The following is a 72,089-nucleotide window of genomic DNA, read 5'->3' on the forward strand; positions in this document are numbered from 1 at the left end:
CGCTTTTAAAGCGTGGCAACAGGGTTTTATTATTGTGGCATTTGAAAAGCGTAGCCGTTTTCTACAAGCCTTTTGGCACGCTTCAAAAGCATGGCCAAAAGGTTCCCCCAAAAAAAATTTAAAAGGTGATGCGAGAAAATTGTCGGTAAAGAATTTCTCAAAGAAAATATCTCGTTGCAAGTATAATTCTAAACCAACAATGAATCCTCAAATCAAATTTAATATTGTTGTCACTAGTTCAACCCTAATAAAATAATCGAGAGTATTAAATCCAGGTCATTCTCCCTAGGAATTACAATGAAGTGCTTTATTATTGGCTTTGAAGGAATGTTTTGGAGTTTTTATAATAAGGAACAAGAAATGTAAATAGCAAAAGAATTAAGCTAATAACTAAGAAAGCTCTTGGCAAAGAATGAGAACTAGAAGTCCTATTCTCATTATTATCATCAATTGTGACCAGAATTGTCCATTGCTCCCACTTAGTTAACCTCTAACTATAAAGGAAAGTCAAGTGGAGATAATCAATTTAAGTCCACAAGTCCTAGTCAAATCATAGTAAAAGACTAGCTTTAGTAGCCTGCAAATCAACTAGCAACTTCCAATTATCAATCAACAAGAGAGTTTGATAACTCAAGAGTTTCTAATTACTCAACCCAAGTCAAGAGGAAGAAAATCTAACTTATACCTAAAAGAAATATTTCATCAAACACCTAGTGGGCATAAACATAAAGCATGGTAAATTGCAAGAAATAGAAATCTACAACTACCAATTGCAAGAAAACAATAATAACAACTCAAATGAACAATAAGTAACACAGAACATAAATTGTATTAATGGAAATCAAAAGAAAACAAGAATGCATGAACATTAAAATAACAAAATAAAGGAAATAACAAATAAAACTAAGAGAGCAAAGATGCAGGAACAAGAAATGGTAAAGGAAACTACATGAAATCAAGAATTAAAAGCTAGATTTAAGAGAAATTAATCCTAAGAACCCTAACATAATTCTAGAGAGAAGAGAGAGCTTCTCTCTCTAGAATTCTAACCTAAAACATGTTAAAAACTAAATTAAACTATGACTACTTGGTTCCTTCTCCTTTAATACTTGGGTTCAATAGCATCAGAAATGAGTTGGATTGGACCCAAAATGAGCTAGAAATCACTAGCCATGAGTTGCTTAAAATGGCCCACGCTGATCCTGGGATGCGCACGCATGGGCGATGCGTGCGCTTCACCTAAATGCCAGGAAACTATGAAAAATTGCATATCATTTTGAAGCCCCGAATGTTAGCTTTCTAACGCAACTGAAATTGCCTCATTTTGACCTTTGTAGCTCAAGTTATGATCGATTAAGTACGGAGAGGTCAGGATTGACAGCTTAACAATTCCTTCATTTCTTCATGAGTTCTCCATTTTTACATGCTTTTTCTTCATTTTCTCAATCCAATCTTTGCCTTCTAAACTTGAAATCACTTAACAAACATATCAAGGCATCGAATGGGAGGAAGGTGAATTAAATTTAGCAATTTAAGGGCCTAAAAAGCATGTTTTGTTTCTTAAGTACAATTAGGAGAAATCCACAAAACCATGCTATTTTAGTGAATAAGTGTAGGAAAAGTTGATAAAATCTACCAAATTCAATACAAGATAAACCATAAAATTGTGGTTTATCAAAAAGCTTGTGTACCTTTAAGCCCCGTAATTTGATCTTTCTCGCTTCAAAGACCCGTAAGCCCTAACCCCTCCTTCAAAATCCCCAACTCCTTCAGCAGCGGTAATAACCCTAACCCTCTCTTCATTGTGCTTGGCCCTCACCGCGACGACAACACTCTGATAAAGTCCCACTCTGACGATATTCCGTGAAGAACGTCGCTGTGCTCGCAATGCCTCCGCCGACAATCCCTCTTCCGGCACCCCTAACCCTCCTTCTGCAGTGACTATCTGTGGCGGTGACTCCTTCCGCTCATTTATCGTCGCAAACCTGCCGTCGATGCTTCCTTTGCCGTTGCTCCCTTTGCCGTTGCTCCCTTAGCTTCTGTCGCTGCAAACCCCTAACCCCTTTCATGCCGCTCCCTTCCTGCTTAGCTCTCTGGCAGTGACTCTCCAGGCATTCATCGATCTTAGCTTCTTGCTTCTTTATAAGTCCTTTTCTTATTCCTTTCTTTTATTTCTTTTCCTATTACACACTTTCCATATTCTAATTGTATTCACTTTCATTCGGGAATCTTTGAAAAAGTTTTAAAACTTGCGATTTTCTATGTTATTATTGAACTGCAGGATAGTTAGAGAGTACATGTGTGAACTTAATGCTGTATGAAGAACACTGATTAAGAACGCATCACAGGGTAGGTACAATGTCTTTTGGAGGGTTGGAAGTTTAATTTTATTTTTATTTTGAAAGGGATTAATCATAAATCAACGTTCTGTTTCTTTTTGGTCGAGTTTGTCTTAATGATTTAAAAAAAATTACCAACACAAAATGACATGATAAAAATGTATTTCTACAAAATTTCGGTTGTCACATTTATTCAAATATTAATTTAAGTTAGTTCTTCAGAGAGAATAATTTTAAACAAATTAAAAGCAAGTAAGGTTGACTTGAGTTTATTAGATTTATATGATCTTAACTGATATAATAGTAGAATAAGAGTCCCCCGACAAATCTTGCATATGAATTGATTTCAATTTTCACATTATATGTGCTTAGCGTTGAGAACAAGACACTGGAGATTATCTAAACTTGGGTTTCCACCTTTCTTTAGCACAAATAAATTATGATTTGAATCTTAGCATTTTAGTAATGACTTAAAGTACATTAATTTAATTTTTCATTTTCTTTATCATTAGATGCTGAAAATCATTGTGTTTAAAATATAATGGATACGGTGTACTAGATTCAAATAGAAGTTATGTGTATAGGATTAAAATAAAATTGGGGTAATTACATAAAGATAATAATGTCTATTTTTCACTTATTTTTTATTTTTATTTTTATTTTTATTGTGGTAATTACATTGCTTTACTATTTTCTTGCTCAAGGAAGAAAAGTGTGGAGTTTTTTTCATGGCTCACTCAATTATTTGACGAGGTTAGAAGCTATGGATTATTCATTCTTTGTTTCTTTCAACTTTAATTTGCTGCTGAAATTCAGTGGATTCATAGCTATTAAGCATAGTTCTAACAAGTGAGGAACTTTGCCTCCCTTATTTTTGTCTATTTCTGGCATTTGTTTTGATATTTTGAATTTTTCTTTCTTTCACCCATCATGTTTATCATATCATTGTTATAATTCTTTGTAGGTTTAGACGGATTATTCATCTCCATTCAAATGTTCAAATGCATCAATTACAGATGCTGCAGGAAAGACACATTGTGAGTTATAAGGCGGATTATTCATCGCAATTTGATAAAAGTAAAATGGAAAAATTAGTCATGATTAGTCTTATTTATCTTCTTTCCCAAAGCTAAATTAGCATTTGCTTTGGATTTGATTTTTTTTTTAGTGCATTTAGCTGCTTAATGTTAGTGATCTTAATGGCTAAGAACATTCCCTCATATTTCTATTTTTGATGAGTTAATGTGCTACTGGTTCTAAAGTTAGTTTTCTCAGATGCACTCTTCATGAATGACTTGGATAATCCTCACATGGCAGAGATTAAAGTAATGATTGCTGAACCAAAAAGGTAAAAGCTTTAATTTTCATGTCATAAACTAGTTTTTAACATATTTGGTTCACGGTTCACCAGATTTTTTCTAGTCCTTTTTACTGGATTTGTTTCATAGATCATTTCTTATTGAAAATGAATGCCATTCCTTTTTATTTTATCTTAATAAAAAAATAATCATAAGAAAAAAGAACTACAACTTCATCCTTAAAAAGTTCGAGATAACATATTCATCCTAGAAATAGACAGCGAGTGATTAATTTCCTAAACTTTACATCCTGGACCAGTTTTGTTAGAGGGCCAAACTGTGTTTTGTGATAATGTGACAAAATCACAGATTTTTTTAGGGACAAATATGTTTATACCTCGAAATTTTCAGGGATAAGATTTAGGTTTTTTTCCCCTTAATAATAATAATTGGTGGTGTAACTGTTTAGATGCTGAGGAAATTTAGAAATTTTACTAGCACAGCCAGCTAAAGTAGTTTCTTTGTAGCCCCATTCTTTGTGGCATCAAGTTATTAGTAGTAAGTATGGCTTGAATGAAATGGTGGGATATGCTAATATTGCTATCCATATGCTACTCATTCTGATTCTATCCGCTGGAAATTAATTTCTCATTTTTTTATTTTTTCTACCTCCAAACCTTTTCTTTCCTTGAAGGTGGATGATTGTTCTCACTTTCACTTGGAGGAGGATCATCGTGTAGATGTTGTCTTTTATATTAACTTTCCTCATTTATATCGTCTATTATCCTTGCATAACTCTCCTATATAGAATTGTTATATTGTATATGTTTCTTCCTTTTCTTGGAAATTTTACCTTTACAGGTCACCTAAATATTAGAGAATTCTTTGAGAGTCACTCTATTGGGTCTCCTTGAAGTTGCTGCTTTGTCATCTAACCCTGAACAAAGGTTGTGTTAACTTGATATATTTGGTATGTTTACTTGTCAATCTTAGATCAGGTTTTGTTGATTACTTTTTCTGCTTTGGGAACAGTGAAGGTAGAATCTTTTTTGGCAATATCCAGTATATGTCACTGTTTTGAGGGTAACCTGAAACTGTAAGTCGATATCGGATGAGATCTGCAGTGGTGGTCGGCGCTGCTATGTCCGACCTGTTTAGAGCTAGTGGCCGGAGCTGTTGTGTCTGACTTGTTGGATCTGGTGGCCGAAGCTGTCGTGTCCGACTTGTTGGATCTGGTGGAGCTGCTGATCCTTGATCACTGGAGGGTGGTGGTACCTGCAAGAGACTCCGATGCTTAAGTTAGCACGGGCTTTAGGCAAGTTTTTAGTATAGAATCAGAGTATGAGTTATACCCGGGTGCTCCAGTGTATTTATAATAGTGTGGAGTGACCTTTCTGGAGATAAGATAGTTATCTTATCTTATCTTTGAGTGAAGTTATCTTATCTTTAAGGGGGACCGCCTTTATCTTTCTAGGCTTTAGTTGCCTTTAGATTTGGGCTGGGTTTCTTCGTTTGGGCCTTCTTTGGGGTTCTCTGGCAATTTTGCCGAGCTCTTTGAGAAGAGGTCGGGAACTTCCAGACCTGAAGAGGTCGGTCAACTTGTTCTTTAATCAGTCCGGGTCGTACAGCTCGACCTCGGGCATGAACAACCACTATATGGTGTTTTTGGTTGAACCACAATTTAGATGTTTGGCCTCATTTTGTGTAATGCTTATGATCTTTTTAGAGTTCTTACAATATCAGAAATTCAGAATATTAAGAGATTAGAAAGCTATGCTTCACTTATCTTTTAGTGCATTTAGCTGTCTACTGTGTCTAATGTTACTCGCTAGTTGGTTTTAATCTATACTTATGCACCTGAGAAAACTATGCAGGTAGTAATGCTGGACATTGTACCAGGAAACTCATGAAAAAGTGCAAAAATATTGTGTCGGATCATGAAGATCTTTCAACAATGAAACCTGCAGAAGTTATCACCAGTGGTGTTACTGAAACCCAAAAGTCAGAATCATTTGCTATTCTAGTTTGGGAAGGGGAAGAATAAGAGGACAAGGACAACAACAATGAAGATGAACTACAAAGTGGTAACATTCCTTTTTCTTCTTACTTGTTTTCAGCACTTTAAATTGCATAATTGTCTTTTATTCCTTTCTATGCATGTGTGGCTGCTCCTTATGAATAAAGCATAGCCTGAATTTTGAATTGTAATATGTTGCTGTGACATTATGACTACCATCTTGAATTTTGTTAGTCAAAGTAATTAAGGAATCATGATCATAAACAAACAAAGTCATTAAAGAAGAACTTAGCATGGGCATATAAGTATTGGAAGGCTAGTATGATTAACTGTTGCTCAATTACATTTGAATTTATTTAATTGAAGTTTTCATCTAGGACATTTTATGAAATTTTTTGAAATCTTGAAAACTTTGAAAAAGCAAATGCAATTAAGGCAAGAAAAGAAAAAGGGAAAGAATGAGAAAGTTGAAGGCTCTGAGTACCAATGACAATTGTCAAGTACTTGTGGTATTTATGTATCAAGCAAAAAGTTTGAAAACAAAACACTTAGAGTCAACACTAGTCTCAAGTGCAAAAGCACTCCCTCAAAGCTCAAGGCTCTGAGCATCAATGATTAAAGAGTAAAGAAATGAAACAAATGAACTTTTAAAAAAGGTCCTCTAATTAAATGCTTGTGGTGCTTATGCATCAAGTGGTAATACTTGAAAACAAAGCATTTAGAGTCGTAGCTTTTCAACTCATGGTGCAAAGCACCCAAAAGCATAAGCTAAGTAGAGAAGTAAAAGCTTGTTTTAAGGAAGGAACATAAAGAAAAGATTTCATAAAATGAGCTAGATAGAAGCATCAATCATTTGAATTTCTTTTGTGATTGTAGCATTTATAAAAAACTTGCCAACCATGAACATTAAGTTGCTATTCTTCTCACCTTGGATTGTCAAACTATATTGCATTATTCTTTGCTTGCTTGGGGACAAGCAAGATTTAAGTTTGGTGTTGTGATGACAAGTCATTTTAGGCTAATTTCACAAGCCTTTTTCCTTCATTTTCACCTAGTTTTCATACATTTCTTAGGCAATAAGTTAGTGTTTGAATAAGAATTTCATGCTTGTCTTGATTCAATCAAACATTGTTGATTTTATGCATTTTCATGAGATTTTTCAAAGATGTAGTTGATAATATGAATGATGCAAGATCTGATGATTATGCCAAGGCTTTGATATATCTGTTTGATTGATGGCAGGTGAAAAGATGAAAAGAAAAAGTAGATAAATAAGCAGTGCAGAAGAACACTGCGCTCAATTGAAGAACGCTATGCTCTCTAGCGACGCGCACGCGTACAGGACGCTTACGCGTAGGGCAAGAATTTTCGATGATCCATGCGTACGCATGCATGACGTGTACGTGTGCATGACGCGTACGCGTGGGTGTGATCAGCGCTCGCTTACAAAAGAGCGCTATGTTCTATTTGAACGAGTGCGTGCGACGCTTTCAAAAAAATGGATTGAAGATTTGCCACCGACACATACGCGTGCATGACGCGTACGTGTGGATGTGGTGTTTGAGAAGAATTACGCAAACACATGAACCAGGCAGAAGCATGGAAATGGCACTTTTTGAAAGCCACGCGTACGCATGGTGGATGCGTACTGGTGGGGAACGCCCATAGCGCGGACATAGTGCTCATTTAAAGAACGCTGCAAGGGACGCGTACGCGTGGGTGACGCATACGTGTCGATGTGCCAAAATGCCAGGGACGCGTACGTGTGGCCGACGCGTACGCGTCGGTGAACGAGCACTACATTGTCTTTAAAAATGCTATGTTCTCCTGAGAGCAGAATTGTGATTCAATTAATTTCGTTCCAAGCCCATTTGAACAAGCAAGCAAGCCCATTCATATCACTCAATTAAGGCCACAAGAATAATTTAGATTTAATTTTGATTTGATTGTAATTTGTTTTAAATTTCTTTAATTTATAATTTAGAAAAGTCTATATAATGGCATTAGTTTCAAAGAAGTAGGGACAGATGCAGTAGTAGTAGTAGTAGTAGTAATAGTAGTAGTTAACCATTCAGGAGGAATTGAGATCCTGAGTTAGTGTCGCTTTTGGATGAGAGACATGCACTTAACCTCTTCTCATGACAATTAGATCAAGGAATTGGCAAGATTGATTGTGATTAGAGAGATTGGATTGCCAAGGAATTGGGATCCAATCAATTTTAATCCGCCATAGATCTACTCATATGATTGAGAAAGGAGTTGAGACCCATTTGATTCATTGTGGATTATGATATCTCCAATCCCTAATGAATCTTTCTCTCTGTTATTTCTGTTCCATTTAATTTCCCAGCACCCAGTCCCTTTACATTTGATGCAATTTATATTCTGCACTTTAAATTCCTGCACTTTACCTTCTGATTATCAGTTTCACTCAAATCACCAACTGTCAGCTTAACTAAATTTATCATCTAACTAAAATTCCTTAATCCATAAATTCCTGTGGGATCGACCTCACTTCTGTGAGTTTTACTACTTGATGCGACCCGGTACACTTGCTGGTTAGTTTTTGCGAAATCGATTTTCCCTCATCAGTGAGTTAAGAGATGGTGATGGAGCGGAGGATCTTTTATCACCTTTTATATTTTGATTATTTTGTTGTAGTACTCTCTCCTTTGTATCTTAGACTTTTCTGCCATAGAGTCTTGATTTGAAAGACAATAAGTATATGCTATTTTAACTCAAAAACTCTGTATTGTCTGTATTTAACTAGTCAGCCTAAACTCCGCGGACTACGGATAGTGTTCTATTGATTATCATACTTACATATATCTATCTTGATTAATATCGTATTATGTTGTATCTTGTTCCTTTACACTTATAGTTATCGAGTGAACGCTTTTGAGCTTTATTTCGTCATCGGGCTCCTCGTATTATTATTCCTTTCTATCTATATATATATATATATAATTGTATAAGCCTTAGAACTGTCGTGGCACTTTGTTATCTTTTGCTTTACGGCATGAGGTAAGGCTTAGGGTGATAGGGTGTTACATTTAGTGGTATCAGAGCAGTTCGTCCTCGTTAGCTTGAGGGATGAACCGATTGTGCTTCATTGCATACCCTGTGTCATTTTCTTTTGTGCTATTTAGGTTATCTGCTTGATATTGCATAGCATGCTTGTTTGTGAGTGCCTTTTTGAGATAATTGAAGCACTAGGCTTGAGATATTGAGACTGATAACCTTGATAACGATTGTTTAGTGTAGACAGAAACCTAAATGGCCACTTACGGACAAGGTTGTACGCATACACGGAGAGACAATGATGGTAATCAACTCGTTAATGAACATGCCGAGTTTATGGCGGCGATGGCCAACCTAGAAAATGCCATAGAAGTGAATGCTGCTACCACTATGCAAGCTATGGAGTGAATGGGTCAACCGATTGTAAATTGAAATGGAAAGGGAAATAAGAATGGAGAAGGAGTTGGTAACAACTTGGGAGGTGCTCCGATGACCTTAGCTTCCTTCCTAAAGGTTCATCCACCAACTTTTAGAGGGACGACCAACCCTACTGAAGTAGACAATTGGTTTCAAGCCATGGAGCATGCTCTGCAGGCCCAGCATGTTCCGAATAATCAATTTGGAGAGTTTGCAACGTACCAACTTTTAGGAGAGGCTCAACATTTGTGGCAAGGAGAATGCCGATTGCTACAACTTTGGAACGCTGACATTTCTTGGGACGTATTTTAGACGGCCTTCTACAAGAAGTATTTCCGGAATCAGTAAGAGATGTTAGGGAGTGGGAGCTTATGCAGCTGAAGCAAGGCTCACTATCCGTAGCCGAGTACACTAGTAGGTTTGAGGAACTCTGTAGGTTCTCTAGGGTGCATCAGGGTGCCCCAGAATCCTGAGAGTTGGAAATGCATAAAGTACCAAGGAGGTTTGAGGGAAACATCATGAGCACTATGGCTCTTGATGACAAGTCATCTTATACTAGATTTTCAAGCATTTTTCACTTGTTTCATTAGGTTTTATGCACTTTCTTGCATTATAAGTAAGTGATTTGGAGTGAATTTGCATGGTTATGTCAATTCAATCAACCATCATTTATTAACACAAAATCAAAAGGTTTAAGCTAGAATTAATTGGTTTTTGAATGATTTATGAATCTTGTAAATTTGGTGATGCTTTGTTTGGTTGGTTTGATTAATTGTAGGTGAAGAAAAGAAAGAAACAAGAAAAGCGTGCCCATAAAAGCGTGGCCTATGATAGAAAAGTGTGGCACTCACTCAAGGAAGCAAGCATAGCGCTCAAAAAGTGAGCGGAGCGCTCAATAAGTGAACGCTAGCAATTAAAGACCAAGGCACGAAGGCACAAGGCCAAGGCGCTGCGTTGAGAGAACAAACGGAGCGCTACAAAGAAACAAAATTTACAAGGCATCAGCATGAGCGCTCAGTTAACTCTTTTAACTTTATCGTGGCTTGGCACAAAGAAAATCAAGGTGCGACTTCCACAAATGGGGCAGCCAAGGTTCGAACCCATGTCTACAAAGGAGCACCCCATGAAGAAAAGAAAAGCGTGCTACAAGGCCTGGCAAGGAAGTTGGCCAAAATGGCTTCACCAAGAATCGAACCATGCACACAAGGGAAGCAACAAGTAGCGCTACATTACTTTCACCAACTGAGCGCTATACAATTGAAGCTTGGCACAAGGAAATTGGTTCCAAATGGGAGAGCCAGGATTCGAAATTGGAAATCATGCTCAAAGGCAAAAGGGCGCCGCGTTGTTTCTTTTAACTGAGCGCTAGTGCCTAAGGAATTGTTGGCACAAATAGAGCTAGCAGGGCTCGAAAGTGGGAGCCTCAAATCCAAGCAAGGGGCGCTCCATTTCCTTACCTCACTGAGCGCTACCATGCACAAGGAAATGGGCCTGGCACGAGACAAAAATTGGAAGGCACACAAAGCCATTGAGCGCTGCGTTCAAAATCACCAACGGAGTGCTACAATTAAAGCCTGATTCGAAGCCTGGGACAAGGCCAGTGAGTGCTACGTTTGCTCACTTAACCGAGCGCTCCACTGGAGCTGGCCTTGGTTCACATTTTCAATCGAAATCCAATTTGGATCCAATTCTTCACCAAATTGAAAAGCCCACTTGATGAGCGGATAATTTATACGCTTTTTGGCATTGTTTTTATATAGTTTTTAGTAAGTTTGAGCTACTTTTAGGGATGTTTTCATTAGTTTTTATGTTAAATTCACATTTCTGGACTTTACTATGAGTTTGTGTGTTTTTCTGTGATTTCAGGTAAATTCTGACTGAAATTGAGGGATTTGAGCAAAACTCTGAAAAAGGCTGACAAAAGGACTGCTGATGCTGTTGGATTCTGACCTCCCTGCACTCGAAATGGATTTTCTGGAGCTACAGAACTCTAAATGGCGCGCTCTCAACGGCGTTGGAAAGTAGACATCCAGGGCTTTCCAGCAATATATAATAGTCCATACTTTATTCGAAGAATGACGACGCAACTTGGCGTTGAACGCCAAGTACACACTCCTTTCTGGAGTTAAACGCCAGAAAGACGTCATAATCCGGAGTTGAACGCCCAAAGCACATCATAACTCGAAATTCAACTCCAAGAGAAGCCTCATCTCGTGGATAGATCAAGCTCAGCCCAAGCATACACCAAGTGGGCCCCGGAAGTGGATTTATGCATCAATTACTTACTCATGTAAACCCTAGTAGCTAGTCTAGTATATATAGGACCTCTTACTATTGTATTAGACATCCTGGATGGTATTTTCTATCCTGTGATCACGTTTAGGGGGCTGGCCATTCGGCCATGCCTGAACCTCTTGCTTATGTATTTTCAACGGTGGAGTTTCTGCACACTATAGATTAAGGGTGTGGAGCTCTGCTGTACCTCAGAGATTAATGAAGTTCTATTTTCTTTTATTCAATTCCTCTTTTATTCTTATTCCAAGATATTCATTCGTACCCAAGAATATGATGAATGTGATGAGCTAATAACTCTCATCATCATTCTCACTTATGAGCGCGCGTGATTGACAACCACTTACGTTCTACATGCAACACAAGCTTGAATGTGTATCTCTTAGATTCCCCAACAGAATCTTCGTGGTATAAGCTAGATGGATGGCGGCATTCATCTGGATCCGGAAAGTCCAACCTTGTCTGTGGTGTTCCGAGTAGGATCCTGGGAATCCGGAAGGTCTCACCTTGTCTGTGGTATTCTGAGTAGGATTCCGTTCATGAATGACTGTGACGTGCTTCAAACTTTAACCTGCTGGGCGTTAGTGACAAACGCAAAAGAGGGATTCTATTCCAGTAGGAGCGGGAACCAACCGGTGATTGGCCGTACTGTGACAGAGTGCGTGCATTAGCTTTCACTGCGAGGATGGGATGTAGCTATCAACCATGGGTGATGCCTCCAGACTGGTTAGCTGTGCGAGTGACAGCCGTGCAGGTTATTTCCCCGAGAGGAATGAAAGTAGCCACAGCTGATAGTGAACCCCTATACAAGGCTTGCCATGGAAAGGAGTAAACTCAGGATTGAATTGAAGCAATAGGAAGGCAGGCGTCCGAGAGCTCTACAGCACCTCCATTCCGCTTATCTGAAATTCCTACCAATGAATCTGCATAAGTATTTCTATCCTTTTATTATTTATTTTATTATTAATATTCGAACTCACCATAAACAGATTTAATCTGCCTAACTGAGATTTGCAAGGTGACCATAGCTTGCTTCATACCAACAATCTCTGTGGATTCGACCCTTACTCACGTAAGGTTATTACTTGGACGACCCAGTACACTTGCTGGTTAGTTGAACGGAGTTGTGAAGGAAGGTCAATTTCTAAAAAAGAATAATTTTATAATGATGCCAAAAGGCACAAAATAGGAATCACAATTTCGTCCACCAAGTTTTTGGCGCCGTTGCCGGGGATTGTTCGAGTATGGACAACTGACGGTTCATCTTGTTGCTCAGATTAGGTAATTTTCTTTTCAAAAATCTTTTTCAAAAATTTTTCTTTTATTTTTTCGTTTTTCCAAAAATGTTTTTCGAAAAAAAATTAAATAAAAATACAAAAAAATCACAAAATTATAAAAATCAAAAATATTTTGTGTTTCTTGTTTGAGTCTTGAGTCAAATTTCTAAGTTTGGTGTCTTGCATGTTTTCTTTGCATCAAAATTTTTCAAAATTATGTTCTTGATGTTCATCATGATCTTCAAAGTGTTCTTGGTGTTCATCTTGACATTCATAGCATTCTTGCATGCATCTTGTGTCTTGATCCAAAAGTTTCATGTTTTGGGTCATTTTTGTGTTTTTCTTTAAAAATTCAAAAATCAAAAATATCTTTTCCTTATTTCCCTCCACAATTTCGAAATTTTGGGTTGACTTGGTCAAAAATTTTTAAAATTAGTTGTTTCTTACAAGTCAAGTCAAAATTTCAATTTTAAAAATCTTATCTTTTCAAAATCTTTTTCAAAAATCATATCTTTTTCATTTTTTTTTATAATTTTCGAAAATTTCAAAAATCTTTTTTTTTCAAATATTTTCAAAATCTTTTTCTTATCTTTATATGTAATTTTCGAAAATTCACTAATAATTAATGTGATTGGTTCAAAAATTTGAAGTTTGTTACTTTCTTGTTAAGAAAGGTTCAATCTTTAAGTTCTAGAATCTTATCTTGTAGTTTCTTGTTAGTGAAGTAAATAATTTTTAAATTTTTGAATTAAATCTTTTTATCTTTTATGTTATCTTTTTCAAAAATTTTATCTTTTTTTCAAAATTTGATTTTAAAATATCTTATCCAACTTACTATCTTCTTATCTTTTTAAATTTTGATTTCAAATCTTTTTCAATCAACTAACTAACTTTTTGTTTGTTTCTTATCTTTTTCAAAACCACCTAACTACTTCTCTTTCCTATTTTCGAAAATATCTCTCTCTTTTTCAAAAATTCTTTTTAATTAATTAATTGTTTCATGTTTTAATTTTAATTACATTTTACTTCTAATTTTCGAAAATCACTAACTACTTTTTCAAAATTATTTTCGAATTCTCCCTTCCCCTTTCTTATTCTATTTAATTAATTAATTACTAACACTTCTCTTCACCTCTCTTCTTCTAAAAACCGAACCTCCATTCCTCTTCTTCTACCCCTTTCTTTTTCTACTAACATAAAGGAATCTCTATACTGTGACATAGAGGATTCCTTCTTTCTTTTTGTGTTCCCTTTTCTTTCATATGAGCAGGAACAGGGGCAAAGGCACTCTTGTTGAAGTTGATCCAGAACCTGAAAGGACTCTGAAGAGAAAATTAAAAGAAGCTAAATTACAACAATCCAGAAGCAACCTTTTAGAAAATTTCGAACAAGAGGAAGAGATGGCCGAAAATAATAATGATAATGCAAGGAGAATGCTTGGTGACTTCACAAAGCCAACATCCAAGTTTGATGGAAGAAGCATCTCCATTCCTGCCATTGGAGCCAATAACTTTGAGCTTAAGCCTCAACTAGTTGCATTAATGCAACAAAACTGCAAGTTTTATGGACTTCCATCTGAAGATCCCTATCAGTTTTTAACTGAGTTCTTGCAGATCTGTGACACTGTAAAGACAAATGGAGTTAATCCTGAAGTCTACAGACTCTTGCTTTTCCCTTTTGCTGTAAGAGACAGAGCTAGAGTATGGTTGGATTCACAACCCAAGGATAGCCTGGACTCATGGGATAAGCTTGTCACTGCATTCTTGGACAAGTTCTTTCCTCCTCAAAAGCTGAGCAAGCTGAGAGTGGATGTTCAAACCTTCAAACAAAAAGATGGTGAATCCCTCTATGAAGCTTGGGAAAGATACAAGCAGTTGACCAAGAGATGTCCATCTGACATGTTTTCTGAATGGACCATATTAGATATATTCTATTACGGTCTCTCTGAATTTTCGAAAATGTCATTGGACCACTCTGCAGGTGGATCTATTCACCTGAAGAAAACGCCTGAAGAGGCTCAAGAACTCATTGACATGGTTGCAAACAACCAGTTCATGTACACCTCTGAGAGGAATTCCGTGAACACTGGGGTACCTCAGAAGAAAGGAGTTCTTGAAATTGATGCCCTGAATGCCATATTGGCTCAGAACAAAGTGTTGACTCAACAGGTCAACATGATCTCTCAGAATCTGAATGGATTGCAACATGCATCCAATAGTACTAGAGAGGTAGCTTCTGAAGAAGCTTATGATCCTGAAAACCCTGCCATGGCAGAAGTTAATTACTTAGGTGAACCTTATGGAAACACCTAACTCATCATGGAGAAATCATCCAAATTTCTCCTGGAAGGATCAACAAAAACCCCATCAAGGTTTTAACAATGGTGGACGTGCAAGGCTGAATAATAGTAAGCCATATCCATCATCTTCTCAGCAACAGACAGAGAACTCTGAACAAAACAGTTCTAATTTAGCCAACATAGTCTCTGATCTGTCAAAGGCCACTTTCAGTTTCATGAATGAAACCAGATCTTCCATTAGAAATCTGGAAGCACAAGTGGGCCAGCTGAGTAAGAAAGTTATTGAAACTCCTCCCAGTATTCTCCCAAGCAATACAGAAGAGAATCCAAAAGGAGAGTGCAAGGCCATTGATTTAATCAAAGTGACCGAATGCACTAGGGAGGAGGAGGACGAAATCCTAAGGAGAAAGACCTCCTGGGACGTCCTTCAAGCATGAAGGAGTTTCCTATTAAGGATCCAGAGGAATCTGAGGCTCATCTAGAGACCATAGAGATCCCATTAAATCTCCTTCTGCCATTCATGAGCTCTGAAGAATATTCATCCTCTGAAGAGGATGAAGACGTGATTGGAGAGCAAGCTGCTCTATATTTAGGAGCTATCATGAAGCTGAATGCCAAACTGTTTGGTAATGAGACTTGGGAAAATAAACCTCCCTTGCTCATTAGTGAACTAGATACTTGGATTCAGAAAACTCTACCTCAAAAGAAACAAGATCCTGGCAAGTTCTTAATACCTTGTACCATTGGCACCATGAGCTTGAAAAAGCTCTATGTGACCTGGGGTCAGGGATAAATCTTATGCCACTCTCTGTAATGGAGAAGATGGGGATCATTGAGGTACAACCTGCCTTGTTCTCATTACAATTGGCAGATAAGTCCATAAGACAAGCTTATGGATTAGTAGAGGACGTGCTAGTAAAGGTTGAAGGCCTTTACATCCCTACTGATTTCATAATCCTAGATACTAGGAAGGAAGATGATGAATGCATCATCCTAGGACGACCTTTCCTAGCCACAGCAGGAGCTGTGATAGATGTCAACAGAGGTGAGTTAGTCCTTCAATTGAATGGGGACTACCTTGTGTTTCAAGCACATGGCCATCGCTCTATGACAAAAGAGAGTAAGCATGAAGAGCTCCTCTCAGTTCAGAGTCAAGAAAAGCCTCCACAGTCAAACTCTAAGTTTGGTGTTGAGAGGCCACAACCAAACTCTAAGTTTGGTGTTCAAACCCCATATCCAAACTCTAAGTTTGGTGTTGGGAATACCACACTTAAATTGACCTGATCACCTTGTGGTTCCATGAGAACCACTGTCAAGCTATTGACATTAAAGAAGCGCTTGTTGGGAGGCAACCCAATTTTATTTATCTAATTTTATTTTATTTTGTTTCTTTGTTATTTTTGTGTTTTATTAGGTACATGATCATGAGGAGTCACGAAAAAATCAAAAAATTAAAAACAGAGTCAAAAACAGAAGAAAAAAAATTTTTCACCCTGGAGGCGCACAGGCTGGCGTTCAACGCCCAGAAGGAGCATCTTTCTGGCGTTCAACGCCAGAACAGAGCATCTTTCTGGCGTTGAACGCCCAAAACAAGCAACAACCTGGCGTTTAACGCCAGGATGCGCACACAGAGGACAATCTGGCGCTGAACGCCAGAAACAAGCATGAAACTGGCGTTCAACGCCAGAAACGTGCATAACATGGGCGTTTAACGCCCAGAACTAGCATCAATGGGCGTTTGAACGCCAGGATGATACATCAAAGCATGTTACATGCCTATATGGTGAAGGAATGGTATTTGTTTTCACCTCAGGATCTGTGGACCCCACAGGATCCCCACTACAGGATCTGTGGACCCCACAGGATCCCCACCTACCACATTTCTTTTAATCCTATTCACACTTTCCTAATCCAAATCTCATTCTCAATGTCACACTTCCCAACACCCTTCACCAATCACCTCAACTCCTCTTCCCAACTTCCCCATTCACCATTCACATCAACCCCTCTTCCCCATACACCCCACCTACCCCCACTACTTTCAAATTCAATTTCCCACCCTTTCCCACCCAACATGGCCGAACCTATACCCTCCCCCCTCCCTATAAATACCCTTCTTTTCTTTTACATTTTCACACAACACAAACCCACATTCTCCCACATAACCGAACCCTCTCTTCTCCCTCTCTCCATATTTTCTTCTTCCTCTTCTACTCTTCTTTTCTTTTTGCTTGGGGACAAGCAAATTTTAAGTTTGGTGTGGTAAAAAGCCTAAGCTTTTTATTTTTCATTCACCATCAATGGCACCCAAGGCCGGAGTTTCCTCAAGAAAAGAAAAAGGGAAGGCAAAAGCTTCCACTTCCGAGTCATGGGAGAAGGAGAGATTCATCTCCAAGAGCCACCAAGACCACTTCTATGATGTTGTGGCAAAGAAGAAAGTGATCCATGAGGTCCCTTTCAAACTCAAGAAGAATGAGTATCCGGAAATCCGACTTGAAATTCAAAGAAGAGGTTGGGAAGTCATAGCCAACCCCATACAACAAGTTGGAATTTTAATGGTTCAAGAGTTCTATGCCAATGCATGGATCACTAGAAACCATAACCAAGGTATGAACCCAAGTCCGAAAAACTATATCACCATGGTTAGGGGGAAATACTTGGATTTTAGTCCGGAGAATGTAAGGTTGGCGTTTTATTTGCCTATGATGCAAGGTGATGAACACCCCTACACTAGAAGGGTCAACTTTGATCAAAGGTTGGACCAAGTCCTTAGGGACATTTGTGTGGAAGGCGCCCAATGGAGAGTTGACTCCAAAGGCAAGCCAGTCCAACTAAGAAGACTGGACCTCAAGCCTGTAGCTAGAGGATGGTTGGAGTTCATTCAAAGATCCATCATCCCCACAAGCAACCGATCTGAAGTTACTGTGGATCGGGCCATCATGGTTCATAGCATCATGATTGGTGAAGAAGTAGAGGTTCATGAAGTCATAGCCAATGAACTCTACAAAATAGCTGACAAGCCTTCATACATGGCACGGCTAGCATTCCCTCACCTCATATGCCATCTATGTTATTCAGCCGGAGTTATCATAGATGGAGATGCCTCCATAGAAGAAGACAAGCCCATCACCAAGAAAAGGATGGAGCAAACAAGGGAAGTTCCTCACGGCCCTCAAGGAGAACAAGAGGAGGTTCACCATCAACAAATGCCTCAAATGCACTTTCCTCCCAACAACTATTGGGAGCAACTTAGCACCTCCTTGGAAGATTTGAGCCATAATGTGGAACAACTAAGGGTGGAACACCATGAACACGCCCTCACTCTTCAAGAAATAAGAGAAGATCAAAGAGCAATGAGGGAGGAGCAACAAAGGCAAGGAAGGGACATAGAAGAGTTGAAGAACATCATTGGTCCTTCAAGAAGAAGACGCCACTAGAGGTGGATTCATTCCTTGTTCTTTATTTCTTTCTGTTTTCGATTTTTAATTATTATGTTTATCTATGTTTTGTGTCTTTATTTCATGATCATTAGTATGTAACCATGCCTTAAAGCTATGAATAAAATCCATTAGTCCTTCACCTCTCTTAAAAGAAAAATGTTTTAATTCAAAAGAACAAGAAGTACATAATTTTCGAAATTATTATTGAATTTAGTTTAATTTTGATGTGGTGACAATGCTTTTGTTTTCTGAATGAATGAATGAACAGTGCATATGTCTTTGGATCTTGTTGTTTATGAGTGTTAAAATTGTTGGTTCTTGAAAGAATGATGAACAAAGAGAGATGTTATTGATGATCTGAAAAATTCATGGAATTGATTCTTGAAGCAAGAAAAAGCAGTGAAAAAAAAAAAAAGAAGAGATCTAAAAAGAGTATATAGAAAAAGAAGGAGCAATAGAAAAAGCCAATAGCCCTTAAAACCAAAAGGCAAGGGTAAAAAGGATCCAAGGCTTTGAGCATCAATGGATAGGAGGGCCCAAGGAAATTAAATCCAGGCCTAAGCGGCTAAACCAAGCTGTCCCTAACCATGTGCTTGTGTCATGAAGGTCCAAGTGAAAAGCTTGAGACTGAGTGGTTAAAGTCGTGATCCAAGGCAAAAGAGTGTGCTTAAGAGCTCTGGACACCACTAACTGGGGACTCTAGCAAAGCTGAGTCACAATCTGAAAAGGTTCACCCAGTTATGTGTCTGTGGCATTTGTGTATCCGGTGGTAATACTGGAAGACAAAGTGCTTAGGGCCACGGCCAAGACTCAAAAGTAGCTGTGTTCAAGAATCAACATGCTTAACTAGGAAAGTCAATAACACTATCTGAAATTCTAAGTTCCTAAAGATGCCAATCACTCTGAACTTCAAAGGAAAAAGTGAGATGCCAAAACTGTTCAGAAGCAAAAAGCTACAAGTCCCGCTCATGTAATTAAATTAATATTCATTGATATTTTGGACTTTATAGTATATTCTCTTCTTTTTATCCTATTGATTTTCAGTTGCTTGGGGACAAGCAACAATTTAAGTTTGGTGTTGTGATGAGCGGATAATTTATACGCTTTTTGGCATTGTTTTATATAGTTTTTAGTAAGTTTGAGCTACTTTTAGGGATGTTTTCATTAGTTTTTATGTTAAATTCACATTTCTGGACTTTACTATGAGTTTGTGTGTTTTTCTGTGATTTCAGGTAAATTCTGACTGAAATTGAGGGATTTGAGCAAAACTCTGAAAAAGGCTGACAAAAGGACTGCTGATGCTGTTGGATTCTGACCTCCCTGCACTCGAAATGGATTTTCTGGAGCTACAGAACTCTAAATGGCGCGCTCTCAACGGCGTTGGAAAGTAGACATCCAGGGCTTTCCAGAAATATATAATAGTCCATACTTTATTCGAAGAATGACGACGCAACTTGGCGTTGAACGCCAAGTACACACTCCTTTCTGGAGTTAAACGCCAGAAAGACGTCATAATCCGGAGTTGAACGCCCAAAGCACATCATAACTCGAAATTCAACTCCAAGAGAAGCCTCATCTCGTGGATAGATCAAGCTCAGCCCAAGCATACACCAAGTGGGCCCCGGAAGTGGATTTATGCATCAATTACTTACTCATGTAAACCCTAGTAGCTAGTCTAGTATATATAGGACTCTTACTATTGTATTAGACATCCTGGATGGTATTTTCTATCCTGTGATCACGTTTAGGGGGCTGGCCATTCGGCCATGCCTGAACCTCTTGCTTATGTATTTTCAACGGTGGAGTTTCTGCACACTATAGATTAAGGGTGTGGAGCTCTGCTGTACCTCAGAGATTAATGAAGTTCTATTTTCTTTTATTCAATTCCTCTTTTATTATTATTCCAAGATATTCATTCGTACCCAAGAATATGATGAATGTGATGAGCTAATAACTCTCATCATCATTCTCACTTATGAGCGCGCGTGATTGACAACCACTTACGTTCTACATGCAACACAAGCTTGAATGTGTATCTCTTAGATTCCCCAACAGAATCTTCGTGGTATAAGCTAGATGGATGGCGGCATTCATCTGGATCCGGAAAGTCCAACCTTGTCTGTGGTGTTCCGAGTAGGATCCTGGGAATCCGGAAGGTCTCACCTTGTCTGTGGTATTCTGAGTAGGATTCCGTTCATGAATGACTGTGACGTGCTTCAAACTTTAACCTGCTGGGCGTTAGTGACAAACGCAAAAGAGGGATTCTATTCCAGTAGGAGCGGGAACCAACCGGTGATTGGCCGTACTGTGACAGAGTGCGTGCATTAGCTTTCACTGCGAGGATGGGATGTAGCTATCAACCATGGGTGATGCCTCCAGACTGGTTAGCTGTGCGAGTGACAGCCGTGCAGGTTATTTCCCCGAGAGGAATGAAAGTAGCCACAGCTGATAGTGAACCCCTATACAAGGCTTGCCATGGAAAGGAGTAAACTCAGGATTGAATTGAAGCAATAGGAAGGCAGGCGTCCGAGAGCTCTACAGCACCTCCATTCCGCTTATCTGAAATTCCTACCAATGAATCTGCATAAGTATTTCTATCCTTTTATTATTTATTTTATTATTAATATTCGAACTCACCATAAACAGATTTAATCTGCCTAACTGAGATTTGCAAGGTGACCATAGCTTGCTTCATACCAACAATCTCTGTGGATTCGACCCTTACTCACGTAAGGTTATTACTTGGACGACCCAGTACACTTGCTGGTTAGTTGAACGGAGTTGTGAATTCCACCAGAGCCATAATTAGAACATTGATCACAAATGATACAAGAATTTGAATCACAATTTCGTCCACCACCACTCCAAAGTCTGAAGATCAAAATAGAAAGTGTATAAATAGGAGTTAGTTTGATTTGTAGAGGACTTTTTTTTTACTTTCTTTTAGACTCTTAGCTCAATTTGAGTTTTCATGAGAGTTTTCACTTTGAATTTGGGGATTGGGATTAAGATCTGAGTTCTCTTTCTTTTTATTTTTGCTTCTGCAACTTCATTCTTTTGTTTTTGAATTTTGGATTGAGATTGAAGGAATTCTGTTTCAATTCTTGATCTGAAATTTCTCTTTGTTCTTTTTCTGCATAATTCTGAGATTTGAAGAATTTGATCCAGCTTTCACTTATTGCTTTCATCTACATTTCTTCTGCAATTTATTTTCTGTTTGATCAAGGAAGGAATTGAGATCTAGATCTACCTGCTAGTCTCATTGATCCCCTGAGATCTTCAATTTCTCTTTTAGATTCCACAATTGAGCTAAGTTTACTTTCTGTTTTGTTCTTCAAGCAATTTTACCTTTCTGTTTAGATTTTCTGCAACTTATTTGATCTTCTACTTCTCTGATTAATTGCTCTTTACATTCTCTTGTTGAATTTTGAATCCCAACTCCCACATCCCTTTACTATTCAAGCAATTTACATTTCTTGCACTCTAAGCTTCAGCTATTTACATTTCTTGTAATCTAAGCTTCAGTCATTTACATTACTTGCACTTTAAGATTCAACTCTTTTATTTCTTCTGCACCTTTAGATTTTTTCAAATTCCCTTCTCCCTTTTATTTTCATGCAATTTATCTTCTATTGGTCATGATTCACTCAAATTATCACTTGTTTATTTGACTAAATCAACCACCTAACTAAAATTGCTCAATCCATCAATCCCTGTGAGATCGACCTAACTCATGTGAGTTATTACTACTTGATGTGACCCGGTATGCTTGCCGGTGAGTTTTGTGTTAGAATCTGCTTTCCACGCATCAGCTCTTTTGGAGATTCAGGTATTTTTCGAGTTGGTGAACAAGGCCCAAATGGTTAAAGATTGTACAAAGAAAGTGTTACTAGCAAGAGATACTAGAGAAGGAAACAACAACTGTGGGCATTGAAAGTACTTTCAGTCGAGGAGTCAGAATTTCAAGAGGGATGGATATGCACCTCTACACCCTGAAAGTCAGGGAAGCATTAGGAGACCCACTTATGATCATTACCACCATGCGAGGATTGCCTGGACACATGTCAAGGGATTGCCCTCGTGGGAGGAATCTGAATGCGGGTTAGAACCAACCCCAAGGACGATTATTTGCTGTGAACGCCAGTGATGCTGCTAAAGCGGATCATTTGATGAGAGCTAAATGTTTATTTGGTGACAAGACATTAGTTTTATTGTATGATACTGGAGCTTCGCATTCATTCATTGTATTTGATAAGGTTGAGGAACCAGGATTGAGAATGTCGGAATTAGCTTTCGATTTGCATGTGCATACCTCGTATTAAATAGTTGTGACTAGATCAGGTTGTAGGCAAATATATTTCCAGATTGAGGATAGAAATTTCATTCATGATTTAATCTGTTTGCCGATGGTTGAGTTGGAGATGATTTTGGGATTTGACTGGTTGTCTAAGAACTGAGTATTGTTGGATTATTTTGAACGATCGATTTGCTTTATGTCAGAAAGAGAAAGAGGAGCAGTAGTAGCTGAGGGTTATTACCTGAACTCTGTAATGGTGAACTGTAGTGGCAAAGAGTGTCAGTATTATATACTTTTGATTGCAAATACGTTAGGTGATAAATCAAAGTTAGATCAAATTCTGGTAGTTAGAGATTTTTCAAAAGTATTTTCTGAAGATATCTCCGAATTCCCACCTCAAAGGGAGATTGAATTTATGATAGACTTGGTGTTAGGAGCCGGACCAGTGTCAATTGTACCATACATAATGGCTCCGATAGAGTTGGCAGAGCTTAAAATTCAGTTTGAAGAGCTTCTAAACAAGAAGTTTATTCGATCGAGTGTATCTCCATGGGGAGTGCCAGTTTTATTGGTGAAAAAAAAAAGATGGAGGAATGTGACTCTACATGGATTACCAACAGTTGAACAAAGTAACTGTGAAGTACCCGTTGCCGGGGATAGATGACTTAATGGATCAGTTGTAAGGAATTGGAGTGTTTTTGAAGATTGATTTAAGATCTGGTTAACATTAGATTAAGGTGAAGGAGGATGATATCCCAAAAACTGCGTTTAGAACACGTTATTGTTACTATGAATACGCGATGATGTCCTTTAGGTTGCCGAATGCACCTGCTGTGTTCATGGATTAAATGAACAGAGTATTTCGTCCCTTTTTGGATAAGTTTGTGGTGGTTTCATAGACGACATTTTGATTTACTCAAAGATGGGAGAAGAGCATGAAGAGCACCTGAGGATTGTGTTGCAAATTCTGAAGGAGCAGAAATTGTATGCAAAATTGTCTAAGTGTGAGTTCTGGAAGGAAGAGGTGAAGTTTTTAGGTCACGTGGTGTGTAAAGGAGGGATAGCAGTGGACCCATCAAAGGTTGAGGCAGTATGGAATGGGAGAGACCGACATTAGTAACTGACATTAGAAGCTTCTTAAGGTTAGCCGGTATTACTGAAGGTTCTTTCACGAATTTTCACAAATCGCACTACCGATGACTAAGTTAACAAGGAAAGAGACACTATTTGTGTGGACGTCTGAGTGTGAGTAAAGTTTTTAGAGATTGAAAGAGAAGTTGACTTCAACGCTAGTGTTAATTCTACCTGAACCACGTGAACCATTTGAAGTTTACTGTGACACATCGTTGAAAGGCTTGGGTTGTGTGTTAATGCAACACCGGAATGTGGTAGCTTATGCTTTGCGTAAGCTAAGACCACATGAGGTGAATTAACCAACTCATGACTTGGAATTGGCAGTGGTCATGTTTGCGTTGAAGATTTAGAGGCACTACATGTACGGAGTGAGGTTTAGAGTCTTTTCTGATCACAAGAGTCTCAAGTATATCTTTGATCAGAAGGAGCTCAATATGCGTCAAAGGAGCTACTGAAAGATTATGACTTTGAGTTAAGTTATCACCCCGGGAAGACTTATGTTATAGCGGATGCCTTGAGCAAGAAGTCATTGACTATCGCTTGGATGATAATTAAGGAAGAGGAGTTGGTGAGTAAGTTTGGGGATTTGAGACTAAGTGTTAGAGAATTTAATGGGAGCGTATGCCTGAACCAACTCCAGATCTCTAGTGACATCTAGGATGAAATTTTAAAAGCTCAACAAGACGATCAAAAGTTACATAAGGTGTTGCCTGCAATTGAGAAAGGAAACCGATGGGGGAGTTTCATGGGACAAAGATGGAATATGGGGGTACAAGGGTAGGATTTATGTGCCGAATGTTGGAAATTTGCGGCAAGATATCTTGAAGGAGGCACATAACAGCGGATTCTCTATTCATGCAGGAAGTACGAAAATGTATTACAATTTGAAGATGTTTTGGTGGCTTGGGATAAAGGGTGATGTAGCTACACTTGTATCTAAGTGTCTGACATGTCAAAAGGCGAAGATAGCGCACCCAAGACCGTCGGGAATGCTACAGCCACTTGAGATTTCTCAGTGGAAGTGGAAAGGAATTGCGATGGACTTCGTGTCGGGATTACCAAGGACTAGAGCAAGTTTTGATGTGGATTGGGTGATCGTGGATTGATTGACTAAGTTCGCTCACTTTTTGCCGATACAGATGAACTACTCGTTGGAGGAGTTAGTGAGGTTGTATATTAAAGAGGTGGTGAGGTTGCACGGGGTGTCATCAAGCATAGTATTGGACCATAATCTCCAATTCATTTCGAGGTTCTGGGAATCTTTCCAAAGAGCATTCGGTACGAAACTATGTCTCAGCACGGCGTATCATCCGCAAACGGATGGCCAATCGGAAAGGACTATTTGGACGTTGGAGGATATGCTAAGGGCATGTGTTTTAGATTGACTGGGAATTCGGGACCATTACATGCCATTGGTGGAGTTTGCGTACAACAACAGCTTTCATGCGAGCATTGGAATGGCTCCGTATGAGGTTTTGTATGGATATAAGTGCTAGTCTCCACTATGTTGGTATGACGCCGGTGAAGCAAGTGCATTGGGGCTGGATTTGGTAGCAGAGACCACTGAGAAGATCAAATAGATTAGGGCCAAAATCTTAATTGTATATATTTGTGATGAATTATTACAATCATAATTAATTAAGAAAATCAAGAAAAAATAAAAAAATCAAATAAAAGATAAAAGATAGAGTAAAAATTTATTTGAAACTAAAAATTTATTAATTGTGCTAGAAATTCTAAAAATTTGTATCTATCAATTTTGTTACTCACTTCAACTTCATTATCCCTTTGTATCCAAAAAAGTTTATAATGTCAAACTTATTTCAAAAAAATGAAACTCTTCAAATATACGGAATACGGTATAATATATAATTTAAAAACAATAAGATAAAAAAATATCTAGAATTTCATAATAGTTTTTGAAATTTTCAATAATGATAATACAAAGAGTTTAAATCTACCAAATGAATTCAATAGTTACCCTTTGCACATCTTATTTATATTTGAATTTTAGAATTTAATTTCTATCTTTTATTTTTTCTAATATAAATTATTTTTGACAAAAAGATAGCGAAAAAATCTATTGGACCAAAAGAATATTCTATCAAAGAATTATTGTAAGGAGATTTATAATAAGAGAAGAAAATGATAAAATTATTAACAATAATAAAGAAAAAGAAATGAAGCTCATATTAAAGAATGTTAGAAAAGAAATAATAAAATTCATACTAATAATAATAATGTTAAGGAATGATGTTACTACTTTAGGCTTCTAGCCTCCACCTTTGGCCATCGTTCTTTTTCTTTTTTTGTTTTTTTATTTAAATTATCAAGTTATAAAAACAATAAAGAACAATTCAATAAAACGAAAACAGCAAGATCAATAGTAACTATACAAATCAAAATACATAGGAGAAAAACAAACTATTATATGATAGAATTAACATGAGTATATTTCATTATTAAATAAACAAAGTTTTACGCAAAATAAAATTACACATAAAGAGAAAAAAAGAGTTAAAATATTCAAAGTGATAAAAAGATTATTTTTACAAATTTATTCTGTCATGTTTATAAAAGATTATAAAACAATGAACTTCTAAATAAATTAAATTGTATTTATTATTATTAGAAAAGGTAAGAGAGAGAGCAGTAGAGAAAAGGCTTTGTGTATTCAACTTGTGTAGAATGATACAATCATGGTTCTGAAAACCGAACCGGACTGGCCGATTCAACCGAAAAAATCGGGAACCGATCACCTAACCGGTCCGGGTAAGGTCAGAAATCGTCTGGCAGAAAATCGGTGAAAAAACCGGTCGAACTGGCGGTTAACCGGTGAACCGGGAGAACCGGCCGATTTTTTTACGGTTTATTGGTTTGCATATTAAACTTCAAAACGACATCGTTTTGAAGAAAAAAAAAAAAGAAAAGGGCTACGCAGAAGCCACGAACCCTAATGGCTAATTCGGTCCCAATCCTCATCTCACTATCTCAGTATCTCAGTCTCAACTCTCACCCTCTCACCCTCTCAGGAACCCTAATAGCTACCACCACCGCCACTGCATCCCACCGCCATCGCCACCGCATCCCACAGCCCCTCTTCGCCGTCCTACAACCCCTCTTCGCCGTCGCGGAGCTCCTCTCCTCCATCGCCGTCGCGGAACTCCTCTCCTCCACCGTCATCGCCGAGCTCTCCACCTCCACCGTCGTCGCCGGTAATACTCAGCCTTCCACCTCGGCTCCTATTTAATCGTCGCCTACTCTGTGCTTGATTTTATAATTTTTTGATTTTTCTGTTCATGATTTGTTAAGTCTGTGTTCATCTGTTCATATTTTGTTAGTTGTGTTCATCAGAAGTTCAGAACATGTTTATAAATTGATTTTTCTGTTCATGTTTCTGTTCCTATTTGTTCATGCTGGATTACATGATTTTGGTTGCTGCTTGATGTTTATCTGGATTACATGATTTTGAGTTGCTGCTTCATGTTTATCTGGATTACATGATTTTGGTTTCTGTTTGAAGAATCTTTAATCTGTTTTTGGCTTTCTATTATGTTGCGTTTATTGGTGACTTGGGATTGAATGATGATCATTGCAAGCAAATTGAGGCTGGGGCGTTGAAGGCAGCTGGGGAATTTGTCATCCTTCTTTTCTCTATGTGTTTATGTGTGCTTATTAATATTTATAGAGTTGTTTCTTGTTACTGTGTGTGTTTGTAATCAATAGCCAATAGTTGTGGATTTGAGAATATTTTTACTTTTTGCTGCTTCAATTTTGCTGCTTCATGAATCTGTTTAGAAATAGGGTTTTGTTGCTTCTGTTTGATTCAGTGACGAGTATAGGGGTAATTCATGATTCATCCATTGTTTGCTTCTACTTTCTTGCCACTTTGTTCTTATTGCTTCTTGTCTTTGATTTTCTGATTGTTATAGATGGAACAATCACAAAGTATAAAAAGTTTGAAGCTTTGGAACAATAATACTCCGAAATCAATTGGTAAGGTGATAACAAAGCAGTGGCTAAATTGTTCAATGATCTTGAGAAGAACATTATCCATGAAACTTTTATTGCTGAGTATCTTTGTATCTGTATAAGACTTGAATGCTTTCTGTAAACATATTTGGCAGAGAAAAGTAGCCACACCCTTGTAATGCCAAAAAGGAAAGCTAGCAGTATTTAGTATTTACTATTGTGTCAATCACTAGTGATACTGTAGTATACTTCAAGGCTAAGCCTTGATTTTATATATTTAAAATTATTTTTAGGTTTTTTAATAATTTTATTTAATATTTAATTAAACCGGTTGAATCTCGGTCGAACTAGTGAACCATTGAACCAGTGACCTCACCGGTTTATTGACCGGTCCGATTCTCGCAACCTTGGATACAATATAAAAGAGGATTTATAGGTACTAAGAGAATCGAAATAATAAAGACGTAATATCGTATAATAAATATTCAGATATGTTAAATACACTACAAAAATAGTGTAATTATCGACGCTAAAAATCGACATCCAGATTTTCCGTCAATAATTTTCGATGGCTTGTCGTCGATAAAATAAAAAAAATTATTAAAAATAAAATATTAAAATCGATGAGCATGTCGTCTATTATGTTAGCAACTTTTTAGCCTCTTTCTTTTTATCGTCATACTATCGACGGAAATGGTGGATAAATTTTTTTTTCTTTAAAATCGACGGATTAATTATCTATTTTAATAATTATAATATCAACAGATTTACTACCAAAAAATTTAGACGATTGAGATTTTTTTTTAAAAGTTGGGGGACGGTGTAAATTTATTAAATAAAGCATACGGCTAAAGTGTTGATTTTTATTTTAATTTAAATCCACAACACCACTGTCGATTTTTATCAACAAAACATCATCCCCGCGTTTACTTCCCGCGACCACTCTATCACTGAATTTCTCCAAAATTAATCCCAAACTTTAAGAGATTTAGAACCTACACTAATTAACCCCAAAAGTTAACTCCAAAATCTCAGTGAAGCTGCTTCTTCTTCTCCAATGCCCGAGAGTAGAGGCCAGAGACGGAGTCACGGTCACGGAGAGAGGCAGAGAGCCGCCGGAGAGCAGAGCTTCTTCTTCTTCGAGCTTGCCACTGCGCCATCCTTTTCCTGTAAGTTCCTCTCTCTTCGCGCTCTCTCTCTATCATCCTGTCGCATTGTGATTCTTCTTCTTCTTCTCCACCGCTGCGCCATCTTCTTCATGTAAGTTCCTCTCTCTCTCTCGCGCTCTCTCTCTCTATCACTCTGTCACATTGTGATTTGTGAATCTGCATGTAAGTTCTTCTTCTTCCACAGATTCGTCATTGTAACATCTTTGCCGGTTGCCGTCGCTATAATCCCGTCGTTGTTGCAGCTTCTTGTAAGTTCCTCCCTCCCTCTGATAATTATATTTATTTTTTCAATTTTGTATCTGCTATTTTCATAGTGAAATTCTGAATTTGCGTTTGTTAACAACAATCGCATCAATATTACTGAAACCTAGTTTAGCATAATCAATTCTTCTTGCGCTTGTTATTTAATTTATTTGCTATGATCATATTGCTCGTCTTATAATTTGAGTTTTTGGCACAATTATATGTTACTACTTACTTTTAGCTAGAAATGCTACTAAATAATTGGTGCGTGAATCATTACTTGTATGTTGATTGTTGCCTCTCATTTCAACAATTAACTTAAAATTAGTATTGCATCTTGTAATAATTTGGTTGATAATTCTCCAGATTCCAATATTGATAGTCAATCACAAGCTCCCTCTAAGTTGGCTATTTTCACTTTTTAGAATATCCATCCCTCGCACAGAGAGAGACACACTAGGACTAAGCTCTGATAATCTCAGCTGTGTTCATTCCAATTTTTGTGTGATGGCTCTGAGAGGAGTATGGCAACTTCAGAAGCTCATTGTTGAGTATGGCTATGATAATACACCCTCTTGTTGCTACCAGATTGCTGAATCACATTTGGAATTCTATTTTCTTAAATAATGGCAGTTTTATAGAGAATGTGATGTTAAAATTTGCTTGCTCTCTTCCCTAGATGAGTAATAATTTCTCGTTAATTACTATGTCTATCTAACTAGTACATCTTTCAAGGTTAAGGTGATGAGGAAGAGTGAAAAACCATCTTCTACAGCAGCAACCTCTGTGACTACATTCACCAAGAGCCAAGAGCAACAAGGTACTCTATCTCCGCCACCCAGTCGTTCAGAAGCAAATGGTTTCGAGACAAATACTGAAAAAATTGCAAACATTCAAGAAGCTGAAGGTCGAGTGCCCGTCTAACTCTACTCTTTGGTTCATATTTTTCTGTCTCATGTCTTTGTTTATTCTCACTATGTTTATCGCACTGATATTGCTAACATGGCTCCTTCCTTTATGACAGCTGAGGGTTATTCTATTCATGTGAAAGGGCTATCACCCAACACTACACCTTCCCTCCTGGAGAGTGTGTTAAAGAAGTTTGGACTTATTAAGAATGGTGGTATCCAAGTTAGATCACAAAAGGTATAATGCATTTTCATTCAAAGATTTCTGAGTTCTTATTATCAGCTTCTAGCTAACATCTATATGCATATGGATGAACAGGGAATTTCGCTTTGGCTTTGTGGAGTTTGAAGTAGCAAGTGCTGCCCAAAGTGCACTTGAGGTAAAAAAAAATCAGATATAAAAATTATTTACTATAATACCCAAGTAAATATAATACCCAAGACTTGCTATAGTATTAGAGCTGATTTTTCTATAATTATTAAACTTATTGAAATATATTCAATATTCAGTCAATGAGGCTTTACCCTCAACCACCAGTGTTGATCCGTCGCTCTCTTGAGAATGATATGCTCGGCGAGTATCCTATAAAAAGGTAATGCTAATGGATTCTTTGTCTAGTTTAGTAAGTCTTTTTCGCTGGTAAATTACAGTAACCAGTCTAAGATTTCATTAACTTATATCTTGCTTTTCTGCTATCAAGAAAACTACCCTGTTACAGAAAACACACTTACCTCCCTATATAGAAAAATTTCATGGCTGAATTCACATTGCGCTATACACCTACTACTTCACATGTGAAATCACAGTAATTTCTGAAACAATGGAGATGTAACCTTAAGGGATGAATATCGATCATTTTTGTTTCGGCCAACTTAGAGTATTCTTTTCTGAAATGTAATGATTTTATGCCATCAATTACTTGCAGAGGTGAAGATATCTTTATATCTGTCTGGAACCTGCATCGTAGTCCAAACCTATGGGATGATGCTGATAAGTTTCAACCAGAAAGATGGCCAGTAGATGGACCTAACCCCAATGAGACAAATCAAAAACCTCAAATATATTTTATCTGCACTTAATTTATTTTTGTTGTTCTATTCTGTACTTTATTTTCATGCAAGTAATATTGCTATTCTCTCTTTCAGGTATCTTCCATTTGGGGGAGGACCGCGGAAATGTATTGGTGATTTGTTTGCTTCAAATATATTTTATCTGCACTTAATTTATTTTTGTTTGTTCACCGGACTGTCCTTTTTATAGGAGATTCGAGACGTAAAGTCTAAACCCTATGATTATATGAGACATGATTTGCTATTCCTCACATAATAATGATAATTTTTCACTTGCATGATCTTATGGTACTTATGGTAGACCATAGTAGCATTTGCCATGCTTGTTAGACGGTTCAACTTTCAAAGGGCAGTTGGAGCCCCACCAGTAAGTTTGTTTTGTTTGTTGTGATATTTAACAATGTTTGATTAAATGTCAACCATGGAAGTTACACATCTCTAACACTGGAGTTTGGGTATTATATTTACTTGGATCTCTTGTATAAAAATTATTCGCTTTGTCCTCAAGAAAGAACATATGCATAGTGTCATGTCACTCTTGCAACTTCTTATCTAGTTGCTTTGACATTTTATTTTTTATATATCTCCTAATGAGCTTGGCTGGTATTCATTTCCTAAGCTTGTTATTGTCTATGTTGAGTATGTCTGTTAATATTGAAGCTCTGGCTTATTTGGTTCTTCAGTCAGTGAATTGACTTTCTGATTCAAAAGTTTTCCTTGGTTGATGCTGTCGTTCTTGATTTATCTTGGGAGATGGTTTTTGTTGTGGTTGTTAAATAGAAGATCCGTTAGAAGTTTCTCCATTTGTCTTGTTTAAGATGCATTGTGTATAAACTGTTTCCAAGCTGAGTTATTTATGTAGAGTTGTTTGTATTTGTTAAATCAAACTCTTCTATATGGCGTCACATATCCTTGGACAATATAATTGTTTTTGAATGTGGATTTGTGAGTTAACACTTTTCATTGGCAATGTCAGGCATCACCTATTCTGATTGAAGGGCACCAAGTTTTGGTTGAGGAAAAGAGATTAACAACTTAAGGTAAGCGTCCTGCATTCATAACATTTTTTGCCTTTAGTCTACCTTTCCTTTCCTGTGAACCACTGTTAGGGTCCTAGACATTATGGGGTGCCCAAAATACAAACTTCTGCTTGAGCAACTTATTAACGCTTGTGGCCTTTTTGGTGCGATGAACTCATTGAAAGATATTTTCAATTTTAGTCACTTAGTTAAAGGTAAAAGTGACAATGAAGGAACTTCTAAATTTTAATTTGAGGTGGACTAAGATTTTCTTAGGGGTCATTTTTCTAACTATTTTTTTCCATATTAGTGACTTAGGTAAAGGTAGTTCCCTAAATATTTGGTTAGTGGTAGTAGCAATGTCAATATAGCAGAAGTTAGCTTTTGACCTTTTGTTGCTTCCAGAGTTCTTTAAATATTTTTGGAAGCATGATTGCAATTTTGTGAGAAATCGTCTATTTATCATTTCTGACAGGACAGGCTGATAGTGGCATTATACGCAAAATTCCTAATCATTTTTTATCTTTAGTGCATTCAACTATTGCTGAACTACAATATTTAATATTTTAATAGAGGCAAGAGTGGCATTCAGTTCCACAGTAGGTGAAGGTTTAGTTGAGGAAGCCAATGCTGATTTTCTTCTTCTCGTGGCTCAAGAAATCCAAAAAACAAGTAAGAACTAGTGATGATGTAACAATTATCATATCATGAATTTCCATTATCAAGATCAGACATGACAAATGTTTATTTTGTTCCTTATAGGAATGGAAGTTCCAACGGAATTAGCAAATATTGCTTTGAATATTTTGTATTATTAGTGGATTGTAATTTAAATGAATATAAGTTCGAGTTTAGTTATTTATCTTGTCTTGAGTTTTTATGTTAGAGGATTATTTATTATTTTGATTAAGTTTGTAAACTCATTATCTAATATTTAGTATAAATTATATTTAAAAGTTTATTTGTCTTGTTATCTAATATTTTGTATAAATTTTATTTTGATATATAAAATTTTATTTGCATTAATTGTCTATTATTTTTCAAATAGAAAAAATAATTAAAAAAATGTGGCTATTAAAATCGACGGTAAAGTTGTCGCTTTTTAAATTTAAAATAGACAAACTAAAACAAAATATAGACGATGAACTTGTCGGTATTTTAATAATTAAATTGACGGCTCTTTTGTCGATTTTATTGAATCAAATATCGACGGAAACGGTGTTGATTCTGTATAATAATATCGACGGTTCTTCTGTCGATTTTATTGAATCAAATATCAACGAAAAATGTGTCAATTTTGTATAATAATATCGACGGCGAAACTGTCGATTTTATTAAGCAACTGTCGATTTTATTAAGCAGGGAAAATTCCCAAACTCATATTATAGACGGGAGGATTGTCGATTTTAATGAATATCGACGGCCTAATAAGCCGTCGATTTTATTAAGATTTTGAAAAATCGACAAGCGTTATAGCGACTTCATCCACCGTTGATTTTGCCGTCGATTTTAATGGTGTTTCTTGTAGTGATAACGCTAATTGATCTAATTGATCCTAATTATACTCTAACATACCTTCTCAAACTCAAATGACAACTTGAGTTTGAAACTTATTTGAAACAACTAAATAAAAAAAATACATAAATTGATAGAACGGGTGCAGACGGAACTACCAAAAAGGAAGCACAAACGGAACTGTCAGAAGCGCAGACGGAACTGCCACAAGGAAGCGCAGACGAAATTGCCATAAGAAAACGCAGACGAAATTTTCGGAAGAGAACACAGACGGAACTGCCGCAAGAGTGGCCAACTGCCGAAAAACTACTGAAAAGATGGCAAACTTACCGAAAATTGTTGAAAAGTAACAAAGTGCGAAGTGATGACAAACTATCGGAAGAAACGAAAAATATATGGTTTCTCCATAAGAAAAAGTAAGTAGTGGATAGGCTAATCGGTGAAGTTAGAAAAGTATCAAAACATTGACAAAAGAAAAGAAAAAAAAAGGCATGTAAGAAAAGTTTGAAAGGTATGGTGATTTCACAAGAAGAAAATCAACTTATCCTCCTCAAGGAGGATATCATGGCTTTGATACCAGCCATGTTAGAAAGGAGAGATGGAGCAATAGAAAAAATGTTTGTGAGCATTCAAATTGTGTAGAATGATACAATATAGAAGGGTATTTATAGGTGATAAGAGAATCGAAATAATAAAGACGTAATATCCTATAATAAATATTTAGATATGCTAAATAATGCTAATTGATATAACTGATCCTAATTATATAAAAATCCAATTTTTATATAATAGAATAGATTTGAAAAAATCACTAATCAATTTCATATTTTCTTCCATTAAAACTATTTTGGCAGGTGATATTCCCCGCGAACAAAATAATGCCTGTATCCAATAATATAGGTCATTTTATCAAAAAAAAATTTGGATTTGCGATATAATTGCTACACTTTGTAAAACTATTTACTGAAATTTTTTACTTTCAAATTTACAGTTTCTGTCACCTAAGAGGAACCTACAGGTTTTTTTTCCTTTCAATTAATAAATTATTAATTTTCCATTTTATATTATTGTAAAAGGAATTAGATTTTTGTGTAGTATCTATGAATTTCATAAGTAGTCCAAATATTGTGATCAGATGGCTGCCTGTTCCTGCAGTATACCGACACCTTAGCTTGTATGACCAACTCGTCCGTCTCATTGCAGATTCTTGTAAACATTAGCCTCCTCTTCACTGATCGCGTCATCGTTTGAAGATTTTATAGTATCCTGACGATTGTGTGACGAACTTGCCTACACAAATCACATTGATGCTCGGGTGCCAACTTCACTTAGTGAATTTGGTTTCGCTTGTTATCCATGTCATCTGCCCCAAAGATGCTATTTGAAAGAAACATGAACCTCAAAATTAAAGTTTGTTTCCATTACATTTAAATATTTTGAAACTACCGTTATGCAAATGTTCTTCCTCAATTTGCTGTTGACGGAGAAAATGTGATAAAAACATGTTATTCCTCAATTTCGCAATGAGTATATGCCAAATTGGGTGTTTTCTTAATTTCGTCAGCTTAAACTGTGAAATTGAATTGCTTGCGAAAATTGAGAAATAATGCAAAAAAATATAATTCTTTTTATAATAATTTTAAATTGAAAATAAAAAACTTTTATTTAAATAAAAAGAAACTCGAACCTACAAGGTGAAGGCTCCACATCCAACAACGCCTTTAAGTTGGAGGCTCTGGTTTGAAGCCTTCTCCTTAAAAGTGTTGGGCCAACCGTGGGGAGCTCTCAACAATCGGGGAGATTCGGGGAGGAATCAAGTGAGAGAACATAAGATGAGATGACGCCACATCCAACTCAAAACCTTAAGGTGTCAAGTTAATGGGTCTCTCATCTTATAAACTCCTCACTCTTCCATGCTTTCTTAGATGTGGGACTAACTTCAACACTCCTCACACTTGCAACACTAACAATCTCCCCCTCAAGTGTGAGCCTTCACATCAAGCATCAACTCCCCTCTAGCTCCTCCACCACCATAAGTATTCGTCCATCACACCGCCGCAAAACACCGCGGGACACGCCGCCCGAACCACCTTTGCCGGGAAGACTTTCGATGCTTCACCTTGAATACTCCTTAAAACCACCAGACCGATTAAACCATCGGCTCTGATACCACTTTGTTGGGCCAACCGTGGGGAGCTCTCAACAATCGGGGAGATTCGGGGAGGAATCAAGTGAGAGAACATAAGATGAGATGACGTCACATCCAACTCAAAACCTTAAGGTGTCAAGTTAATGGGTCTCTCATCTTATAAACTCCTCACTCTTCCCTGCTTTCTTAGATGTGGGACTAACTTCAACACTCCTCACACTTGCAACACTAACAAAAAGCTCCAACCATATTGGCATTTTATTGTTGATAGCTCCAAGCATTTTAAAGAAGTTTTTATGACGAGTGACGATATGGAATTAATTAATTAAAACAATTTCAGTAATTTGCTTACTCTTTTTCTAACTATAATTCTTACAAGTTCAATAAAAGAAGCATATTAATTATTTTTTATTATAATTAAAAAATAAAAATTATTGAGTTAGTAACAACTTGACTAATTTGTTTACCTTTTAGTTGTAATTCTCACTAATTCAATAAATTAAAATATTGACAATAATTATTTTGAATTATAATTAAAAATGAAATTATTGAATTAGTAACAACAGCTTCAACAATTTGTTCATCTTTCAGTTATATTTCTTACTAATTCAATTGAAGGGGCATGCTAATCATTTTTTTTTTATTATAAGTAAAAGTAAATTAACTCCTAATTCAATGCCCTGTTTATTATTTTTCTTTTACTAGAATTCTAGCTGATTCAATAAAAGAGAAATATTAATTATTATTATTAATATCGTCGTCGTCGTTTGAGTTATCAATATGGAAAAATTTAGGAGGCCAGCAACTTTATTAAATTCTGACTAGTATGTAACCATAAAAAAAGTAAGTAATCTCACATTATTAGATGAAATCTCACACTATTAAAAACATCATCGATAGCTACTTGATGGCTACAAATCACAAAAATGACTGATCTCTAACAGTCCTCTAAAAATATTAGATCCAAACAAATTCATTAAACAATCAAAGGTCTAATTTGCTTACAATTTCCTGTAATCTAAGACTATTACTCATATTATACTCCTCTACTTCTAACTCAAGGCTGCTTTACTTTTGCCAAAAAAATATGCAAAACTATTACAAAATTTACAATATCTGGGTGTAAGAAAGCAGCTAGGAATACAAAGAACATTCGCTGCTGCATGCATGGCTTTTTTATTTATTAGGTGGGTAGTGTCTTCCGTTTCATGCTCACAGAGACAGCAGAGAGGGTCTTCAAGGATAATCCCTTAATCTTGTAGGCAGGGCATTTCGTTCTGGCTATAGTGTGATAAGATCTTCTCTTGTATGGGTATGCCGTATGAGATTACTGTTTACAAAATCACTTAAAATAGAAAAAAAATCATAATTCTCTGGTTGGAGAGCAATAAATCCTTGCCAGCCCAACTTTGATGCTGCTTTCGAGGAGATCCATGAATCAGACCAGATGTTAATGTGATAGTTATTAAAACCGAACCGTAATCAATTTGACCAGATTATTGGATCACTAAATCACTGATTTAACCGGTGAGTTACAAGGTAAATTGGTTGATTTGGTTATAATTAAATAATTGTATCAAATTAACTTATTTTCTAATTCACTAATTAATTAATATCTATTATATTATTCAAATATATGTTGAAAAATATTAATATTAATAGATGTCATATAATTATCAATAAAAAATATATTATGATTAATAAAAATTTTTTGCTTATCTTTTTTTAATTTATAAATATTTAAAAATGTTTAATGTTTATTTTAATAATTATATAATTAAAAATAATTAATTTAAAAAAGAATAAATATAAAATAAAAATATATTAAATTAATATAAACACTATTTATTATAATAAAATGTTAAAAAATATCTTAAATTTGCATGACTAAATGTTAATACATAAAATTATTAATTATGTATGTCAAAAAAATTAGTAACATATTTATAAAAAGACACCATACATTACAAAAAGTAAACTTGGTCTAGTGGTTGTGAGACTCTTTTACATCTTGTTGACATCAGCGGGTCAACTGGTCTAATTCGGTCCTGGATTTAGACCGAGTTTAACTAAATTTTTTGAATTTGACCGATTTATTTGTTTGTTTAGTTAGAATGTTAATCTAGATCGGTTTAAAATTTAGTTTATCGATTTTTTAGTCAAACCGACCAATTCAGTTCAAATTTAATAACTATGGTAGATATTATTCCCACCTTTCAGACTAAACCCTCACTTAGCAATTCTCTAATATTCAAGAACGAGCAGTTATTTTTTTAAAATTATGATTTTACTAATTCAACAAAAGAGAGATTAATTATTAGAATAATTTTTTCAAATTACTTCATGGAGTTTTAAAAAGTTGACATTTTAGATAAAAAAAAATTAATACAAAATTAATCTCTGATATTTATCTTGGTAAAATAACCCAGAACTCTTCACATAAATCTTTCTTATCCTCTCTTTCCATTATATTGTGTTCATTGTGTTGAGTCATATCATACAATAAACACTGATTGCTAGAAATATATCTATATTTTTTACAAAGTCTGACTATGCATGGTGATGTACAAGAATCATGAAGGGCCTACTGTATTTGAAATATTGGATAAGGTTAGGGAGCTAATTTGACTGTAAGACAGAGTCACAGAGGAGAGCAATATACGACGTCATTTTTAAAACAGTTATAGGAAGTGGTTTGTTCATCTCATTCTTGAAATATCTACAAGGACTAATCTAACCATTTTGTTTTTGAATCAGGGATTGATCTGAATATCTCACTACGCATGGACGCTTAATGGCGACGTGAGTTAATGTGCTATGTCAACAATTGATATTGGTGAGTAATGGAGGAATATGGCTAGATATTGTGTTGTTTGACAAAGATAAATATTGGAGATTACATTGCGTATTAAATTTTCTTGGAGACTAAAGTGTCTGCTCTTTAAAATTATTGGGACTAATTTAAGAAATTATTCTAATTATAATTATATTAATATTCTAAATCAGTTCCAAAAAAGTTTTTGATCAAATAATTTAATCTTTAATTTGTTGAGTCTAAAACAGATTTTATTATGTATTGTAATGACAAATATTTGGTTGATTGAATAAGAATTAATTTTAATTTATGGTGTGATTGTTTGTGCTATAAATTTTTAGGATTGGCATTAAAATGTATGCTGATTTGATTATATTTAGAAAGAATCAATCATCAATGAGTAAAATAATTGCTGCTACCAAATAAAAAAGGAACATAATCATGACAATTATAGAGAGATTGGACAACAACAGCTAGTGTAAGTAATAAAGCACTGATTTGATTATCTTTGGAAATAATCAACTATCAAGAGTAAGATTTGAAGAAAATACAAAAAAATGTACTACTGTCTAAAGGAAGGAAAGTATCATGTCTTCAATGAAGAATAATTTGATGCAATAACTAGCGAATTCAGGCTTCTGCTATAAGAAGAATCAGTTTTCAAGGCTCTTCACGGAGAAAATTTAGTCTCAATTTTGATATATTCAATTTTTGTTTGTGTCTTCCTCATAAAGAGAAAATGGCTAATGATTTAGTGAGAGATTATTTCAAAAGCCTATGAGTGAATAGTGATAAATTAGGAAGAAAAGCCAATTCAGTTTCAGATTAATTTGGTCTTGGATTTTTGTTTGTTCTTAGCATTTTTATTTGGTCTTGGGGTTTGTTTGTAGAGCTTATAATTGTAGCTTTATTTGTCTTAGCGTAGAGTCAGTTTATTTATTTATTTATTTATTGTCTATGTCTTGGTCTTGACATTGGTGATTGTAATCTCGAAGTTGATATAGTAAAATTACGCCATAATTATAGTGAAAATTAGATGTAGATCTTATTGCACCTCGAAGTTGAGCCAGGATACATGCTCATGTTGCTCTCTCTATCCTTTTCTCTTTTATCTTTTGCTATTACAAGAAAGTAAAACAGAAAAATCTCTTGTTTACTAAGTTTTGTGTTTACATTTCAAAAAAGCATCTTGATTTAAACTCCTCTTACTTAAGGAATATAAAACTTTCAATTGGCATTAGAGTTTAGACTCCAAGAGTCAAGCTTAACAACCTAGAAAAAAGATCCATGATGACCAATAAAGTCCCATTCATCCTAACCTAAGGTCAGTCCTACCATTGCCACTGCCTTACTTTAATGGAACCAACTATTCCTACAAGAAAGAGAGAATGAGGATCTTCATTCCAGCCACAGATTATAATCTTTGAAAGATCATCATGAATGGACTCGATGTTCCAACAAAGATAATACTCGAAAGTCAGGTTGTTTCAAAGGATAATCGAGAATGGACAGATGATGAAATGAAAAAGGTGGAATCAAATACCAAGGTAGTGAATATGATACACTGCATCATAAGCTTCGAAGAATATAGAAAAGTCTCTCGATAAAAAATAGCAAATGACATCTAGGAGAAGCTTCAAGTAACCAATGAAGGAACAAACCACATGAGAGAAACCAGAACCGATATGCTTATGAATGATTATGAATTGTATTTCATGAAAGAAGAAGGGTCTATAGATGAAATGATTGAGAGATTCTCAATCATAATCAATGGCCTCAACACATTGGAAAAACAATTCACTGAAAAAGAGTTGATAAAAAAATTTTGAAAAATCTCACTAAGCAGTGAGAGACAAAAGCGAGTGTTATGCAAGAAGCAAATGAACTTAGCAAAATCACTTATGATGAGTTAAAAAAAGTTACTAGCTTTTGAGACTACTCATTTGAAGACAGGAAATAAAAAGAAAAGTGTTGCTCTAAAATTAAAGATAGAAGCTGAATTTGATGATGAATTTCACAATGACGACGAGATCATAGTCTTTGCAAAGAAGCTAAGAAAAATCTTCAGATACAAAAGCAAAAAAAATAGGTTCTTCATCCAAAGAGGACAAAAACAAAAATAACAAGTTGATATGCTTTACAAGTATCTAATGAGTTTTGAATGCATACGTATGCACTATGATAATGGCCGAATGTACTGATATTCTTATGGCTAGATTATACTTTTGTAAAAGTTAGAAATCAAGTAAAGAACTTGTAAGTGATATTTAATGAAGTTAATTATGTAATATATTAAAAAATTGAATGAAAAGTGAGTAAAAAAGCCTAAAAGAATCATAAACTTAAGAACTATGTCTATGAAAAAGTATGATGTACCAAATATGGTTAATGTAATTTAGAATAAAAAATAAATTAAAAATGTAAAAAAATTAGGCCTCAAAATATGAACTTATGAAACTAAAAATATAATTATATAAAAGATTCGAGTTAAAAATATAATTAGGATAAATTTTTGGGCATAAATAATAAACTTAAGGATAGAATTATAAATATAACAAAGTAATAAGATAAGAATAAAAGAATTGTAAAATGGTAATTTATGCTAATAAAGAGTAAAATAGTAATAAAAAAAGTGATGGTAAAATAGTAATTTATGAGACATAAGGAGCAAATCGGTCATTTTAATAAAAGATAAAATTAAAATGATAATTATGAGGATCAAATTGCTTGGGCTTTATCTTCGGATGGAGCGTTCAACCTAAAGTCTACTTACTAAGCCCTTCAAACCAACCAGAACCACTCAGAAGTGGATTTTCGCACTAAAAGACTATTTTACCCTTCTTATGTAATCCTTAGTCATTAGTTTAGTATTTATTTGAGAAATTTTATACTTTTGAGGGACTTTTGACACTTTACATGTTTATATTGTATTTTCCATCAGTATGAGTTTCTAAACCTCCTAGGTTAAGGGGAGGAGCTCTGCTGAGTTTGATGGATTAATAAAGTATTACTCTTTTATCTTTAATCCATGTTTGATCATCTATTCTAAAATGTATCTTCGTTCTTCATCATTATGAATGCGTTGAACCAACACAAGGTTATCTCATTCTACATGGGTTCAGAGTGAGTCTTTCATCAGACAATGATAAACCACACCAACTTGATTATACATCTCTTAGACGGTTAATCCAAGACTTCGTTGGGAACTTCTTGAGACCCCAGTTCAGCCGAGGTATAGGGAGATTAGGGTCTTTGTGGTAAAGGCTAGAACCAAAGTCGCAACATTCTTTGATCCGAAAGATTCAACCTTGTCTGTGGCGTTTTGAGTAGGATCACTAAGGAGAATGGACTATAGGAGCATCACCCTCAATCAGACTGGATCCGCACTAACCTTAGTGTTCAGATCTGGAGGAGCATTAGCGACCTCTCAAGAAAGGCGTTGATCACATACAACCTTCCATAGAAGAAATCATTCATAGTTGGAGGAGACAGTGAAACCGAATCGATCCAAAAGAATAAAGCATCTCCGAAGCCTTAACCATCTTCTTATTATAACTTTCACCATCAATTGAGTAACGTTTTATTTATTTTCTTTTTATGCGTTTAAACAACCAACCAACTTTTCTATCCGCCTGACTAAGATCTACAAGATAACCATAGCTTGCTTCAAATCACAATGCTCGTGGGATCGACCCTGACTCACTCAGGTATTACTTGGACTACCCAATGCACTTGCTGGTTCAGTTGTGTGAAGTTTAATTCCGCGCACCAACATTCGAAATACAACCGGTCATTATGACCTTGGTAACTGCAAAGGTATTTATTGTCCACGTCTTATCAGTTCCTTTAATTAATAAAATTTTATTTATTTATTTATTTATCTATTTACAGAACCCTCCACATAAAACTCAAGACAACAAGTTGAGCTTAGGGGATACCATTATCTCGATTCCGAGTTATAAATTAGAAGCTCAACTTGTTTATAGTAAAAAAAATCACAGGTTAAATTTAGGGACTGTGATCTGTTAGCTATAGCCTAGTCCAAGTAAGACCTATAAACTCGGAGTCTAAATAAAATACCGCATGCTAATCCAAATTAGCGCGAGAATCTCTCCTCATAAAATCCTCTAAACAAACTCAACGAGTCAATAAGATACAGTTACCAAATAGTTAGCTTAATTTCCTCAACAATTTTGAACATGTCAATAACCACTTGTAGCACGACAATTCTATAAATACAAAGCTTTAACTATGTATAGAGATACACTATTCTCTTTAAGTATCATCTTTACTAATTTACACTCGTTTTGACTTGAGCATTGGAGTGCCTTTGCAGGTATCCACTGCATCTGTTCCTTGAAGAACCGACGTATATTTCATTTTGCTCAATGACAAGCGAGTCCAAACACTGAGTAGGATGAGCTATACCTCAAAAACCATTATCTATGCAGGAACAATTACCAACTCACACCACTGTTAATTAAGATTGTACATTACATCATTCTAAAATATGATTTGCATTCATTTGATCCTTGATGAATTACCAATGCTTATTGTAAACTCCAAGTAATTAATGAATAATTAGCTAATAGATTAATTATTATTCAAAAAAAATTAGAAAATTAAATTTTATAGTTTAATGAAGTAGAAATAGTTAAATTATGAATTTTGACACTAATTTTAAAAGATTTTGGCCCAAAATAGACCAACGGGCCGAACCGGTTGGACAAAGCCCGAACTAGGCCCAAAGCCCAACCTATAAGACACCCATACAAAACCTTCTCTTCATTTCACCCATGGAATGCGCTGAAGAAGAGAAAAAATCACGTTAAAACCCTAACCTCACCTCCAAAAATTCAATTGTCCATAACTTTCAATCCGGAGCTCTGATTGACGAGCTGTCAGGCCACGTATTTGTTTTGAAATTCTCTACAAAACCCACCAAATAATTTGGTAATGGAATCACATTTTCTCACCCTGTTTTCCCCTTTTCAATTTGTGATTTAGATTTTGGTAATTGAGTGATTTTGTGATTTTGATGGTTTAGGGGTACTCTAGTGGTGGATAATCATCGGATTTTGTCCATTTGACTCGTGGCTAACGGTAAGAAAATGCTAACCATTGTGAATTGGTGATTAAGTGAGCTCAAGTTGATCATTGTGATATTGTATAAATTAGATTGTATATCTTATTGAATTGGAGTTAAATTCGTGTATATTGGAAGCTTAGAATTGAATTTTGGGAGATGAAAATTCAATTGGTGAGAAGTTGGAGCTTCGGAGCTTGACAAACGATGGATAATTGAGGTGTTCTGGGCTTAGGACGGAATCAGACCTGGTATGGTTTTGGTTTCTCGTAGTTAGTATTTAATGTCACATGAAAACTTAGGCTAGAAGACCTTAAGTTAGGAATGAACTTAATGAATTATTGATGGATTGGGTATATGGTATATGATGTGTGTATAAAAGGATTAATGAATTTGTATGTGCTAGATTATGACTTTGACGAGTATAAAATAATGATGATTGTTGATGTGTTGAGAGTTGATTTTGGATTTGTGAAATTGAATTAAATGGATTGGTTAAGAGATGTTTAGTTCGATTTTGTAAACGATTTACTATTGGAGTTGGTTGATTTTTGGAAAAGAATTAATATTGAAATTGGTTCGATTTTGAAATAATTTGATACTGAAAATGATTTAAATGATCGAGAGGTGTTTGGTTTGGTGGTCGGGACCCTTGAGAGGTGGTAAAAGTCTAAGTTTTAGAGGAGATGCTATCAAAATTTTTATGAAAATTGGAGGCTTTGTTTGAAGTGGTTATTTAGAAAAATTTGGATTTTTAAGGATTTTATAATTTGAGTTTGAATTATTAGGAAAAGAATTATGTTTTGAGTTTGCTTTATTTAGAAAAGAATGAATTGTGTTTTGAGTATTAATTGTTGATGAACGAAATAGGAGGTGTGACAATAAGGAATGAAGGATGATGAGAATTGATTTTTAAGTCTATTGTTGAATGAATATGAATGAATTATAATGATAATGAGATATGTATGACCGGGTAAGAGGCGGTGGCGTTGTCGGGTCAATAATGAAGTTGTCTTATATATGATTGAGGATGAGATTGGCTATGAGGAAAAGGAAGGTTAAGGACTTAGTTTGATTATGAATTTGAATGAATATGAAACAATTGTAATGATAATGAGAATGAATTTCTGAATGTAACTCCGGGTAAGATGTAGTGGTGTTATCCACTTGCTCCGGGTAAGAGTCAATAAGCAAGGTAAGATGCAAGAGTTGAATTCTGTAAGACCCAAAACATTTGAAAAATCCTATTTTGGGTTGATTCCAAATTTATTTATTTAGTAGCGATTTTATTTTCAAAAATGATTTCATTGAGAATAATTAAATCATGTTTTGGTAATTAAAATAGAAATTTTACTTAATTTCATAATTATTGAATAATTTTCTATATTTAAATTATACGGCTTAGTAGTTGTAAAAGAAAAAATTTTTTTATACTATTTAGCTTAAATAATTGAGATTTTGGAATTTAATACTTTGCTTTTTATAATTAATTATATTATCTTATATTTTAAATTAGAATACTTGATTGAGAGTTAATTAGCAAATTGTTAATTTAATTAATGTTTTAAAGTAATTTAAAGAGATTAAATTATATTTTTAATGAAATACTCTATCTCCTAATTTAATTAAAATTACAAAGCTAATTCCCAAATTGGGAAAACCCTAACCCTGAAACCCTAACGCAATTACCCTTTCCCCCAAACCCAGTAGCCGCAGCCCCCTCTTTCCCAACGTAGCAATGCAACATACCCAGAAATATGAAAGAAAGAAAGAAACAGAAGAGGGAAGAGGGAAGAGAGAGTCGCGCCAAAAGAAGAGAAGGGAGGAAGGGGGCTGTCCACAGCGCCACTGCGCCATCGCCACCTTGGAGTCCACCGTTTGTCGCTGCCTAGTCGCCATTCTGCCTTCTATCAAGCCAGTTCCGTCGCCTAAGAAAAACCACGAAGAGGAGAGAGAGAGCACACGTGAAGGGCAACGCCGCCACGAGGAGCCACCGCCGTCCTTGCTCGTCGTCTTTCGTGGAGCCGTCACTGTCGAGGGCCACCAGGGAGAGAGAGAACGAACACGAGCCAGGGTCACCACCGAGAAGAGAAGCTGTGTTCCACGTCACCGTCGTGACCGATCCACGACCATCACAGTGGGGGTTCTGTCGCCGTCAAACAGAGCCGCCGTGTCCTACCACCACTACTATTGGGCCGCCACCACTGTGAGGAACAGAACGCGCCAGAGAGAGGACAGGGGAGCTTCGTCGCAGCTCCGTCGCTGTCCGGCTGTCGCCGTCACTGTAGGTCACGCCGCCAAGTTTCTGTTACCTGGATCCACTACCAATAAGGGCGTACTTGCTTCTACTTCTCATTCTTCTGAATTTTCTGGAACCTTATTGTCACTACATAGCTATCACAGTTGCTGTCATTGGAGATTCGGGCCACTGTCGTCACTTGAGGTAGTTGCCGGAGCTGCTGCACTATTGTCGCATTCCTCTTTAGCCGCAGTGAGTCATTCTAGCCTTGGAACCCTTATCACTATTATTCAACTATAAATTATTGAGAATTTCGTGATGTTAACATCCCAAGGTCGAGTTTCGGAAATTGTATAATTAAAATAAAAGTCGATGTGGTGTCATCTTGCTTCAATTCTTGCGGTGAGACTATTTGATTCCGTTCTTATTTACCGCAATACTCTATTAACAATTATGTGTAACTTCATTTAATATCCATTTCATATTAATTCCGATTTATGTCAGATAAGTCGTCATTGCTATGAACCTTGATTGTTGTTGTTGATATTACTTGGAAATCATTAGGGTTGCTACCGCTGGTTCTGAATTTTATTACACTAATTCTGGTCTGCTCTTCTACATGGTTCTGATCTATTGGCACGTTCTGTTTTGTCACTTTTAATTGCCATGTTCTTTTTTTAATTCGATTCGGGTCTTTGATTTGTTTAAAATCTTCCAGAGTTATGTTTTCTTTTGATTCTTATCCAATTCGAATCCTTGTCTTGCTGCAACCATAGTCACTGCCATAAGAGATTGACAATGCCGCTGTTTTAGTTGCGTGCTTGCTGCTGCCATAAAATCAAAAGAGAAGGGAGTTACCACGTTTAATCTATGTGAATTCAGCTAATCGAGGTAGCGGTTTTTTTTAATAAGAAAATGTTTTGGGGTTTTGAATACCTTATGAGTTTAGTAGATTAATGCAAATAGACTAATGCCTGTGATGTGAATGATTTTTTGTTAAGATTGATATGTTGTGTTGTTACCGAATTGGTTGATTTCTGATTTTTTGATGAAATGAGTTAAATCTTTGGATTTTGATTTTCTTTGATTTAAAACGATAATGATTGGTCATAAATGACGGATTTGAAAACATTGACTTGAAACGTTGGTTTCTGTTGAGTTGAAGTTGAAAAGAGGGGACTCGTGATGGGTGGCAAACTCCAGTTTTTAGGAGAAGTGCTCTCAAAATTTTTCTAAGGATTTGGAGTTGATTATTCCTGAAGTCTTGGTAAAATTGATTGAATGCATTGATTTTGGAACTTGGATAGAAATTGATAATAAATAGTTTTGAATAATGAATTTGAAATTGTTCAATTGAAAAGGCTGGTTTTGGTTGTGTTGAGGATTGAAAATAGGGGACCCATGATGGCTGGCAAACTCCATTTTTTAAGGGAGGAGATGCCGAAATGTTTCTAACGATTTGGGGTTGATTTGGTTAAGGTTTGGAAAATGGATGTCCTGGGGGATTTCAAAGAAAATCGGATTTCCATGATTTGATTGATTTGTGATTTTAACTTATTCGATTTTTCATAATAACGAAGAGAGATTTTTGTTAACTAGTCAGAGACTCTAAAACAGTAATTTAAATATAAATCCAAGGGTTTGGGAATACGAGTGTGAGTTTGAAGGTTATGCTTGAGACTAAGAGTGATTGTGATGCGGAATAGTAATTAAATATGATGATGAAGGATGACAATATGCAAGTTTAATAATATTGAGATTGATAATGAGACTGAATATGAGATTGAGAATGAGTTTGAATACGAGATTGAGAATGAGATTGATTATGATTATGAAATGATAGTGAATATGATTTTGATTGTGATGCACCTACTTGGATAGTAGCAAGGGTTGTGTTTGTTAGTGAATTATGGCTGGTTGTGTATTATGTTGTGAGCCGGTTGGATGTGATACATATTGATTTATGGTGGAGTATGTATATGCATATGATTGAATGAGATAGAAGTGTCGGGTAAGAGGCGGTGGAAATGACCACTCGCTCCGGGTATATGATTAAGAAGTGTTGAGATGCTGAGAATGTATGGAAAACGAACTAATGAATAATGATTATGAAGCGATTGGAATAATAATGAAAATGAACTTGAATTTTATTGTAATATGCCTCCGGGTAAGATGCAATGGTGTCATCCACCTGCTCCGGGTAAGAGGCAAGGACACCGGGTAAGATGCAGTGGTGTTATCCACTTGCTCCGGGTATGAGTGGTGAATGAATTGATGTATGAAGATGAATTGAAGTGATAATAAAAATGTGTTTCTGAATGTGACTCTGGGTAAGATGCAGTGGTATTATCCACTTGCTCCGGAATAGTTCGAGGCTTCGGGTAAGATGCAAGGGCTGTGTTCTGTTGTCGCTTGCTCCGGGTCAAGAACTGTAACACCGCCTGGGTAAGAGGCAGTGGTGAGGTTGTCTGCTGCTCTGGGTGGCGGTTAAGATACAAGGGTTGCGGCGTTGTCCCACTTGCTCTGTATTTGGTGTTTCGTCCACGGTTAGCTACCAGGACTTGTCGGGTTGGGTTTATAACCGACAGATGAGACTCATCAGCCATAGGGCAAGTATGCTTCATTTGCATTTATATGTATTGTTTGGTTGTGAATCTTATTTGTGGGTTTGTCTAATTGAATAATTGCATCTATCTGCTAATTGACCTAATTGCTCTATCTGTACTCTCTAATTGTGTATGCCTTGTTTTGTCTTGTCTGTGTTTGACAACTGAGAGGTCCCTCATGCTGGCGGTGGTAACGTTAAGGGTTGTACTTGATATTGATAATGAGATGTTTGCTGAAAACTAAGTTTAATACTGAATTGATGAGTGATATGCCGATAGACTATCTTAATGGAAAGAGATAGGCTGAATGGAGTGTTGGGTAAAAGCTTGAGAATGTATGTTGTAACTATGCCGGTTTCAAAATTGAATAGAGTAGGTTATTGGGTAGGAAGCCCTTTTGATATGCTTGTACTCCTTTTCAATTTTAAACTATTCACCGTACTATTTTGTAAACTAAAGAAGTTTCTTTATGGCTTTTCAAAGTAATACTTTCCATGAAGAATTCTTTAAAAAGGTTATTTCAAGGATAAACTACTTTTAAAATGAACCTAATTCTATTTGCAAGTATTTCTTTGCTTTGATGGTATTTCCGTCCCTACTGAGAACGTGTGGTTTGTTCTCACCTCAATATCTTCCACCCTTTTAGTGACATAGGTTCGAAGACTCAGTTTGAAGCTGCGGGCGATTATTGACATTACTTATGAGCTAAATTACTTTCATAGGGTTCCCTCGCTTGTTAAAAATTTGTATTTTATATAGCGGGATAGGTGTTATATCTGAGCTTTGTTTTGATTTACTTGTATAAGACTTATTATTATTATTATTATTATTAATTATGTGATTATTATTACTTGGTGATGTGTGATGTATGATTTTTATGAGTTGTAAACAAATTTTCTGACTTTTTATTAAGGATTGAAATGCAGAATTGCCCTAAAGGCTCAATATTAAATAGTAAATAAGGAAAATAGGTTAGTAACGCCTTACTTTTGGTACAATCATGACGTATTAGAAGTTGGGTCGTTACATTATGGTATCAGAGCAGTTCGTTCTTGTTAGAGCCTTAGGAATGGACTGACTATGCGTCATTGCATTCTCTGAGTGTCTGTCATGCTTTGTGACTTGTTCTGATAACACGAGTTTGAGTTTTATATGCATAACTGTCTAATGATTAACGCTATTAGTCTATCATTGCATACCTCATGGTATTAGGTCTGGTCAATTTAATACTAATGATTTATGTATATGAGAACACTTAACGGGTTATCATGGACAAAATAGAAGCAATAGGTAATGCGATTTACGGGGTTCAGGAAACGATAGAGGTTACTTCTCGAGATTACTCAGTTACTTATCTTATTCTTTCATGGTTTGTCTTGAAATTCCTGTTTGAGATTTCTTTCTTGGAAAGTAAACTACTTATTCTCTGATCCTGTTCCTTGAGCATATGCATACTCATTTGATGTTGACTGCATATGTCTATTTACATTGCTTGGATATCTATCTTGTGTTGTTTACACCTTCTTCTTGCCTCATGTGCTTGACGTTAGGATTTTTGCTAGTAAAGAATTTATAAAAATATTTGCGTTGTAGATATAGCTTTTAAACTAATAGAAATCCCTTTGTACAAATGTTTTGGTTGTCACAAGTAACAAACCCCTAAATAAATTAATAACCGAGTATTTAAACCTCGGGTCGTCTTCTCAAGGAATCGCAGGGAGGTATGTTCTTATTGTTGGTTATGAAAAAGTGTATTTTGGGATTGAGAGTGAGGAATGAATATGGCAGATAATTTAATGGCAATTAAAATAAATAAATACTGTAAAGCAAACCCTTTGGCAAGGTATGAGAAATTGGAAGTCCAGACTTAGTAATTCTTATCAATAATAATGAAAGTTGAATCTTAATTCCACTTAGTTAACCTTTGCTAAAGCAAAGGAAAGTCAAGGGACTAATTAGTTGACCTTCGAATCCTATTTATTTCCTAAGAAAAGGTTGGGATTATTGAAGTTCAGTTCAATTAGCAAAGATAACAGTTATCAATTATGTTGAGCTAAGATAACTCTTGAGTTACTGATTTCTTAACCAGGACCAAAAGGAAAAGAAATTAAATCTGCTGGAATAAAAAATGTCTTCAGATTGGGAATAATCAATAGCATAAACAAAAGAAAGCAATATTAAATTAAAATACCTCAAATCACATTAATTAAGAAAATCCTAACATGAAAGTCATAAGCCAAATTCAAAAGATAAATATCAATTAAAGTACTAAGGTGAATAAAAATAGGAACGAAATTAAATAGAAAGGAACATTAAACCTGGAATGAAGAAGAAAATTGTAAGTTGGAATAATAATAAATCCTAAATCCTTTAAGAGGAATCCTAATCCTAATCCTAAGAGAGAGGAGAGAACCTCTCTCTCTAAAAACTACATCTAATCCTCAAATCGTGAATTATGAGAGCATGATGATGAATGGATGCATTCTCCCACTTTATAGCCTCTATTCTGTGTTTTCCGAGTCGAAAACTGGGTCAGAAACAGCCCAGAAGTCACTTCCAGTGCTTTCTAGTCCGTACAGGTCGCGGGCAAGTGGCGCGGAGGCGTCGCCCAAGCGGCCGCGCGGATTGAAGTTCGCAGCTGCGACGCGTCCGCGTGGATCACGTGTTCGCGTCGCCTAGCGTCAGGGCAACTATGGCATATTATATATCAAATTGAAGCCCCGGACGTTAGCTTTTCAACGCAACTAGAACCGTGTCGTTTGGACCTCCGTAGCTAAAGTTATAGCCGTTTGAGTACGAAGAGGTCAGGCTGGACAGCTTAGCAGTTTCTCCAACTTCTTGTATTCCTTCCACTTTTGCATGCTTCCTTTCCATCCTCCAAGTCATTCCTGTCCTATAATATCATAAAACAATTAACACACATATCAAGGCATCTAATGGTAATAAGAGAGGATTAATAATAAGCAAATATAAGATCAAAGAAGCACGTTTTCAATCATAGCACAAAATCAGGAAAGAAAATGTAAAACATGCGAATTGTATGAATAAGTGAGTAAAGAGTTGATAAAAACCACTTAATTGAGTATAAGATAAACCATAAAATAGTGGTTTATCAGTGCTCTTTGATGTGCTTTTAACTAGTTTGATGCATCAAAGTGGTCGTGAAAATCTTTGATATTTTTACTTTTGATTGAGTTGTCCTTCTTTGTGAGTTTTGTCTTCATTGGGATCCGTTGAAAAACTTGTTTGGTTTGACGTGCCCATAAACACTATTTGAATTTTCTTGATTTAAGTTTCTTCCTCAAAGTATGGTTTGATTTTCCTTTGTAGCACATCTTAATGTTCTTGAATATTCTTGTGAGGTTGCGAATTCAAGTACTCTCGAAGTTTAGTTTTAAACCTTTCTAAGTAAGTTTTTGGTTTATTCTTGTGCAAAGTTGTCATAGACTATGCATTCCTTTACTTGAGCTATGCATCTCTTTGCTGTGATTTGAACCTATTTTAGTGCAACATTACTATTTCTTGAAGGTTTAATAAAATCGCTTTTAACTCGGCTTACATTCTTTTATCGTACGCGTTGAAAATTTTGTATGCGGTTTAAACCTGTTTATTTGTAATGCATCCTCTATCCCTTTTTATGAGCAAAGCTTTATCTTGGTTTTCTTTCCAACTAGATCGCAGTTTCCATGCATGCTTCTGTTTAATCGGTGCCTAAATACTTTTCAAAGTATCTGAGAAAAAATAATTTTTGCTCTTAGCCAAATTAATCTTTCCTTTCTCAAACTTTGCATAGTTTATTCCAACTTGAATTTATATCGGGATAAAGCCACATTTATGCTTTTGTTATTCTATTGAAGGATGTTTGTTGCTTATCTTTTCTTTTAGACTACGAAGTGATTTTCTGCGAGTTTCCAATTCTTTTATAAACAATATATTTGGAATTATTTTTTTTATCGTACTCATTAGTTCTGTGAGCTTTGTCTTGGGTCTAAGATATTCTTTTCTGTAAACCTCATACTTCTTCAACTCAACTTGAATTTGTTTCAAATTAATGCACTGTTTTCCTTCGCATTGATTCTATCGAATTTCCTTTAATCAAAAGTTATCATTGAAGTTACCAACTGAGTCCTTTCCTGCAATCTTCATTCTTGTGCATCCTATTTGTTTGTAATTTCATTCAATCTTTCAAATTCTTATGAGTATTCTCCTTGTCACTTGTATTTTCTTCTAAAATCTTGTGTCCTGAGTAAACTCGAGATTTGTTTGTGTCACGTACGACCTTTAGATATAGCAAGCGATACGTTAGTTCTTAGGACACTGTTTTGGTGGATGCGGAAGGTGAAGCTTGTAAGTGGGCGTTGCCACGGAATGTTGTAGAGCTTTGTTTTACGCAAAAAAGTTTTGTTGATATTGGACTTGTGACCGGTAGTGAGTTATGACGTGATTGATGAGGTTGAGAATTTGCGGATGAATTGTTAGATAGAGTATCGTTAGGAGTTGTGATGGTGAGCTATGTTAAAGCCCTTAATGTTGACACCACGTAACCTTTTTGTTTTGAGCCTATCTTGTAATTTCTACTTTATACCACGCTCTTTCCTTATATCTATGTCTTATGCCTTATCCGGTATTTGAGAATTTATGTATATGCCAAGATTGCTTACTTTTCTAAAGTATTCGAAAGTAAAGTATCAAAACTACGTAATATCTTGTGTGTTACTTTAATTTTCGAGGATGAAAATTTTTTTAGATGGGTAGAATGTAAGACCCAGAACTTTTGAAAAATCCTATTTTGGGTTGATTCCAAATTTATTTATTTGGTAGCAATTTTATTTTCAAAAATTATTTCATTGAGAATAATTAAATCAAGTTTTGGTAATTTAAATGGAAATTTTACTTAATTTCATAATTATTGAATAATTTTCTATATTTAAATTATAAGGCTTAGTAGTTGTAAAAGAAAAAGAATTTTTATACTATTTAGCTTAATAATTGAGATTTTAAAATTTAATACTTTAATTTTTATAATTAATTATATTATCTTATATTTTAAATTAAAATACTTGATTCACAGTTAATTAGCAAATTGATAACTTAATTAATGTTTTAAAGTAATTTAAAGGGATTAAATTAGATTTTTAATGAAATACTCTATCCCCTATTTTAATTAAAATTGCAACCCTAATTCTCAAATTGGGAAAATCCTAACCTTGAAACCCTAACCCAATTACCCTTTACACTAAACCCAGCATCCGTAGCCCCCTCTTTCCCAATGTAACAACGCAACACACCCAGAAATATGAAAGAAAGAAAGAAACGGAAGAAAGAAGAGGGAAGAGAGAGTCGCGCCAGGAGAAGAGAAGGGAGGAAAGAGGGTTGTCCGCAGCGCCACTACGCCGACGCCACCTTGGAGTCCACCGTTCGATGCCGCCAAGTTGCCATTCTGCCTTCTATCAAGCCGGTTCTGTCGCCTGAGAAGAACCACGAGGAAGAGAGAGAGAGCGCGCGTATGAAGGGCAACGCCGCCACGACGAGCCACTGCCGTCCTTGCTCGTCGTCTTCCATGGAGCCGTCGACGTCGAGGGCCAATAGGGAGAGAGAGAACGAATGCGAGCCAGGGTCACCACCGAGAAGAGGAGTTGTGTTCCACGTCACCGTCGCGACCGATTCACGACCATCACAGCGGTGGTTCTATCGCCATCAAGCATAGCCGCCGCATCCTACTACCACTACTGCTTGGTCGCCGTCACTGTGAGGAACAGAACGCGCGAGAAAGAGAACAGGGGAGCTTCGCCGGAGCTCCGTCGCTGCCCGGCTATTGCCATCACTGTGGATCACACCGCCAAGTTTCTGTTGGTGGGATCCACTGCCGGTAAGGACGTACATGCTTCTAGTTCTCATTCTTCTAAATTTTTTGGAACCTTATTGTCACTACATAGCAATTATAGTTGCTGTCATCGGAGATTCAGGCCGCCACCGTCACTTGAGGTAGTTGCCGGAGCTGTAGCCGCTCTGTTGTCGCATTCCTCTTTAGTCGTAGTGAGTCATTCTAGCCTTGGAACCCTTATCACTATTATTCAACTATAAATTATTGAGAATTTCGCGTTGTTAACATCAAAAGGTAAAGTTTCGAAAATTGTATAATTAAAATAAAAGCCGATGCAGTGTCATCTTGCTTCGTTTCTCGTGGTGAGACTATTTGGTTCCGTTCCTATTTACCGCAATACTCTATTAACAATTATATGTAACTTCATTTAATATCCATTTCGCGTTAATTCCGATTTATGTCAGATAAGTCGTCATTGCTATGAACCTTGATTGTCGTTGTTGATATTGCCTGGAAATTAATAGGGTTGCTGCCGCTGGTTCTGAATTCTATTATGTTGATTCTGGTGTGCTCTTCTCCTTGGTTCTGATCTATTGGCACGTTCTGTTTTGTCACTTTTAATTGCCATGTTCTTGTTTTAATTCAACTCAGGTCTTTGATTTGTTTTGAATCTTTCATAGTTATGTTTACTTTTGATTCTGACCCAATTCGAATTCTTGTCTTGCTGCAACCATCGTCACTGCCATAAGAGATTGACAATGCCGCTGTTTCGGTTGCCTGCTTGCTGTTGCTATAAAATTAAAAGAGAAGGGAGTTACCACGTTTAATCTGTGTGAATTCAGCTAATCAAGGTAGGGGTTTGTTTTAATAAGAAAATGTTTTAGGGTTTTGAATACCTGACGAGTTCAGTAGATTAATGCAAATAGACTAATGCCTGTGATGTGAATAATTTTTCTGTTGAGATTGATATGTTGTGTTGTTACCGAATTGGTTGATTTCTGAATTTTTTTATGAAATGAGTTGAATCTTTGGATTTCGATTTTCTTTGATTTAAAACGATAATGATTGGTCATAAATGACGGATTTGAAAACATTGACTTGAAACGTTGGTTTCTGTTGAGTTGAAGTTGAAAAGAGGGGACCCGTGATGGGTGACAAACTCCAGTTTTTAGGGGAGGTGCTGCCAAAATTTTTCTAACGATTTAGAGTTGTTCATTCCTGAATTCATGGTAAAATTGATTGAATGCACTAATTTTGGAATTTGGATAGAAATTCATAATAAATGGTTTTGAATAATGGATTTGGAATTGTTCAATTGAAAAGGCTGGTTTTGGTTGTGTTGAGTATTAAAAAGAGGGGACCCGTGATGAGTGGCAAACTTTAGTTTTTAGGGGAGGTGCTGCCGAAATTTTTCTAAGGATTTGGAGTTGATTTGGTTAAGATTTTGAAAACAGATGTCCTGAGGGATTTCAAAGAAAATTGGATTTCCATGATTTGATTGATTTATGATTTTAACTTATTCGATTTTTCATAATACCGAAGAGAGATTTTTGTTAACTAGTTAAAGACTTTAAAACAGTAGTTTAAATTTAAATCCAAGGGTTTGGAAATACGAGTGTGAGTTTGAAGGTTATGCTTGAGACTAATAGTGATTGTGATACTGAATTATAATTAAATATGATGATAATGGATGACGATAGGTGAGTTTAATAATATTGAGAATGAGAATGAGACTGAATATGAGATTGAGAATGAGTTTGAATACGAGATTGAGAATGAAATTGATTATGATTATGAAATGATAGTGAATATGATTTTGATTGTGATGCACCTACCTGGGTAGTTGCAAGGGTTGTGTTTGTTAGTGAATTATGGCTGGTTGTGTATTATGTTGTGAGCCAATTGGCTGTGATACATATTGATTTATGGTGGAGTATGTATATGCATATGATTGAATGAGATAGAAGTGCCGCGTAAGAGGCGGTGGAAATGACCACTCGCTCCGGGTATATGATTAAGAAGTGTTGAAATGCTGAGAATGTATGGAAAACGAACTAATGAATTAATGATTATGAAGCGATTGGAATAATAATGAAAATGAACTTGAATTTTATTGTAATATGCCTCCGGGTAAGACGCAGTGGTGTCATCCACCTGCTCCGGATAAGAGGCAAGGACACGGGGTAAGATGCAGTGGTGTTATCCACTTGCTCCGGGTATGAGTGGTGAATGAATTGATGTACGAAGATGAATTGTAGTGATAATGAAAATGTGTTTCTGAATGTGACTCCAGGTAAGATGCAGTGGTGTTATCCCCTTGCTCTAAAATAGTTCGAGGCATCGGGTAAGATGCAAGGGCTGTGTTCTGTCGCCGCTTGCTCTGGGTCAAGAATTGTAACACCGCCTGGGTAAGAGGCAGTGGTGAGGCTGTCCCCTGCTCTGGGTATGCGGTTACGATGCAAGGGTTGCGGCATTGTCCCACTTGCTCCGTGTTTGGTGTTCTGTCCACGGTTACCTACCAGGACTTGTCGGGTTGGGTTTATAACCGACAGATGAGATTCATCAGCCATAGGGTAGGCATGCATCATTTGCATTTATGTGTATTGTTTGGGTATGAATCTTATTTGTGGGTTTGCCTAATTGAATAATTGCATCTATCTGCTAATTGACCTAATTGCTCTATCTGTACTCTCTAATTGTGTATGCCTTGTTTTATCTTGTCTGTGTTTGACAACTTAGAGGTCCCTCATGCTGACGGTGGTAACGTTAAGGGTTGTACTTGATATTGATAATGAGATGTTTGCTAAAAACTTGAGTTTAATATTGAATTGCTGAGTGATATGCTGATAGACTGTGGTAATGGAAAGAGATAGGCTGAATGGAGTGTTGGGTAAAAGCTTGAGAATGTTTGTTGTAACTATGCCGGTTTCAGATTTGAATGGAGTAGGTTATTGGGTAGGAAGCCCTTTTGATATGCTTGTAGTCCTTTTCAATTTTAAACTATTCACTGTACGATTTTATAAACTAAAGAAGTTTTTTTACGACTTTTCAAAGTAATACTTTCCCTGAAGCATTCTTTAGAAAGGTTATTTAAAGGATAAACTACTTTTAAAATGAACCTAATTCTATTTGCAAGTATTTCTTTGCTTTGATGGTTTTTCCGTCCCTACTGAGAACGTGTGGTTTGTTCTCATCCCAATATCTTCCACCCTTTCAGTGACACAGGTTCGAAGGCTCAGTTTGAAGCTGCGGGTGATTATTGACTTTACTTTTGAGCTAAATTACTTTCATAGGGTTCCCTCGCTTGTTGTTAAAAATTTGTATTTTATACAGCGGGATAAGTGTTGTATCTGAGCTTTGTTTTGATTTACTTGTATAAGAATTATTATTATTATTATTATTATTATTATTATTATTATTATTATTATTATTATTATTATTATTATTATTATTATTATTATTATTATTAATTACGTGATTATTATTACTTGGTGATGTGTGATGTATGATTTCTAATGAGTTATAAACAAATTTTCTGACTTTTTATTAAGGATCGAAACGCGGAATCGCACTAAAGGCTCAATATTAGATAGTAAATAAGTAAAACAGGTTAGTAACGCCTTACTTTTGGTACGATCATGACGTATTGGAAGTTAGGTCGTTACAAGTTTTATTGCCACTTGCTCCGGATTGAGAACTGTAACACCATCCGAGTAAGAGGCAAGGGTGAAATAGTCCCCTGCTCCGGGTACGCGGGTAAGATGCAAAGGTTACGACGTTGTCCCACTTCCTCAGTGTTTGGTGATATGTCCAGGATTAGCTTCCGAACATGTCGGGTTTGGCTTTATACCGACAGATGAGACTCATCGACCATAGGACAGGCATACATCATGTGCATTTGTATGTTTTGATTGGGTGTGTATTGTTTTAGTTTGCTTAATTGCTTAACTCTGCTTATCTGCTACTTGTTCTACTTGCTATAATTGCACATCTATCTGTGTTTTTCTTGCTTTGAATTGTATGTGTATGTTTCTGAGAGATCCTCTCTTGCTAGAATAGTGAAGGAGGGTTGTTCCACTGGTGATTTAGAAGTTTAGAGCTGACAGAAGGTGCAGAGTTAAAATAGAGTTTGAATCCTTTAGTTAGATTACCAATATTATTGGTTTAGAATAAATTTTAAGATTAATCTGAGTGTCAAAGTTTTAGGAATGCCTCTGGCTTTTGCAGGACCTTTTATATTAACTATGCAAGCACCTTTACCATGCTGAGAACCCCTGGTTCTCATTCGATGCATATTTCTGTTGTTTTTCAGATGCAGGACGCGAGGCACCGCATTGAGCATTCAAGAGACTCCTAGAAGCGAAGAACTATCTTGGGACTTGGTGTTTGTATTTGGTTTATGTTTACATATGTGTATAGATTCTCCATCTTGTATATATCATGTTTTGTCCCTCTTAGAGGTTGACTTGGAGAAACAGGATTTATATATCATGTTTATGTTTATATCATGTTTTTTTTGTGCTTTTTCGAAAATTAAGTGGAAAAGAAAATAAAGGTATCAAAATTCTTAATGAGAATTCCAGGAATCATGCAATGTTAGTCTAAAGCTTCAGTCTAAAGAAATTAGACATGGCTAGCCAAGCTTCAGCAGGACATTGCATTCAATAGCTAAATTGATGAGAATCAATCAGCTTTGGTGATGATAAGAACATCACCTTGAAACACTAGAATTCATTCTTAAGAACTCTGAAGAAAAATACCTAATCTAAGCAACAAGATGAACCGTCAGTTGTCCAAACTCAAACAATCCCCGGCAACGGCGCCAAAAACTTGGTGCACGAAATTGTGATCATCAATGACGCCATCAACATGGTACGCTCAATTGCAATCTCAACTCTTTATCACAACTTCACACAACTAACCAGCAAGTGCACTGGGTCATCCAAGTAATAAACCTTACGCGAGTAAGGGTCGATCCCACGGAGATTGTTGCTATGAAGCAAGCTATGGTCACCTTGTAAATCTCAGTCAGGCAGATTCAAATGGTCATGAATGATATATGAATAAAGCATAAAGATAGAGATACTTATGTAATTCATTGGTGAGAATTTCAGATAAGCGTATGGAGATGCTTTGTCCCTTCCGTCTCTCTGCTTTCCTACTGTCTTCTTCCAATCCTTCTTACTCCTTTCCATGGCAAGCTGTATGTTGGGCATCACCGTTGTCAGTGGCTACAATCCCGTCCTCTCAGTGAAAATGTTCAACGCGCTCTGTCACAGCACGGCTAATCATCTGTCGGTTCTCAATCAGGTTGGAATAGAATCCATTGATTCTTTTGCGTCTGTCACTAACGCCCAACCTTCAGGAGTTTGAAGCTCGTCACAGTCATTCAATCATTGAATCCTACTCAGAATACCACAGACAAGGTTTAGACCTTCCGGATTCTCTTGAATGCCGCCATCAATTCTAGCTTATACCACGAAGATTCCGATTAAGAAATCCAAGAGATAAACATTCAAGCCTTGTTTGCTTGTAGAACGGAAGTGGTTATCAGGCACGCGTTCATAAGTGAGAATGATGATGAGCGTCACATAATCATCACATTCATCATGTTCTTGGGTGCAAATGAATATCTTAGAACAAGAATAGGATGAATTGAAGAGAAGAACAATAGTAATTGCATTAATACTCGAGGTACAGCAGAGCTCCACACCTTAATCTATGGTGTGTAGAAACTCCACCGTTGAAAATACATAAGAACAAGGTCTAGGCATGGCCGTGAGGCCAGCCCCCAAAACGTGATCAAAAGATTCAAAGATCTAAAGATGATCAAAGATCCAAAGATGAAAATACAATAGCAAAAGGTCCTATTTGTAGAGAACTAGTAGCCTAGGGATAACAGAAATGAGTAAATGACATAAAAATCCACTTCCGGACCCACTTGGTGTGTGCTTGTGCTGAGCATTGAAGCTTTCATGTGTAGAGACTTTTCTTGGAGTTAAACGCCAGCTTTTGTGCCAGTTTGGGCGTTTAACTCCCATTCTTGTGCCAGTTCCGGCGTTTAACGCCGGGCAGTTTTGAGCTGATTTGGAACGCCGGTTTGGGCCATCAAATATTGGGCAAAGTATGAACTATTATACATTGCTGGAAAGCCCAGGATGTCTACTTTCCAACGCAATTGAGAGCGCGCCAATTGGGCTTCTGTATCTCCAGAAAATCCACTTTGAGTGCAGGAAGGTCAGAATCTAACAGCATCTGCAGTCCTTTTCAGCCTCTGAATCAGATTTTTGCTCAGGTCCCTTAATTTCATCCAGAAAATACCTGAAATCACAGAAAAACACAAAAACTCATAGTAAAGTCCAGAAAAATGAATTTTAACTAAAAACTAATAAAAATATAATAAAAACTAACTAAAACATACTAAAAACATACTAAAAATAATGCCAAAAAGCGTATAAATTATCTGCTATCACAACACCAAACTTAAATTGTTGCTTGTCCCCAAGCAACTGAAAATCAAATAAGATAAAGAGAAGAGAATATGCAATGAATTCCAAAAACATCTATGAAGATCAGTTTTAATTAGATGAGCGGGGCTTTTAGCTTTTTGTCTTTGAACAGTTTTGGCATCTCACTCTATCCTTTGAAATTCAGAATGATTGGCTTCTATAGGAACTCAGAATCCAGATAGTGTTATTGATTCTCCTAGTTAAGTATGATGATTCTTGAACACAGCTACTTTATGAGTCTTGGCCGTGGCCCAAAGCACTCTGTCTTCCAGTATTACCACCGGATACATACATGCCACAAACACATAATCAGGTGAACCTTTTCAGATTGTGACTCAGCTTTGCTAAGTCCCCAATTAGAGGTGTCCAGGGTTCTTAGGCACACTCTTTTGCCTTGGATCACAACTCTCGAACCATTAAGATTCCGACTTGTTGAATTGGGTTGGTAAGAACTTTCCAACCTCTTCTTCGGATCTCATGTCGGATCTCCGGATATTCACTCTTTTTGAGTTTGAAAGGGACCTCGGGGATCACCTTCTTCAAGGCCACAACTTCATAGAAGTGGTCTTGATGCACCCTTGAGATGAATCTCTCCATCTCCCATGACTCGGAGGTGGAAGCTTTTGCCTTCCCTTTCCTCTTTCTAGAGGTTTCTCCGGCCTTGGATGCCATAAATGGTTATGGAAAAACAAAAAGCAATGCTTTTACCACACCAAACTTAGAAGGTTTGCTCGTTCTTGAGCAAAAGAAGAAAGAAGAGAGTAGAAGAAGAAGAAATAGAGGAGATGGAGATGGCTTTGTGGTTCGGCCAAAGGGGGAGAAGTAGTGTTTAGGTTGTGTGAAAATGAAGGAGTGAAGATGGGTTTATATAGGGGTGGAGAGAGGGGTAGGGTAGGTGGGGATCCTGTGGGGTCCACAGATCCTGAGATGTCAAGGAAAATTCATCCCTGCACCAAGTGGCGAGCAAAAATGCTCTTCATGCTAATTCTGGCGTTAAACGCCGGGCTGGTGTCCATTTCTGGCGTTTAACACCAACTTCTTGCCCTTTCCTGGCGTTTAACGCCAGTCTGGTGCCCCTTTCTGGCGTTAAACGCCCATTTGCTACCCTTACTGGCGTTTAAACGCCAGCAAGATCTTTCTCCAGGGTGTGCTGTTTTTCTTTCTGTTTTCATTCTGTTTTTGCTTTTTCAATTGATTTTGTGACTTCCCATGATCATCAACCTATAGAAAACATAAAATAACAAAGGAAAATAGATAAATATAACATTGGGTTGTCTCCCAACAAGCGGTTCTTTAATGTCAGTAGCTTGACAGTGGGCTCTCATGGAGCCTCACAGATACTCAGAACAATGTTGGAACCTCCCAACACCAAACTTAGAGTTTGAATGTGGGGGTTCAACACCAAACTTAGAAGTTGGTTGTGGCCTCCCAACACCAAACTTAGAGTTTGACTGTGGGGGCTCTGTTTGACTCTGTTTTGAGAGAAGCTCTTCATGCTTCCTCTCCATGGTTACAGAGGGATATCCTTGAGCGTTAAACACAAAGGATTCTTCTTTCACTTGAATTATCAATTCTCCTCTGTCAACATCAATCACAGCCTTTGCTGTAGCTAGGAAGGGTCTGCCAAGGATGATGGATTCATCCATGCACTTTCCAGTCTCTAGGACTATGAAATCAGTAGGGATGTAATGGTCTTCAACCTTTACCAAAACATCCTCTACAAGTCCATAAGCTTGTTTTCTTGTATTGTCTGCCATCTCTAGTGAGACTCTTGCAGCTTGCACCTCAAAGATCCCTAGCTTCTCCATTACAGAGAGAGGCATGAGGTTTTTACTTGACCCTAGGTCACACAGAGCCTTCTTAAAGGTCATAGTGCCTATGGTACAAGGTATTGAGAACTTCCCAGGATCCTGTCTCTTTTGAGGTAATCTCTGTCTAGACAAGTCATCCAGTTCTTTGGTGAGCAAAGGGGGTTCATCCTCCCAAGTTTCATTACCAAATAACTTATCATTTAGCTTCATGATTGCTCCAAGGTACTTGGCAACTTGCTCTTTAGTAACATACTCATCCTCTTCAGAGGAAGAATACTCATCAGAGCTCATGAATGGCAGAAGTAAATCCAATGGAATCTCTATGGTCTCAGTGTGAGCCTCAGATTCCCATGGTTCCTCATTAGGGAACTCATTGGAGGCCAGTGGACGTCCATTGAGGTCTTCCTCAGTGGCGTTCACTGCCTCTTCCTCCTCTCCTAGTTCGGTCATGTGGATCATGTTAATGGCCTTGCATTCTCCTTTTGGATTCTCTTCTGTATTGCTTGGAAGAGTACTAGGAGGAAGTTCAGTAACTTTCTTACTCAGCTGTCCCACTTGTGCCTCCAAATTCCTAATGGAGGACCTTGTTTCAGTCATGAAACTTTGAGTGGTTTTGATTAGATCAGAGACCATGGTTGCTAAGTCAGAGTGGCTCTGCTTAGAATTCTCTGTCTGTTGCTGAGAAGATGATGGAAAAGGCTTGCCATTGCTAAACATGTTTCTTCCACCATTATTGTTGTTGAAATCTTGTTGAGGTCTCTGTTGATCCTTCCATGAGAGATTTGGATGATTTCTCCATGAAGAATTATAGGTGTTTCCATTGGGTTCTCCCATGTAATTCACCTCTTCAATTGAAGGGTTCTCAGGATCATAAGCTTCTTCTTCAAATGAAGCGTCCTTAGTACTGCCTGGTGCAGCTTGCATTCCAGACAGAATTTGAGAAATCAAATTGACGTGCTGAGTCAATATTTTGTTCTGAGCCAATATGGCATTCAGAGTATCAATCTCAAGAATTCCTTTCTTCTGATTCGTCCCATTGTTCACAGGATTCCTTTCAGAAGTGTACATGAATTGGTTATTTGCAACCATTTCAATGAGCTCTTGAGCTTCTGTAGGCGTCTTCTTCAGATGAAGAGATCCTCCAGCAGAGCTGTCCAATGACATCGTGGACAGTTCAGATAGACCATCATAGAAGATACCTATGATGCTCCATTCAGAAAGCATGTCAGAAGGACACTTTCTGATCAATTGTTTGTATCTTTCCCAAGCTTCATAGAGGGATTCTCCTTCCTTCTGTCTGAAGTTTTGGACTTCCACTCTAAGCTTACTCAATTTTTGAGGTGGAAAGAACTTTGCCAAGAAGGCATTGACTAGCTTTTCCCAAGAGTTCAGGCTTTCTTTAGGTTGTGAATCCAACCATATCCTAGCTTTGTCTCTTACAGCAAAAGGGAATAGCATAAGTCTGTAGACCTCAGGGTCAACCCCATTGGTCTTGACAGTGTCACAGATTTGCAAGAATTCAGCTAAAAACTGATGAGGATCTTCCAATGGAAGTCCATGGAACTTGCAGTTCTGTTGCATTAGAGAAACTAATTGAGGCTTAAGCTCAAAGTTGTTTGCTCCAATGGCAGGGATAGAGATGCTTCTCCCATAGAAGTTGGGAGTAGGTGCAGTAAAGTCACCCAGTACCTTCCTTGCATTGTTGGCATTGTTGTTGTTTTCGGCTGCCATGTCTTCTTCTTTGAAGATTTCTGTTAGATCCTCTATAGAGAGTTGTGCCTTAGCTTCTCTTAGCTTTCGTTTCAAGGTCCTTTCAGGTTCAGGGTCAGCCTCAATAAGAATGCTTTTGTCTTTGCTCCTGCTCATATGAAAGAGAAGGGAACAAGAAAATATGGAATCCTCTATGTCACAGTATAGAGATTCCTTGAGGTGTCAGAGGAAAAGAAAAATAGAAGGAAGAGGTAGAAGAATTCGAACTTATCAAGTATGATGGAGTTTGAATTGTGCATTGAGGAGGAGTGTTAGTCCATAAATAGAAGGATGTGAGAAGAGGGGAAGAAATTTTCGAAAATAAATTAAAAAGATTTTAAAAATATTTTGAAAAATTGAAAAATATTTTCGAAAAATAAGATTGGGAAAGAAATAAAGTGATTTTTGAAAAAATTTTTGAAATTAGAAATAAAAAAGATATGATTGAAAACTATTTTGAAAAAGATGTGATTAAAAAGATATGATTGAAAAGATATAGTTTTAAAAAGATATGGTTGAGAAGATATGATTTGAAAAACAATTTAAAAAGATTTGAAGTTAAAAATCAACGACTTGACTAACAAGAAAAGATATGATTCAGACATTAAACCTTTATCAACAGAAAAGGCAACATATCTGAAATGTTGAATCAAATCATTAATTGTTAGCAAGTATTTTTGAAAAAGAAAGAAATTGATTTTGAAAACATATGATTGAAAAGATATGATTTGAAAAAGATTTGATTTTAAAAAAATTTTGAAAACTTGAAAAAAAATTTGAATTAAAAACAAAATCTTCCCTCTTGTGCCATCCTGGCGTTAAACGCCTAGAATGGTGCACATTCTGGCATTTAACGCCCAAAGCTCTACCCTTTTGGGCGTTAAACGCCCAGCCAGGCACCCTGGCTGGCGTTTAAACGCCAGTTTGCCTTCCTCACTGGGCGTTTTGAACGCCCAGCTTTTTCTGTGTAATTTCTCTGATGTATGTTCTGAATCTTCAATTTTCTGTATTATTGACTTGAAAAGACACAAATAAAATTTTTTTTTGGATTTTTAATAATGAGGAATAATCAAAATGCAACTAAAATCAAATAAACAATGCATGCAAGACACCAAACTTAGAAGTTTGTATACTACTGAAACTAACAAAATGAGAATGCATATGAGAAACAACAAAACACTCAAGTCAAGAGAATTTAAAGATCAGAGCAAGGAAATCATCAAGAACAACTTGAAGATCAATGAAGACACATGCATGAATTCGAAAAAATGCAGGAAGAAAAGAAACATGCAATTGACAACAAACTTAAAATGAGACACTAAACTCAACAAGAAACATAAAATATTTTTTTGGTTTTTATGATTTTGAAATTTTTTTGTGCTTTTTCGAAAATTAAGTGGAAAAGAAAATAAAGGTATCAAAATTCTTAATGAGAATTCCAGGAATCATGCAATGTTAGTCTAAAGCTTCAGTCTAAAGAAATTAGACATGGCTAGCCAAGCTTCAGCAGGACATTGCATTCAAGAGCTAAATTGATGAGAATCAATCAGCTTTGATGATGATAAGAACATCACCTTGAAACACTAGAATTCATTCTTAAGAACTCTGAAGAAAAATACCTAATCTAAGCAACAAGATGAACCGTCAGTTGTCCAAACTCAAACAATCCCCGACAATGGTGCCAAAAACTTGGTGCACGAAATTGTGATCATCAATGGCGCCATCAACATGGTACGCTCAATTGCAATCTCAACTCTTTATCACAACTTCACACAACTAACCAGCAAGTGCACTGGGTCGTCCAAGTAATAAACCTTACGCGAGTAAGGGTCGATCCCACGGAGATTGTTGGTATGAAGCAAGCTATGGTCACCTTGTAAATCTCAGTCAGGCAGATTCAAATGGTCATGAATGATATATGAATAAAGCATAAAGATAGAGATACTTATGTAATTCATTGGTGAGAATTTCAGATAAGCGTATGGAGATGCTTTGTCCCTTCCGTCTCTCTGCTTTCCTACTGTCTTCTTCCAATCCTTCTTACTCCTTTCCATGGCAAGCTGTATGTTGGGTATCACCGTTGTCAGTGGCTACAATCCCGTCCTCTCAGTGAAAATGTTCAACGCGCTCTGTCACAGCACGGCTAATCATCTGTCGGTTCTCAATTAGGTTGGAATAGAATCCATTGATTCTTTTGCGTCTGTCACTAACGCCCAGCCTTCAGGAGTTTGAAGCTCGTCACAGTCATTCAATCATTGAATCCTACTCAGAATACCACAGACAAGGTTTAGACCTTCCGGATTCTCTTGAATGCCGCCATCAATTCTAGCTTATACCACGAAGATTCCGATTAAGAAATCCAAGAGATAAACATTCAAGCCTTGTTTGCTTGTAGAACGGAAGTGGTTGTCAGGCACGCGTTCATAAGTGAGAATGATGATGAGCGTCACATAATCATCACATTCATCATGTTCTTGGGTGCAAATGAATATCTTAGAACAAGAATAGGATGAATTAAAGAGAAGAACAATAGTAATTGCATTAATACTCGAGGTACATCAGAGCTTCACACCTTAATCTATGGTGTGTAGAAACTCCACCGTTGAAAATACATAAGAACAAGGTCTAGGCATGGCCGTGAGGCCAGCCCCCAAAATGTGATCAAAAGATTCAAAGATCTAAAGATGATCAAAGATCCAAAGATGAAAATACAATAGCAAAAGGTCCTATTTGTAGAGAACTAGTAGCCTAGGGATTACAGAAATGAGTAAATGACATAAAAATCCACTTCCGGGCCCACTTGGTGTGTGCTTGCACTGAGCATTGAAGCTTTCATGTGTAGAGACTTTTCTTGGAGTTAAACGCCAGCTTTTGTGCCAGTTTGGGCGTTTAACTCCCATTCTTGTGCCAGTTCCGGCGTTTAACGCCGGGCAGTTTTGAGCTGATTTGGAACGCCGGTTTGGGCCATCAAATCTTGGGCAAAGTATAAACTATTATACATTGCTGGAAAGCCCAGGATGTCTACTTTCCAACGCAATTGAGAGCGCGCCAATTGGGCTTCTGTAGCTCCAGAAAATCCACTTCGAGTGCAGGAAGGTCAGAATCTAACAGCATCTGCAGTCCTTTTCAGCCTCTGAATCAGATTTTTGCTCAGGTCCCTTAATTTCATTCAGAAAATACCTCAAATCACAGAAAAACACAAAAACTCATAGTAAAGTCCAGAAAAATGAATTTTAACTAAAAACTAATAAAATATAATAAAAACTAACTAAAACATACTAAAAACATACTAAAAACAATGCCAAAAAGCGTATAAATTATCCGCTCATCAAGAAGCAAGAAATGTAAATAGCAAGAAATCAAAAAAGCATGCAAGGAATTAAAAAGGAAAGCAATTAAAAACAATGAAAATGGGATTTAAATACTAAAAGAAGCCCTTGGTGAGAATTGGGGAATTTAGGATTCCTATCCTAGTTATAGACTACAAACATGGCAATTGTGTAGAATTTATCCCAATTATTCAATCCTATTTGAGAATTAGTCAAAAGGGCATAATTGATCCCAATCCCTAAGTCCTAAGTCAACACTAGTGGAATGGACATCCACAAGTCAATTCCACCCAAACACCCAACTTCTCAACCAAGAGTGTGAAAACTAAACATGCAAGGAATAAAAAATCAAAGCAATAAAAGTCAAACCAATTAAATGCAAGGAAAGGAAACTTCAAATGCAAGAAAACTCTTGGCAAGTAATTGAGAGCTACGGTTATCTATCCAAGCCAATGACCACAAACACATGATGATTATGAAGAGTTAATCCTACTTAGTCAACCCTACATCGAGGATAAGTCAAGTAGGCATAGTTGATTTCAATCCATAAGTCCTATTGATGACGAAAAATTGAATTCCACACAAACTAACCTGCAAGTGTATCGGGTCGAATCAAGTAGTAAAACTCACCGGAGTGAGGTCAATCCCACAGAGATTGATGGATCAAGCAACTTTAGTGAGGTGATATGTCTAGTTAAGCTAACAGTGGTGAATTGAGTGAAATTGGATTGACAGAGAGTAAATTGCAAGGATCGTAAATTGCAGAAAGTAAATTGACAGAATCTTAAATAGCAAGAAACTTAAATTGCAGGAAAAGTAAATTGCATCAAATGTAAAGGGCTTTGGGTGCAGGGAAATAAAAGGAAACAGAAATAACAGAGAGAAAGATTCATTAGGGATTGGAGATACCATAATCCACAATGAATCAAATGGGTCTCAACTCTTCTCTCAATCATATGAGTAGATCTATGGCAGATTGAAATTTATTGGATCCCAATTCCTTGGCAATCCAATCTCTCTAATCACAATCAATCTTGCCAATTCCTTGATCTAATTGTCATGAGAAGAGGTTAAGTGCATGTCTCTCATCCATAAGCCACACAAATTCTGAAGACCTCAATTCCTCCCGAATAGTGTTAGTCAAGAGAATTGTGAAGGATAGAGCCCCAATTCTAATGCCCATGATTCCCCTTCCGAGGCTCACACAAGCATTCACAGATTCAAACCCCCTTCCGGAGTGAATGAATCATCAATCAAAACAGAGAATATCCAATAGCTACCCAAACGGATTGAGAAGAAGAAGAAGTTCACTCAATCATGTGAATTACAATAGAGCTCGTCGTCTAATAAAGTGGGGTCAATGGATCATCGCCCTAAGAACAAGTGCAGAGAAATTAAATTTAGATGTAAAATTACAGAAAGGAAAATTACAGCAGAGAAGTGTAAGAAATTGAAATTTCATAAACCAAACTGAATTCAATACAATTGAAATGTAAAAGTGCAGAAAAGAAAAAGTGAATCAAACTATGCTAAACTCTTTGGAGTCTCTAATCCTCCAAGAGAGCTCTGGAGTCTCTAATCCTCCAGCCTGAGCCTCTATTCTACTCCTACTCCTACTGTTCATCTGAGCCTCACTTTTCTTCAAACCTTCTTCTATTTATACTCTTCTTCTCATCTCCAAAATGGGTATTTGAGTGCTTGGATGTAGGCCCTTGGCCTCTGTTGAAGTGGGTCAGAATGGGTCTTCAGTTGGTACGGTGGAAATCAGTTTCAGGAGAACGTAGCACTCTTAAAAGCAATGTAGCGCTCGTTCAACGACGCGTACGCGTCGCCCACGCGTGCACGTCCCTTGCATTTTGTCCCATCGACGCATACGCATCACACACGCCCACGCGTCCCTAGCAGCGCTCTCCAAACGAGCGTAGCGTTCGTACTTAGAACGCTACCCACGCGTACGCGTGACCCACACGTACGCGTGAATTGAAAAATATCACTTCTGCGCTGATGCTTCTTCCACGCGTTTGCATACTTCTTCACAAAAAATCACACCCACGTGTACGCGTCAACTTTGAATCCCAAATTTAAAAATTTTCACAGGCGCTCGTTGAAAGAGAACGTAGCGCTCTTGGCTGAAGAACGCTCCTCATATACACGCGTACGCGTCACCCACGCGTACGCGTCCTTAACAAAACTTTCTTGGTGAGGAACGCAGTGCTCTTTGAAACAAATGGAGCGCTAAGGTGCTCTTTTCCACTTCTCTTCTTCTTTCTCGCCTGTCATCAACCAAACATGCAATTAAAGTCTCACCAAAATCATAAGGTTTTGCATCATTCATAATAATCACCTAATTCTTGCATAAATCTCATGATTTTGTATAAAATTAATAATGTTTGATTGAATCAAGATAATCATGAAATTCCACTCCAATCACTTACTTATTATGTAAGAAAGTGTATAAAACCTGATCAAAACAAGTAAAAAATGCTAGTAAAACTAGCCTAAGATGACTTGTCATCACCTATGTCAACACTTAGGGTCACATAGAGTCAATGGAGACCAAATCAACTAACTACTCTAATATATCAAACAAGAATGGACATCAATGACTCAAGGGTCACCAAAGTCATCAATTCCAAGCCAAGATTGAAGAAAAACTATGTAAAAACTAAGCCAAGCATTTTATCAAACACTTGGTGTGCATGAAAATAAAATAATATTAAATTGTAGTGAAAATAAATTCTAACTACCAAATGCAAGAAAATCATAACAACAACTAAAGAAAGCAATAAATGAGCATAAAACATAAATTGCATTAAATGAAAATTGAAATTAACAAAAGTATCCATAAACATAAAAAATGACAAAAAATGAGAAATTAAGAAGAAGAAGTAAAAGAACTAAGACAATAAAGCAAGAAAACATAAATGAAACTACACTAGAACAATAATTAAAAGATGAAATTAAAGAAAAATTAACTAAGAAAATCCTAATTCTAGAGAGAAGGGGGAGCTTCTCTCCCTAGAAAACTAACTAAAACATATAAAAACCTAAACCTAAGTGCTCCCCCCTTTCACATGGAAAGAGGGTCTCTTTGATATAGCACTCATCAGCTTCAGAAAGTCCAAAATTGGGCTCTGGAGGCCCAAAAATCGCCCCCAGCAATTTGCGTTTAATGAGTCACGCGCTGGACCTGTGCGTACGCATAGGTGTGTGCGTATGCACACTTGCTGATTTTCTTCTTGTGCGTACGCACAGGGAGTCATGCATACGTACACATGGCTGTGTGGTTCTTGTGCGTACGCACAGGGGGTTGTGCGCACGCACACTCCAATGTGTGCTTCTCCTTTGATTTTTTCATGTTTTCTCCCAATTCTATACTTTTCTTCCACTCTTGTCAAGCCATTCCAACCCATTACACCTGAAATCACTCAACAAAACTATCAAAGCATCGAATGAGATAAAAGTGGGATAAAATTAATCAAATTAAGCACAAAATAGCATGTTTTCACAATTATGCACAATTTAGGTAGAGAATACGAAGTATGCTATTTGGATAAATAAATGTGGGTTTATATGATGAAATCCACTCATATTATACCAAAATATATCGTTAAATATGGATTCATCAACCAACGACAAATTTTAAATAAAATTTAGTAACACGACAAATTAGTTCTTAGTCTGACGGACTGAGAGATACTATGCGAAACCCAAAAAAGATTAATACATTAAGTTGTTTCATTTATATTGCTAAAACATTGTATATGTTTGCTTGTTGGTGTCTAAATTAAACATTATATAAGTTTCGTCATATAGTACTGTATTTTAGAATGTTGTATTTAGTATATTATGCATGAAACTATTATTGACTTTTGTGATTATTTAGTACCGTTAATATATTAGATAACTTATTCATTAATTATGTTATGATAAAGAGTACCTTTTTAATGAAAAGTAAAAATTATTTTTTTTATAATACAAAAAAATAAAAATATCACATACAGTGCACACTTTCTTTTATCTTGTTCATTATCATCATACTTTTTTTTTTGTTTCAAAACAATTTTGTAGAACATTGGGAGAGGTTGTATTATTATGCTAACTTTTGGTGTATAAGAATATTTTATCTCTTTGTTTCTTTTTATTTTTTCTGCATATTTTATTCAAATCAAATGGAAATATTAAATAATAAAAATATTATATAAAAGAAACAGTAAATATAAAGCTTAATAAGAAACTAACAA

The 72,089-nt window shown here is 36.5% G+C and overlaps 2 protein-coding genes and 2 non-coding genes across 4 annotated transcripts; 3 read left to right on the forward strand and 1 right to left on the reverse strand.

Annotated features, from left to right (window-relative positions):
- Positions 1-14,457: 14,457 nt before the first annotated feature.
- Positions 14,458-14,561, reverse strand: LOC130942421 (small nucleolar RNA R71). Its single transcript, XR_009070991.1, has one exon. It is a non-coding gene; the product is annotated as a small nucleolar RNA R71 (small nucleolar RNA).
- Positions 14,562-23,619: 9,058 nt separating this feature from the next.
- On the forward strand, positions 23,620-24,937 carry LOC130939981 (uncharacterized). Its single transcript, XM_057868043.1, has 3 exons — positions 23,620-23,787; positions 23,960-24,121; positions 24,557-24,937. Exons 1-3 carry the CDS (start codon positions 23,620-23,622, stop codon positions 24,935-24,937), a joined length of 711 nt encoding a protein of 236 aa, XP_057724026.1.
- A 3,923-nt stretch (positions 24,938-28,860) lies between these two features.
- Positions 28,861-32,233, forward strand: LOC130939983 (9-beta-pimara-7,15-diene oxidase-like). The gene is made up of 9 exons (XM_057868044.1): positions 28,861-29,063; positions 29,157-29,220; positions 29,951-30,122; positions 30,240-30,361; positions 30,634-30,716; positions 31,050-31,175; positions 31,264-31,328; positions 31,494-31,561; positions 32,171-32,233. The coding sequence occupies exons 1-9, from the start codon at positions 28,861-28,863 to the stop codon at positions 32,231-32,233; spliced, it is 966 nt and encodes a 321-aa protein (XP_057724027.1).
- A 31,752-nt stretch (positions 32,234-63,985) lies between these two features.
- LOC130942348 (small nucleolar RNA R71) lies at positions 63,986-64,093 on the forward strand. Its single transcript, XR_009070922.1, has one exon. It is a non-coding gene; the product is annotated as a small nucleolar RNA R71 (small nucleolar RNA).
- Positions 64,094-72,089: the final 7,996 nt, after the last annotated feature.

This window comes from Arachis stenosperma, chromosome 7 (genome assembly GCF_014773155.1).
Source record: "Arachis stenosperma cultivar V10309 chromosome 7, arast.V10309.gnm1.PFL2, whole genome shotgun sequence".
NCBI classification, from domain to species: domain Eukaryota; kingdom Viridiplantae; phylum Streptophyta; class Magnoliopsida; order Fabales; family Fabaceae; genus Arachis; species Arachis stenosperma.

Excerpts from the sequence above, each read along its gene's own strand:
- LOC130939981 (XM_057868043.1), top strand. The coding sequence starts at position 23,620 with ATGGGAGAAGAGCATGAAGAGCACCTGAGGATTGTGTTGCAAATTCTG. Across the intron at positions 23,788-23,959 it reads ACCCATCAAAGGTTGAGGCA|AGATTGAAAGAGAAGTTGAC; the intron begins GTATGGAATGGG and ends TAAAGTTTTTAG. Across the intron at positions 24,122-24,556 it reads GTAAGCTAAGACCACATGAG|GAAACCGATGGGGGAGTTTC; the intron begins GTGAATTAACCA and ends CAATTGAGAAAG.
- LOC130939983 (XM_057868044.1), top strand. The coding sequence starts at position 28,861 with ATGCCCGAGAGTAGAGGCCAGAGACGGAGTCACGGTCACGGAGAGAGG. Across the intron at positions 29,221-29,950 it reads CGTCGTTGTTGCAGCTTCTT|GTTAAGGTGATGAGGAAGAG; the intron begins GTAAGTTCCTCC and ends ACATCTTTCAAG. Across the intron at positions 31,562-32,170 it reads GGGCAGTTGGAGCCCCACCA|GCATCACCTATTCTGATTGA; the intron begins GTAAGTTTGTTT and ends TGGCAATGTCAG.